Source organism: Eublepharis macularius, chromosome 7, assembly GCF_028583425.1.
Source record: "Eublepharis macularius isolate TG4126 chromosome 7, MPM_Emac_v1.0, whole genome shotgun sequence".
Taxonomy (NCBI): Eukaryota; Metazoa; Chordata; class Lepidosauria; order Squamata; family Eublepharidae; genus Eublepharis; species Eublepharis macularius.
The window spans coordinates 76,437,791-76,509,879 of NC_072796.1; positions in this window are offsets into that span (position 1 = coordinate 76,437,791).

Sequence of the window (72,089 nt, forward strand, 5' to 3'; positions counted from 1 at the left end):
CTCACACCTCTTGCAGCCATCATTTCTTACTGCCCCCAAGAAGCCTCCTGGCAGACATTGTGCAAGATATACTGATGCTAAAAGGAGGAAGCAACTTAGAGATGTGGCAAAGAAATATGCACATCGTTCTCCTGCAGTGGCCAAGTACCAGCAAGTCCCGAGTCCAAGGGAAAGGTGACCATCCCTGCAGGCCTGGGCACAGCAGTGACGACCCTAGCAGACCTAACAGCCACGATATACCCTGATATCATCACTATCACGGAGAAGTCCATGGACTGGTTGTGCAAGCATGCCATTCTGACCCCCCAGATCGACAAGGCTGCCATCATTAGTGAAACACAACTTAACTCACTCAAAATGGAGTACAGATCTGTGGACTCAGTGGTGCGAATGGATGATGCGGTCCACTACCCTGTGGAGTTCCTCAACATGCTCAACCCTCCTGGCTTCCCAGCCCACAAGCTTCTCCTCAAAATGGGGGCTCCAGTGATGCTAGTCCAGAACCACAGCTGACCCAAACTCTGCAATGGCACCAGACTACGTGAAAGCCCTCCACAGGAACATCATTGTGGCCACATTGTTCATGAGCAGTGCTCGGGGGGGTGGGGGGAGGTCAGTGTTCATACCACGCATACTATTCATAACATCAGATAACCTCTTTGAGTTCAAGAGACTGCAGTTCCCCCTCAGGTTTGCTTTGATATGATGATCAACAAGTCCCAGGGTCAGATACTGAAGGTGGCAGGAATTGACTTGAGGGAGGACTGCTTCTCACATGGGCAGTTCTATGTGGCCTGCTCCAGAGTGAGCTCACACAGCAGCCTCGTGATCCTGAGGGGAAAATCACCAATGAGGTCTACAAAGAGGTCCTTCGGTAGAAAAAAAAACGTTGTACGTATTTTTCACTTTATTTATTGCACTACAATCTTTTCCTTTTAAAAAATCTCTTCAATAAATCCTACATTTCAAAATTCATTTCATCAGTTTTAGGCATCGACATGCTTCGCTTTATTCAAACACTTTTGTGAAGCTTGGGTACTATGCTATTATACTACAAAACCAACTCACACACACACCCCAACCAAAATATGTTACATACCCATAAATATTATAACTGGATTTAGAGTAGTTAAATATTGTAGCGAAGCACGGGCTTCAAGCTAGTCATGTATAAAAAGGGAAAAGGTGTGGATTGGTATCCTGCGGTTGCTCATACGCAGGGGGCAGGTGACCATATGCCCCCCACAGGTGGGAGGCCAGCAGGGACACTCATTTGATGGATTTAATGTTGGCCTCAACCAAATGCCTGGTGGATTTTGTGGTTGTTGCCATCATGTCACAGCCAACTTATGGCAACTCCATAGGTATATCTGAGTATCATTGGAAATGACTTGTCAGACTGCCACAGTTACTGTAGCATATTCAAATGATGCTCAGTGGTGGTAAACCACTGAAAGATCTGATGAGATCAGGCTACCCTGAGCTATAATGGAAAAGGGAATGATTTTCTTCAGTTTGCTCCTCTCATTGCAGACTCCTAAACTGCACTGCATTCAGAAGCAGCATTTTGAATAGATGAGTAGATTGCAACAGGAAGAGGAAGGCAGGAAAGTTGTATTCCACAACCTGAAATGCTAGCCATTACTTGGAAATGATGTTTGGGTCAGGCCTAATAACAATATCTCTCTGCATTCTTGTCATAACTTATCAAATACACTGTAAACTTAAGAAGTTTTTTTTAAAATCTGCTCCTAGTAGGGTTGCCAACTTTGAGTAGGAAAATGCCTGGAGATTTTGGGGGTGGAGCCTCATGAGAACAGGCAGGGCTGGCGCATTCATTGAGGTGGGTCCGGCAGCTGCCTCGAGCTGCTGGTGGCTGAGCAAGAGGGCTGGGAAGCCACTTGTGTGCCGCCCCAGCCACTTGCCATGCCTGGTCCGTAACTGCTGTGCCCGGCCGGGAGCATGTGCTGGCAGCAGCAGTGCGGGGCAGTCTGAGCAGGCAGCCTCGCAGCTCTCCCACTTAGTTGCCCTGTGCTGCCATGGCCGTGGCTGCCAGCACACAGCTGCAGGCCAGGTGCAGCAGATGGCCAGGGCAGCACAGGACAACTGAGCAGAAAGGCTGGGAGGCCACCTGCGTGTGGTGACATCATCATGTCATCTGGAGGCGTGCATGCACAAAGTGCATGCTCATGGGGGCAGCGACAGCCCTGAAGCTGCCCCCAGCCTCAGGCACCAGAAAGCCTGGCACCGGCCCTGAGAAGAGGGTTTGCTGAGTGAAGGGAGCTCACCTGGGTATAATGCCAGAACATCCATCTTCCAAAGCAGCCATTTTCTCCAGGGAATTGCTCTGTTGTCTGGAGATCAGGTGGAATTTTGGGAGATCTCCAAGCATAGTGGCTTCCAGGTCTTTTTTTCAGCCAGACTCAGTGGAACTGCATTCTGGCACCTCTTCCATGTCTGGTAGCCCCACCCACCTGATTCCCTTTCCTCCCGTGCAGCCCAAGACTTCCCTACCAGCCAGCTGAAGCCATGGGGTTTAAAAGTTAAAGAGCCACTTCCCCCTCAGCTTGCAAGCCTCGAGGAAAGGGGCCCTTTGCAACCCCACACTGGCTTGCTTGAGCTGGCCTGTGGGGAAGTCCCTGCAGGCCAGATGAAGCCGAGGAAGCCCCAGACGGGCTTTAAACTTCAGCTGAGAGGAGGGGGATTCCCCTTTCCCAGCTGAAGCTGAGGAAGCCCCAGACGGGCTTTAAACTTCAGCTGAAAGGAGGGGGATTTCCCCCTCCCACCTGAAGCCCAGGGAAGCTCCAGCCACTTATTTCACCCAACAGGAATAGGGAGGAGGAGATTCCCTCCCCCTTCCCATCGGGAGAGGGAGGAGGGGGAAGAGGGAACCCCCTCCCCCCTTCCATCAGGGGAGGGAGGAGAGGGAAGCTTTGAAAGGTTAAAGCTACACTTTTCAAAAGCACAGCTTTGAGCTTTCAAAGCTTCCTGCCAGATTTTTCACCTTCAGCTTCCTCCCCACCCCCCTTCAGTGTTCCAAGCTGCCCAGGGAGACAGCCGGCCAGGTCTGTGGCAGAGGGCCTGGCTCCCAGGTAAAAGGCAGGCACATGCGTGGGCCCGAATCACAGGAGCACTCCTGAGGGTGGCCATACCATGTGTGATGACGTCACTTCCCGGAATTGCTATAGATTTTTAACAGCTGCATACAGATAAAGATGAAGATTACTCTCATAACAAAACGGACATTAATTAAATATATATATATATATATATATATATATATATATATATATATCCATTTGAACTAAATTCAACAAAACAAAACAGATTTGAAGAATAAAGTAAAATAGGTAGAAGTGAAGGACTCATGTAAGATGCTACTCCAAGAACTGACTGGTGTTTCTATACAAATACAGGTTGGCATGGAAAAATTGTGAAAAGTTGACCAAAAGAAGTCATCTAATGGGATTGCCTTATCTCCATAAAGCTAATCTAAACTAAATGCAAATATATTCCTCTGCTTCATCTGTTGAGAGCTAAGGCAGGAAATTGTTAGGCAGTTAATAGCACTATAAATATGCACTTTAGAAATGCTTTAAAAATTAATTTCAAATCTAGTTTTAGATTAACTCCAAAATATCCAAAAGTACCAACCATTACCCACTCAAACTGGAAACCACAAACCAGCCAATATACAACATGTTTGATGTAATGGTGATATGGCAAAGATACCATTAGCTGCCATTTTGGGGATGGATCTTGTGGATACTCCAACACGTTCCAAGATGGTAGCTTCTGAAGTCCTGCCAAAAATGTTTGAAATGTGGGATTGAATCAGGCATCCTTGCTGCATGGGAATCAAAATAAATGGCAAATAATGTTCCACCATACCACTATCACATGAATATCCATAACAACTAGTTTGTGAATTGAACTTTGAGTTCACATATGTGAGAGTTTTAGGATTTTGTCCTGTATGTGAAATAATGGTGGCATAGAAATTTACCTAGTATTGGTCTTTTTCCTGTTAGAAGAGAAAAGGAAGGATAAGTAACAAAGTTTCTTTTTTAAAGAACAAAAATAAATGATCAAAACCAATGTCTTTTAATACATAGCAGCTTTAAAGCCACAATAAACTTTGAATCTGACCCAGGTCTTCCTAGAATACTGGGACAAAGACCTGGCTGAGCACTGACACCTGCTTTCCAATGCAGAGGAAACTTGGCCTTTTGATCAAAACACTGGCCCCCAGACTTACCTGGGAGATCCAGTTGTGGGCCACTGATGGAGGAGGGCAAGGTGATGGTTGCCATGTGGAGAAGACGGCAAGGCTCCCTGCAGCCTCCATGGGGTAGCCCGCTTTACCATGATTCAAATCTTAGATCAGCCAAGCAGGGCTGGGTGGCCTGGATGTCAGGGGTGGGGGCTCCTGCAGGGGGTGGTCAAGGTCAGGCCTTATGCTCCAGTGGCTAAGATGTGGGGCAATCTGAAGAGGGCGATCAGTAGAGGTGATGTCAACGCCCCCACTCCCCCACCAGGTGGGGGCAAATGGGCAATTTGTGCTCATGGCTCTCAGAAAGGCACTAGTCATACAACTTCTGGGGCTTCTCAGGAGTGGACCTGTCAATGCATGGGTGGGTGCACACTGTGAAGCCTGTCACATGCTTTTGAGCTCCTCTCTGAGAGGTTCAAGCAGTTCGGGGCCTTTGGGTCTGGTTCAGCGGCCGCTGTTCTGGTGCCCATTGATGGCCCCCTCCAGGAAGGTGGTATAGCTGACAGGACCAGGGTACCAGCCCATGGATGTTGACAGGCCTCATCACCCTCTGGTAGTTCCAGTAGCTCAACTAGCCCAGAGCAGGAGAGGCAGCCAGCCAGGAAGAGGAGCCACTGACCTCATGGAAAAGCCAGAAGAGGGTTGTGATGGGAAGACAGCTCAGACAGCAGTGGAACCTCAAGTGAGTCTTCTTTGGAAGGCAAGTCTGGGAAAGATGAGGAGGAGTATTGGGTGTGGCCACCCATATGCCTGGTTTGCCAACCTGGGTACTGCAGAGGAGAGCCTGTAGTGGACTGGCTGGGAATATCCCACAGGAAGTCTGGGCAGCTGGCCAGGCTGCAGGTAGCCAGAATAACATCCCATCCTTCACTGATGACAAGGACCCTCCCAGCATTCACCTTGCTTGCAAGGTTTGGGAGCAGATCCTTGAAGGGTATTATGTGGATGTCTACACATTGATCAAACCCAAAGCTGAGGATGGGAGCACCTCCTTTATCCAAGAGGCAAAAAGGAAGGCCGCTGAGCATACTTTCAGCAATTGGACGGAGGGTTACGTAGCTTTTACGGGGGTGGTTCAGGCGGCCTACCCTGAAAGGGGCTAGAACCTAACCAATCACTTGAGTAATGTTTTGAGGGCCCAGGCCCTCACAGGGGACGGCGTGACTGCTGTCAATTCAATCACATCTGTGGTGGCTGTTTTGGCCCACATCCCAGGCCATCTTGCCAGCACCGCTCGAGTGCTCAGCGGCCCTTTGAACCATCTGTCCCCCCACTGGCAGTTCCTTTAAAAAAATAAAAAAATAAATAAAATTTATTGGATGGGTCAGTATACACAAATCATAATATTCAATATAAACATCCATCCCATTATGTCACTCCCACTCATTCCCCCCCCTTTTCAGTTGACTTCCAACAGTTTTCCATTCCCTTCATCTACATTACATTGCTATCTCTTATAATATTATTTTCTATATCATAATATATAGTATAACATATCTATATCTGCCATATTTAAAATAAATCTCTAAAACTACTTTCAAGATTATAATATAAAATATACTATATCATTCTTACTTATATACTATCCATATTTTCACCTCTAACTAATCTAATGTAAAGATCCATTCCCCCCTCTTAACAATTATCCAAAGACCACATTTTGCCTTTCATGTCCCACTTTTTTTCCACATAATTCTTAAGTTTCTCCCAACTCTTAACATATTCCACAGTATCTTGTTCTTTCAACTTCCTTGTTAGCTTGTCCATTTCTGCCATATTTAGTAGTTTCAGAATCCAATCTTCCACTGATGGTATCTCTTGAGTCTTCCACAACTGCGCATAGGACATCCTAGCCGCAGTAATCATATAGAACACCATTGTTCTGTCCATTCTATCAAATTGCTCTAGGTTCCAACTTAATAACAACAATTCTGGGTTCCTAATCACATTTTTCTGTAAAATATCTGACATAACCTCTACAATTTCCCCCCAGAATTGTTTAGCTTTTTCACAAGACCACCACATATGATATGGGAACCACTGGCAGTTCCCATAAGGAGGGAGGTTCTGGTAGTCCCTCTGCCCAGTCAACTAGTGGGGGGAAGTAGCTGGGTTGATTAGGCTTGGTGCAGACCCCCATCAGGCTATTCTTTGACCCCTGCTGCTTTCAGGCTCCTGCCTATGCACCCTAATGACTTCTGTCTGCTGGGCTTTTAAGTTTAATTATTGGTGATGCATAGACAAAGCCAGACCGGTGAGTTACTCTGCCTCTGCCACCTTTGCCTCTGCCACCTCTGCCTCTGACAACTTTGAGACTTTAAGCACATTCTTGGAATGTACTACAAAGTTTTCAAATGGGGAGCACACACATCATACATTACCTGGACAATTTTTTTATCTTGGGTTCCCCAGGAGGCTCAGCCTGCACTGATCACTTGGGTACTTTCCAAGCCCTGGTCCAAGACCTGGGGGTCCTCCTCACCCAGGAAAAAACTGAGGAGTCAAATACTCAGCTAGTTTATCTTGGGATCAAGCTGGACTCAGTTTGGGATCAGTCCCATCTCTCCCATGACAAGTTACAGAGCTTGAGGGAGAACCTTGGTCAGGCACTTTCCCATCAAAAGTGCACCCTTAAGGAGCTCCAGTCTATCATAGGGCATTTGAACTTTGCTTGATCTCCCCGGGGAGGTCCTTCTGAGCTCACTTGTGCAGGGCTTCAGGTTTAATGGGGTTTTGCTGTGGCATTACACATGGGATTTAGGGCCCAACTTGCAGGTATATTCTGATGCAACAGGCAGCATAGACTTCGGGGTTTACCTGGGTGGGTGCTAAAGTTTTTTGCTCTCCTCAAGTCCTGTCTCACGGCAGCTGGCTTGCCAGCCACAGAGTTTGGAACTCACTCTTTTAGGATCAGGGCTGCTACAGTGACAGATGACCTCTGCCTTGCACCATCCCTCATTCAGGTCTTAGGAAGATGGAGGTCCTATGGCCTACATCCATCCAGGTTTAGAGGCCACTCATGAACATAATTTTTCTTGGAATTCTCTGCAGGTTGGTGCAGGACAGTCTGGATCTGTGGATATAGCATTGCATACTGGGCTAGTCTCTATGTGTCTTTGTCTGGATGGGGCCTGCAGCTTGGCCTGGAAGATGCCATTGACATCACCTGGATTGGCATCAAGGGGATGCTGTGGGATTCGCTGGTGCCAATAGTTCTTTGCCACTCTGGTCATCAGAGCCTTCCTAAAGCCCTGGTCATTCAGCTGGGGAGAACGACTTGGGCAGATGGCAAGGCTTGGGCCTGAAGCATTCTATCATGATCTATCTGGAACTCCTCCATGGATGCTTTCCTCAGATGCACATACTGTGGTCAGACTTGCTGAAATGTCACTCTTGGCATGGGGCTGCTGACCCAGAGAGGGTTGTCCTGGCTGGAAAGAAGTTGTCCAAGGCTGTGGGACAGATTTTGAGACTCGGGGGGGGGAGGTGATCCCTCACCCCAACATCACTGTCAGAGTGGGAGCTTTGTTCTAGTCTGATGGGGTGCACCCATTCAGCTAGGGACAGGACATTTGGTTGCAGGACATCAGGGATGGCTTCCTGGGTTGGTTGCAGGTCTAGGAGCTTTGGCAGGTGCTTTTTTGTGGCTCTTATGGTGGTTTGGGCATTGAGCATTTGGGGGAAAACAGGGCCTGTGAGCTCAGTTTCCCTATTATGGGGATTCCCTTAAGGGATCTGGGAAGTGAGGCCTGGCAGGTGCATGCCAAGCTTGGGTGCTGTCAGAGCAGCCTCCCAAGTGGCAGGGGATCCACCCATGTGGTATCCTGCAAACTGTCATTCTATGGTTCCCCCCTTCAGCAGGGGTCTGATGGGAGCAGAGGGTCATTGGCTGGCAGGCAGGTCCACTATGCTGGGATCCATGCCCTATGCAGCACCAATGCTCTGTGAGCTGTAAATCAATAAAGTTGTGACCTCTTTCAACTCTAGTAGGATTGTCTGGTGTGTTCTGATGCCTTGTCCCTTGCCCCTCCTCCCTCATCAGTGCTGGCCTGCAATCAGTATAAAAGCATTTGCAAATATTTTACCTTGTATGCACTAAGTACACAGATGACAGTAAAATTCATGGTAATGTTAGAAAGAGCTATGATTGCATTAAATCATGGGATTTTTTCAGAACAGAGGCAGAGAAATTTGAGGCTTTCAGGAACTTGGATGATCAAAAGTATCTCAACATATTTTAAAATCCTTTTCCCTGTATCATATTCTTAAAGGGGGTATCTGCTGCTTTGCAAGTATATAGGAATATGTGCCCTGTGCCTCTTAACAGAAGCTGCAGGATTTTGGAAAATGTTGTTTCTGATCCATAGAAGCAGAAAGGAGGCATTCTTCAGATAATCAGCCAACCCTATATGTGGTGAAGTGTAGAGGAAGCGGTCTTTTCCTTCTTGCTCCACTGGTGTGCCTACCCCACCTTCACTGCCATCTGAAATTTACATAACGGTTTAAAACATGGGTGGGATGAAATCCAGTGCATGTAGGCTCCATATACATGGTTGAAATCATTTTTAATCTAGGGTTTCAACAACCAATGGCATGGAAACTATGCATGCTGGATTTGGCCGAGTCAGATGTGTGCAATAGTACTTTTGCTGCCATTTTCTGAACAATGTCCTTCCTCTGAGTCACAATAAAGTTTACTGTTAAATGCAAGAATAAATGTTTGGTGTGTGTGGTTTTAAAAAATGATATTAGAACCCTTGCAGTTTGAAGGCAACATTTTTATGTGCATAAATCTTGCTAGATTATGGCTAAAAAAGGGCAATAGCCTTGGCAGCAACTGTGTTTTTGAAGACTATCTCACCAACTATCTTACTGCTTTCCAGTGCAATCCTAAACAGAGTTACACCTTTCTAAGTGTATTGAAGCCAATAAGATTAGAAAGATGTAACACTGCTTAGGACTGCATTGTTGTCTTTTACTGATACAGATCTTAAATTATCATAAACCCTGCCACAGAATAATTCCAGAGATCCTAATAATCTGCTCATGAATAAATCCATGCAAATAAACTGCATACCAGCTCTTAAAATTTCAACCTCTTCTTGTTTGCTTAATACATTTCAACAAAGTGTTGACTGCTAATAAAGAGAAAAGTCATCATCGTTATTCCCATCTATCAATGGTACTGAAAAATAGCAAAGAGTCCAATAGCACTTTTAAGACTAACCAACTCATTTGTAGCATAAGCTTTCAAGAACCTCAGCTCTCTTTGTCAGATGCATGGCTGGCAGGCAGGTCCACTGATGCTGGGGTCTGTGCCCTATGCAGCGCCAATGTTCTGTGAGCTGTAAATCAATAAAGTTGTGACCTCTTGTTACATAATTTCCTTCTTGCATGAATAACCTGATGTTGAAATACATTGATACTTGTGCACATTGTTGGTTTCCAAATCAGATGTGGCACGCATTAGATATATATACAAGCAGAATTGTACAATATATACAAGCCTCACACAAGAATTTGTGAGAGGCATCTCATCAGGCCTGGGAGAGTCATGCCCATCACATGGTAGCAAGTTGCCTGGTGGTTGCTGGCAGGGCTGGCTCCAATGAGTCCCCCCTCAAAGGCCAAAACAATTGAAGCTACATGGTACCAACCGGGCTGGGCACAGTTGAATGGTGATGACTGCTGCTGCTGAGCACTGTACCATAATGCTGGCCATGTTAGGTCCAATTATATGGTACTAGCTGCTGCCACTAGGCTCAGCTTAGTGATGTTAGATGTGGCTGCAAATCTAGAGCCAGGTCTGGGGTGGCTGTGGTTGCCAGGCTAGGCACAGATGTACGGTGGCTCTCAGTCCCAGTTGGGTAGTTGCATGGTGCTGGTCAGGCCCAGATGCCTAGTGCTTCCCAGTCCAGTTGTTTTGTAAGAAACCTGCAAGGACTTGCAGAAGCACCACGTTTCCCCCTATATCCCCCTTCCCACATTCTTTCCCATGTCTTGGTAGCCCCTATATCCTCACATTTCCCTTCCTCCTTCTCTCCTTCCTACCCATGAACTAATCTACTTTTATATGCCCCACATCTTCACCTATATTATTTATTTTCTTCAGTTATACCTATGGATGCCATGCCTCCCACTCTAGCAATTCCCAGAAATTCCATCTGATGCCTGCCAGTGCCTTGAGCACCAGCAAGAGGAATGCAGGGGAGAAAAGGTCTGGTGCATTGGTATGGCACATGACACTACAGTATTTTCCAAAAACCCTATGGTTTTTGGAAGTAGAGTGTCCCACCTGTGTCGCTTCCTATTTAAAACAGAAGTGAGGCCAGTGTGCTGCTGAAATGCCAGCATACCAGGCATTTCCTCCTCACCCCCCCCCCCAACAATTGCTCCCAGGGTTTGCCAGCTACAGCCTGGCAACCCCATTTATATTACACCTTTCTCTCCAATGGGGACCCAAGGTAGCTTACATTATCCCCATTTTATCCTCACAGCAACACTGTGAGTTAGGTTAGACTGGAAGCATGTGACTGGCCTAAGGACACTGGCCCCCAAGGTAGCAATTATCTGGTTGAATTTGATTTTCTTTTGTGCAAGAAACCTGCCGTTGATTCAAGAGATTCTTGGTGGGGGGGAACAACTAGATGGTTATGGCACCCCCAAGTCCAATCCGGGTCAGACCCTGGGATGCCACTATCATTTTAGAGTTGAACAAGAGCCATTTAGAATTGCTTCAATGGTCTGTAGCACGAAATTGTCCCCCATACACAAACCAAGCACCTTTCAAGTGCTGAAACAGACATCTGGGGGCAACTTTTTTCTCAGACTGCTCCCCACAGGAGAAAGAAGAAAATGTGCCATCAAATCGCAACTAACTTATAGCAACTCCTTCCACGTGTCACTCCAGGCATGTGATAATCAGAGGTGATTTGCCATTGTCTTCCTCTATGTAGCAACTCCCATCTCTCATCCATGTACTGACCATGGCTGACCCTGCTTAGCTCCCAAGTCCTGACAAGCTTGGTCCAAACCAAGCTATTAAATTAAAAAGTAAAACCACAGATGTATTGCAGATCCTCAGTCAGTGGTCCTCTCCAGGGCCGGATCGAGGGGGGCAGGGGGTAGCCTGCCCCCAGCACTGCCAAAGAGAGGGTGCTGGGTGCGGCTGCCAGCTGACACAGTTTGACACTGAGAGATCTCTGTCTTTCGGTGCTACACCTCTGAAGATGCCAGACACAGCTGCTGGCAAAACGTCAGGAACTACAATGCCAAGACCACGGCTATACAGCCCGGAAAATCCACAACAACCAGAGCTACTCTTTTCTCATCACTGATTTCTCAGATCTCTCCAGTTTAGTGTGTATGTAAGTTTACTGCTCAGGGTGAGGGACTTAGCCTCTGCTTCTATCTCGTTTATCACATGGAAGGAAAAGACTTAATTTCCACCTCTGTTCCTCCTAAGGTTGCCAGCCTCCAAGTAGTGGCTGAAGATCTCCTGGATTTGCAACTCATTTCCAGGTGATACAGATCAGTTCCCCCGGAGAAAATGGCTGCTTTAGAGGATGAACTATATGGCATTATACCCTGTTGAGATGTCCTCTCTAGGCTCAATCCCCAGAATCTCCAGGAATTTTCCAACCTGAAGCTGGCAACCCTAGTTCCTTCCCAGTCAGCTCAATCTGCTTATTTGCTTGTGAGTATAAGCAAAGTATTTCCCTCCATCACTTTCAAAGCAGATTTACTGCCTGTCATCATGTGTGCAAACACTAACTTCTGCTTCTGTCCCACCATGAATCTGTCCCTTTCTGCAAGCCAGCACTTGCCTCTGTGCCTAGTAAATAGAGCCTCCTTTTCTCCTGCTGGAGGTCAAGAAGAACAGTTGCCTGCCTGCTGAGCACACATAAAGATGTAGCCAGGTAACTCAGGAACCTCCTGGGGTGTGGGAGAGGAAGAACAACTTCTTCCACAAAGACTTTGTAATGGGCCATTAAAACCAACCTGAAATTACAATCACAAATTTCATAACAACGTTGTGGATAGTAAGTGTTGTATAAAAGCACATTCTGGCCTAAGTGCTAATATTATGGAAGGGTGCATTCTTATCAAATAACATTTCGTCCAATAATTGAAAAAGGCCCATTAAACATTTACTTGGAGTTAGAGTGAAAATGCATGAGATATGCTTGACTACCCCAGCTCTGAACTTTAAAATAAGGTAGTGCAATTGATCCTGAATTTGAACATATCGTATCGATAACTTCTTAAGGGCATCATAAAGCTTTGCCTTTCTAAGCTAGTCAGTCACAATGCAGTAAAGCATATATGGTATATATGTATAAAGGAAGTAGACCTATGAACTCCTTCATTAACAATATTAACACACCAAATTTAAATAAAATCACATTTATTTGAAATATTTCACAAACTGCTAATGCTTGCGCCAGCCAGGCTTACTCTAAAGAGCTGCTTACACCATTTAAAAATTGAAAATCATGGCCATAGCTCACAATGATTATGGACAATTCTAAAATACATCAATAATACCCTTTACCAGGGCTTTTTTTTTTGTGGTGGTACACACCGGCACATCATTCCAGTACCTCTTTCCACCACCACTGCTGGTGGGTTTAGGCCCCTCAAGGCTGTGAACATCATGAGTGCCAGAACCACTTTTTTTAAAAAAGAGAAAAAAACACTGCCCTTCTCACTGGAAAACCTCATCTGTTGTAATGGAATTCCTGGGAGACTCCATCTCTCACCAACTCCTAATGGTGACCTAAGAAACAGCTGCCTTTCTCCTTACCAGGTGCCCACCCACCCTCATAGTGGTCAAATTTCCACCCACTCCTGCACTCAACTACCTGTGTTTGATCCAGTAAGCAGTGGGAGAAATATTGGGAGGGATGATGTTGTGGATATTACGACATCACTTCTGAGTCGATGTCACTCCCACATTCTCAGGCTCTGCTCCCCCAAAACTTTGCAAGCATGAGGCTGAAAATCCAAGGGAGAAGGGAGAGGAGACAGAAAGGAAAGGAGAAACAAAACTTCTGAAACGAAACTACAGCCAGAAGTGCTGTAGTCAGTGCAGAGAGAACACTGGCATGATTTATCTTGTGTTCAGACTGAAACTCAAGATGAATAGCTGGTTTATTGACTGGGGATGTCAAGCTTCCATTGAGCCCCCCCCCACGCTGCTGCCACCGCCGCTGCCGCCACCACCCAGCTCCTGTTGCCCTCCGTCACTCCAAGTGATGGTTGGGGAAATAGTTTTGAAAACCAGAGGTATTGAAGGTGTAATAATGTTGCTTCTGGGTTTTACCACAGAGCTTCCAGTGATTCCTAGAGCTACCCAGCATTACTTGCGGGTTTTTCCTGGGAGTGACATTATCATGCCCACAATGCCACCACCAACCCTACTATTGACTGTGTCAGGATATCTGTGGGAAGAAGAGCTTTGCAACCACTGCATTCCTACTTCTTACCAACAAGTAGAAGAGGCCTTGTTAAAGACTCATCTCTCAGAACCCAGTTATTAGTTCCCACCCATTCTTAATTTAAGTTTCCCTGTTTACCTACCTCATTAAAGTTCACCTCATTCAAGACATAAAGTGTCATAACATAGCACATTCTAAGGAAAGGTTCACTAACTAATTGACATAGAAAAGTCAGTTCAGTAATGATCTCATTCTGGTCTGGTATAAATGGTTGGAATGAAGACCTTAAGGAGTTTTACCTGTCCTAATAATATGATTAAGAAATATTTCAGAATAGTTCCATTGAAATGAAAGAGAATGCAATAAGGGAAGTGGTTTTAGATTCCTGAACATAGATTATGATACTTATGAAAATTCCAAATGGTTAAATCCAGATGTCTTCCTTGAATGTTGCTAACATTCCTAATTTTCCGAACCCCAATATTTTGGTACTGGAAAAATATAGATCTACAGTGACTAGGAATATCACACGGAATATAGTAGATAACATTTGTGAAATCACCAATAATGACCTAACTTCACACATACCATCTTGTGGTTTTGTTTTCAATTTTTAAATGCATATTGATGGCTCTTTTGGCTATACATTGTCATATCCAAGCTATCTTCTATAGATGTATTATTTAAAATTTCAAAAAGCATAATGATTGTGTCTACCCATGCCCATCATTCTACAAATTAAAGTATCTTTCATCCAGTTTTATTTTTAAAATTCTTAATGGTAAAATGGCTAATCCTATTAAAGATGCACCACCATATTACTGATGACAGCACAAATATAGCTGCTAGCACAAATGTAATGCTATGGATTAAAACTAACCATTTCTTAGTCATTTGAAAATGACCTGTCTTGTGCAGAATTCTGCCTGTGGTGTTAGCTCAACAATATAAACTGAACATCCAATAGGAAGGTGTACATATGGAGGCTTGATTGTTCATGCAAGGCCATGAAGCTCAGTTATTATTTCACCAAAGAATCAAGAAGCATGCACACTCTTTTTATCTATGTGATGTCCAAATAGAAAGTAACTACAGCATCAACAGGACATATCAGTAACAGAAAACTACAATAGTAGTACTTCCCTAGGGAGAATAAAAGAGATGCAACTTTGCTGACTCTAAGATTCAGAATAGTTATTCAATAAAACATATATCTATTGCATCCCTTCCTACAAAATACAATAAAGGCCACAATATTATCTATAGAAATGATAAAACACACTTCCAGAGTGCCATATGTTGCACAATCCCAGAACATTCACACTGCTGTAAAAGTACTTTAGGTTGGATCTAACCAGCTTTTCCAGTAGTGAGAAAGAGATTGGAACGTGGGGCACGTGCTTTGGAGCGTGAGACCTGAATGGACAAAAGCTGTCTGGATCATGGGCTGTAGAGAGGAGAACTGGGTGAGACTGAGTGGAAAAGCTGGCTGGATCCAACCCTTGATATGGACACAGAATTTGATTCTTGGTATATGTATTCAAAATTCAAATATCTGTGGTCCATTGTGCTTCAGGTTTTACTTTATGCAAGTACTCATTAGCATACTGAGCATTATAAAAATGTATTGTATTTCATATTTTTAAAATCTAAACTGCCCTGTATATGGTGGAAAATACTCTTTGACTTTGAGGTTCCAGACCCCAAAAATGTGTCCAAATAAATTGAAATCAATAACTGGAAAAAGAAAACCATAAGTGGAAATTAATGTACTTTAAAAGGTGAGCAGTTTTTGCTGGTTATTCATGGTAATAGAATTGGTTGTGATGTAGCCTAATTAGGAGATTATAAATTATAAATGTATATTTTTAAAATTCCAGTATATGTACAATACAGGTTTGTTTGTTTGTTTTTAAAATTCAGTGTGGAGCAACCCATTTGATGTGGCTCAACAAAAAGCCGTACTGTGCATTGAAAAAGCAATCAGCAAACTCTTTGAGTACATCAAGCAGGATTATTTACATGGTTTTTAATCATGATTATGAAAATATAATTAGGTGGTTTCACGTTGGTTAGTGAAAGCGCAGGGAAAAGTGATTCTCTGAAAAGAAAAATATGGATAACATTATCCAAGAACCACAAAATATGTATAGACATATACACACACCAGCTTGCTTTACCAGTGGATCAGCAGGTCACACATTTAAACAAAACGTAGTTTCCTTTAATATTCCAGAAAGATTTTCTGATTATACTGCTGTGGTTTCAGGAAAATGCACTTTTTTAAAAAAGCTGGAAATCGTTTATTTACTATTTAAATGGGGAGTAGGGGGGAATACTCTTATCAGATTTCAGGTCTATCATGCCAAATCAAAAAATTATAAATTGGTTTAATAAGTAAATATTTTCGTAAAAGTAAGAGAAAGACACCCTGCCCACCCACCCCCAGCACTTGAATGTTTTAGAGCATGGGACATGTTGAACAAATATATGATTATAATATCTTACATATTGTATATACTAATAGCCACATGGCCCTTATATTGTTGGGTACTTAAATTCAGAGAATGGGGCCATGGACAGACAAGACAGATCTGAACAATGCCCTAGGTTTGCAGAAAAATCTGAAACCTAAAAAAAAAAAATACATTTTTTAAAAAAAACCCAAAATGATAAAAGGAGCAACTGTAGCATTAATCAGATGCCCTCAGTAACTGTTACTAGACAACCAGAACAGTTTAGCCAGTATTCCAGGCTTAGTTTCTATTAGAAAAAGGCAGAGAGAGGGGACAGGACCCTTTCCAGGGCTTTTTTGGTCTTTGAGGGAGTACTCATAGGGGCCAGGCCCAGAAGCAACAACTGGAGAACTATATACCACATGACCTGCATAACTCCTCGAGGCTGGTTCAGCAGCAGCCCTCCCCCCCCTCCAAAAGCCAGTGTAGTGTAGTGGTTAGAGTTTCAGAGTAGGATCCAGGAGACCCAGATTTGAATCACCACTCTGTTGTGGAAGCTAGGGCTGCCGGCATGATTTATCCTGTTTTCAGACTGAAGCTCAAGATGAAGAGCTGGTTTATTGACTAGGGATGTCAAGCTTCCATTGAGGCCCCCCCACCCCATCCAGCTCGTGTTGCCCTCCATCACCAGTGGGGACCGGGGATCTTCATCTCCCAGCCTCTGGCCCCCACTACCACTCACCTGGCCAGTGGGGAAAAAGGCCTGGATAATGTGTTCGGGAGACAAAAAAGCCTCCTGGGTCAGCATGCAGTGGGTGCGCTCCCACTGGCTGTGACAACAGAATCAAGGCAGATTACACAGCGTGAGTCAGTACAATTTGAAAGATATTTCAATAAGCAATGTAATAGGGTATATACATGCAAATTTCCAAAGATTTAACACCAGCAGAAATCCAACACAGAGTTGAAGAAATGCTGAAAAAGAGCATACACAATTTTTAAGAGTGACATATTAAACAACAAAGGAACTACCTGCTTGAATCAAACAGCAATACTAGTAAAGTCTATAGTCCCTATCCTTTTACTGATGCATCTCTTTGAGATCTCCTCCTTACAGTACAGCCCTCCTATCTGAGTAAAAAGCCCTCTTAAATAATTCACTTTTGTATAGTTTGTGGAAAGCCAGGAGAGCAGACGTTTTCCTAACCTCTTCAGGCTGTTCCACAAAGTAGGGGATACCAGAGAAAGTGCATGTATGGGCACTGGGCAGCTATTGATTTTGCCCATGTGTGGCACCTGAAGAAGGCCCTGTTCAGATGTGTGAAGCTTCCAGGAGGAACACAGGGACAGAGCTAGTCTGGTAAATACGTCAGACCAAGGCCATGAAGAGCTTTGTATGTGATAGCTAATATTTTGAATTGAGCTCAGCAACTGATGGTAGCCCATAGAGTGACTGTAAAGGGGGAGTGATATTCATGCTCCCCCAAGCTCCTGATAATAATTGAGCAGCAGTGATACAGTGCATTATAGTAGTTAAGTCTCGATGTTACCATGCCCAGGTGGCCAGATCAGCTGTGTCAAGAAAGAGGGCCATCTTTCAGGCTAGACTGTTGGTAGAAAGCATTTTTTGCAGCTGCCTAGCAGTAGTGCTGGATTCAGTACAACCACTAGGCTCTTAACTGAGTCTGCAAGGGTCAGACAAATTCCTTCAAATTTGGGTGGGGGCCACTTTTGCCGCCATGGATGAAGGGAAGGCTGTATCCCTTCTTCCCGGCATACGGGTGCTTGGGGAGGGCGGAGCTAAGGGCATATAAGACTGCTCCGCCTCTTTCCCTGTTGCAGAGGACGCTGGTTGCTCAGTCCACCCACCCTCCCTATTACAGTGCAGGCTTATCTGGTTGCTGTTTGTCAGGGCCAGGTAGGAATTTTTTCTCTTTTCCAAATTGGCATGAAGAGGGAGAAGGGTTTTTTGCCTACCTTGCACTGTGGGATTTGTGTTGTGTAATTGGTTGGTGGTGCTGTACATAGTTCGGCCACTGGCAGGTTAGGATGGCAAAATGAGCAGGCCGGTGACCCCCTTGGCACATCCTCATTGGTGAGGAATTGGGGTCTGTCCAGAGCAGCTGGTGGGCTGTACAGTAGCTAGTGGCGAGGGCAGACTGCTGCGTGGCTCCCCTGTACAAGTAAGGCCCTCCTGCTGTACAGCAAGGTGCTGCAGACTTGGAGGGGGAACCATTTGCCTGGCCGCCGGGTACAGCCATTCATCGGATGGCTCACACCTAGGGCAGTGGGGGCTCGCCCAGACAGGTCAAGACGAAGGTCCAAGGTGACCCCAGCGCTTGACCTGTACCGCTAGTTAGCTAGATCCTTTGCAGCAGTGACAAGTTATGTTGTAATCAATAAAGTGGCCCAATTTTAATCCCAAGCTTTGTGTCTGCCTTTCAGTTCAACTGGGGGGGCAAATAACAGAAGGTTTAAATATACTTCAGCTATTCAACAAACAATTTCATGCTAAACTCATACAGGTAAAGAATTTACTATCTTCGAGCGTATCTAAATTCCCTTCTGTATGTGCAAATGCAGAAAAGTGAAGAAGAATGTCCTGAATGGTTAAGGAGTCTTCACTCAAATAGTGGCCTCCATCTTGACCCTAAAATGACAGTGGGTCAGGATAATCCACAATACTTTGCTGTCCTAAGCTCCTTGTAAGCTGCTTGGGAGGACTGACCATGTCAGGAGACAGCAGGGTCTCAACAGCACCTGACAGCCAGGATTGAACTGTGGGCAGCTGAAGAGAAGTAAGCTTGTAACAGTTCAGTTACAACACAGGTACAGTTTAAAAGTTTAACCTCCATTAAGTGTACATTATAGCAGCTGTCAAGGGTCCCTGTAATCACTTTAGACTGAGGGGGAAAGTCTAGTGTGTATCCACTTTTCCCTCTTCTTCCCTGGATCATTTTGTCTGCTCCAACACAGCCACTGAAGCCTCTTCAGCCAGCACTTTGATGCAACCTACCAGCCTGCACTAGTTCCCTGTTGCCACCCAAGGGGCTTGTGAGACTTCTAAGATGGGGGTGGGGGGCAGAGGGAAATGTACACTGTCACCATGACAACCAGACCTTTTGCCTCACCACTTCCGCTTTGTCATAATGACATATTTCCATCACCAGAGTAACAGAGGTGATCTTGGAGACTAGATGAAAGTGACTTCTGCCACACTGGCTGGTATCAGTTCCATGGCTATTATCTTATACACACCTTATTCTGAAAAGTCAAGAAGAAGAAACAAATCGGCACTGCAGTTCTTATCTTTCACTATCACTGGATATTAGCCACTGCATCATTACATAAAAAAATTACACTGACTTCCCTAAGAATAGATCCAGAGGAGTTAACCGTGTTCGTCTGTAGTAGCAAAATAGAAAAGAGTCCAGTAGCACCTTTAAGACTAACCAAATTTACTGTAGCATAAGCTTTCGAGAATCACAGTTCTCTTTGTCAGATGCATGGAGGCTAAGAAGAAATTGGTCAGATATATAGGTGGAGAGGGGAGGGAGGAGTAGATGCAATCAGTAGCTCCTGATAATGGGATCAGTTTGCATCTGATAATGAAATTAGTTACTTCTGATAATGAGATATTCCCTATTCAGTCCAAGCCTGACTGAGTCAGATTTATATATTGGCCGTTTCCACTTGCTGTTAAAGCAACGGGCTACTTACTGAATGCTGGCATTTTTTTTCACAGATTCCAGATGCCTCCAATTTCAAAGCGGAAGCAGGCAGTGTCACTTTCGTTTGTTCAGCGTCTTTTATGAGAACAGGATTTCCCACTCTTTCCTGAGCCGGGTAAAGGACGCTGAACAAACGAAAGCCAAACTGCCTGCTTCCACTTTGAAATTGGAGGCATCTGGAATCTGTGGGGGGGAAACGCCAGCATTCAGTAAGTAGCCCGTCGCTTTAACAGCATGTGGAAACCGCCATGAATTCCAATTCAGCAGCTTTCCATTGGATTCTGTTTTTGAAAGATTTCTGTTGAACTACAGTGACCTTTTAGTCCTTGATGAAATGTCCTGATAGATTGAAGTGTTCTTCCACTGGTTTCGGGATGTTGCCATTTTTAATGTCATATTTGTGTCCATTTATTCTTTTGCACAGAGGTTGGCTGGTTTGTCCAATGTACAGAGCAGATGGACATTGTTGGCACATGAGGGCATATATCAAGTTGGAGGAGCAGCATCTGTAAGAGCCAGAGATAGTGTAGTTGACTCCATTGAGTTCTGTAATTGTATTTCCTGGGTAGATATGAGGGCAGAGCTGGCATCTGGGTCTGTTGCAGGGTTTGGTACCTGTGTTGGTGACTCTGCTAGCTGATTCATGGTTGTAGATGAGAAGTCATTTAAGGTTGGGGGGCTGTCTGTAGGCAAGGAGAGGTCTTCCACCCAGGGCTTGTGAGAGTGGGGCATCATTTTCCATATGGTCCCATGCGTGTGCCCATGGCCGTGCCATTAACCTGTAGATATAAGCTGTCACCAAATCTGAAGTAATTGTGAGTGAGTATGAAGTGGCAGAGTTCAGTGGTGAGATGTGCTGTGGTTTTGTCCGGGATAATATTCTTGATGGCTTGCAGTCCATCTACATGTGGGATATTGGTGTACAGAGCCTCCACATCCATGGTTGCTAGGATGGTGTCATCTGCTCTGTACATTGGACAAACCAGCCAACCTCTGTGCAAAAGAATAAATGGACACAAATCTGACATTAAAAATGGCAACATCCAGAAACCAGTTGAAGAACACTTCAATCTATCAGGACATTCCGTCAAGGACTTAAAGGTCACTGTAGTTCAACAGAAACTTTTCAAAAACAGAATCCAACGGGAAGCTGCTGAATTGGAATTCATATGTAAATTTGACTCAGTCAGGCTTGGATTGAATAGGGGCTATGAATGGTTATCTCATTATCAGAAATAACTGATTTCATTATCAGAAGCAAACTGATTCCATTATCAGAAGCTACTGATTGCATGTACTTGCCCATCCCCTCTCCACCTATATATCTGACCAGTTTCTTCTTAGCCTCCATGCATTTGACAAAGAGAACTGTGATTCTTGAAAGCTTATGCTACAGTAAAGTTGGTTAGTCTTAAAGGTGCTACTGGACTCTTCTATTTTTCTAAGAATGACTGCATCTGTTCATAAGTATATTAGATGATGTACCCTGAACAGATTGTACTAAATCAAATTCAAAACTCACAAGTAAGATGTTACACTGATTTTGATGAGACATACTCTGCTGAAAAATAGGTAGCAAAAATATTTTAAGAATGGAATGTTAAATTACCTTTTTGTTCGAATATATTTCATTAATTTAAAAATTAAAATATGGCAGATACCTGAGCATCGTATCTAGTCTAATATTTCCTCTCAGAACTTAGTATGTTTTCTCCATTTAACAATTTTCCCTTATCAATTCAACTATTCTATCATGAAGGGAACTGTATTATTGATTTAGCAGATTAAAAAGATTAGAAATTAATTCAAATTAAAAGATTAGAAATTAATTCAAACTGGAATTGAATCGAGTATGACTTCAATATCCTAACATGAAAAGTGACTTATGGAATATTAATAGATGGACAGTGCAGTCCTGAGGCTCACTGGGTTGCTGGCGGCCATGCACCTGCATAACTGTGACACTGTTCATCTGCTCCCTAAGGATTGGACAGGAGAGCTGCGCTGGCGGCTGAGCTTTGCAAGATATGGCCAGGAAAGAATGTTCCCTAGTTATCCTGGCAACATCGGAAGAATCCATCCGTTGCAGGGTGGCTGCAGTTGACAGCGCCATGAGTGACAAGAAAGGCATAGCCAGTCTGCAGGCCAGGCCATGTTTGCTGTCATCGGTTGCCAGAGCAACCCCCCCCTGCCCTGCAGAGAGTGGGTGCACAGGGCATAAAGACCCTCATGATTGGGCTTGTCACACCGCAATAGAGGCACCTGCCTTGAGAGGAGCCTGCCCCATGGGGGAAGTAACACTGAAATTGCAGACAGGATGTCTGCCCACCCATTTGCCCAATCCCCATTCCTGAGAAGGGCCAGGCTGGCATCTGAAGCACTGCTCACTTGCAAATCTCCCCTCCTGCCCCACCACTGCCACTCTGAGAAACATGGTATCCTCTCCTTGAAAAGGTAGACCAAAAAGGGAGTGGGATCTGGCGAGGGACTGCTTCTGGGGCTGGCTCGAATGGCAGTCGAGAAGAATTACTGGGGGCTAGAACAGCCATGCTTCTCGGCCTCCCTGTTGGGTCATGACTTGCCTGAAAGGGAAATGGAGACATGTATGGTGACAGGCCTGGTCTTGTGCAAGTCTACCAAGTCCTGGGAAGGTGTCCATGGCTGGAGGCAGCAGCAGCAACTCCATTGCCATAGGTGCTGCAGCAAACCAGATGATGGACGCCTCTCCAGCAAGTGTTCCTCATCTGCATCTGAACATGCTGCAGCTGCATGGTTGCTTAGTGTTCTGATCCTATGAGGGAGACAGTCATGGGGTTGCATGCCCACCCTTCATACGGGAGTTATGAGAACAAGCAATCAGTCACCCTGACCCACAGCGGCACTTTCTCCTCAGGAAGAGGAGCCCAGCCAAGAGGGGGAAGCCTTGCCAAGGGAGTCTGAACAGAGCCTCAGCATGGGTTTCTGGAGGACCCCCTGAAACAGTTGTGTTAAGTATGGCTCCCAGGGTGACCATCTCTAGGGCAAGCGTGGGCTGTGCCAGCTCATGGGCAGAGGCCACACTCCCCTCAACAAGCCTCAACCACAGAGGCTAGCATTTGGGGCACACAGGTGATGGATATAGATTTGGAGGTTTTTTATATACTTATTTTTATATACTAAACCTATGCTTTTTCAGTATTACATGCTTTGCACTTTTTCTATGCTCAGGAGCCAAAGTAGTACTTGTAATGTAACCTGTAAGAATTTGACACTTGAAACAAGAAGACTTGAAACTCTGTAAGAACTTTTATACTGCTTTTAGGGCTGCACTTATATTATATGTTATATTATTCTATAGATTCCAATTGAAATCAGTACCAGAGAGCCTTTTGTAGAAAACTGATTTGATGCAGCAAGCTGGTTTTGGCCACCTGTGGTATTATCTTCCTTAAAGCTGATAAGAAACTGGGGAAAAGGACACAAATAGGAAAACATCCCTTCCTATCCACCAGATTGAGGCTCATTGGCGCCCTTGAAAGTATTATGCCCAGAAGAAAGTAGGTAAAAGGTTAGACAGTGTCCTTCCAAAATGAGGGCAGAGGAAAAAAAACTGTGAAGACTGGAATTCCCCCAAATAGAGAGGCCAGCCCAGAATTGCATCTTCAAATCAGAACTGACCCTAGATATGTTACGAGCCAATAAGATATCAAATATTAGAATACTGTAATATTGTTATGATTATCTGAAAGTATTAATTGCCTGTATTTCTATTGTAATTTTGATGAGCTCAGGACACAAGGAGACCACCTACTCCTGTGAAAATAGGCTCCTCCATTGTTTAAATTAAACAATCATATATTGCTTCATTCTACAGGACTCCGTGGTGTGTGTCTCTTATTGTGATTGGCGAGAGGGACACCTAAGGCACAAGTTTGTGCATAACAAGTGGGGGCTTCGTCCGTCTGTGCCCTGGTGGCGCTGCCCTTGGCAGGCATCAACATCTTCCCAGAAAGTGCACTCCAGCTCCAACTTTGGCTGGCTGGTGGGAATTGGTGGCCGGTGAGGGGTCGGTGCCCCAGGGAAAACGCAGCGTAATCCGGCAGGAGTCCTGGAGAAAGGAAGCGGAGGAAAGAGTGTGAGCGCGCAGGAGAAATGAGGTAAAAAGGGCCCCCTCCTCGGACAGGGATATAGAAGACCTTGATAAGTCCCAGTAGGTGGGCAGAGGCATTATTTAACGCGAGGAGGGGAGGTGGGATCCCACGTAAATGAGTACAGGAGAGTAACGGGAACTGTGAAACCTAGGGGTGTGTGTGTGGAACATTGGTGCCAATAGATGAGTGTGTTTGATGGCCAAGGGTTGCCAAGGAAGGCACGGCCAGGAGCTCAGAGGAGCTGAGCAGAAGGGTTTGCAAACGCCTCAATGGGAGCGCAACAGGTGTTCTGGCAAGAGAACGCCAAGTGGGTTTGTGCAGGGCTCAGTGGAGACTGCAAGGAGAGACTCATGGGAATGGGTCAGAGGTTTAAGCATGCTCCCGACAAGGTGGGAGCAGGCGGGCTCAAGAGAGTGAGCCAGGAGATGTTTGTGTAGACCGCGGGGAAGGGGCCGCCGCTTCTGTGTGGGGAGAGCCTGAAACATGGGCTTGAATTTACAGAAGCGAGGAAGAGTGAGCGCCTCGCTGGTGTAAAGGGATTTTCAGGGTTAAGCACATCAACTGCCCGGGGGTGTGCCAGACCGGGCAAGGTGGGTCTGGAAGGGAGTAAGCAACTGGGCAGTGTGGTGTTGCACAAAATGCTCCATGCGCATGTGTGTTTTTTTCTTTTTTTTCTTTTTCTGAATAAGAAGGTGCTTGTGATAAATTTGTATGTGTTTGTCAGTCCATTCTGTTCATTTTGAATGTATAATAAGCAAATGCAACTGTGTATGAGGGGAGAGGGGAGGCTGGTGTGGACAAGCAAGCCAGGGCAGCCGCCTCCCCAGCTCCTTCTTACATGTCAGTGAGCCCTTGTCCCTTCCCAAGCAAGGTCTCAGGAGACAGGTAACCTGCAAGGGAACTCAGGTGGTAGTAGTTAGTCAGACATTCTGGATGCGGCTCTCCTCTCATATGTGAGTGCGAGGCAACACTCAAATTTTGCGAAGTTTCCCCTGTGCATGAGGCAAGCCCGGAATTTTGCAAAGTCCTCCCCGTGTACTCTTGCCCCACCACTGCAAGCACCCTCTCCCTCCTTGTGCTCTAAGTCCCCGTGGCAGGGGGCTCTCAAAAAAAGCCTCCAGCCACCTCCCTACTGACCAGGGGCCATGGATGCCATGGCTGAAGGTTATTTAGAGTGCCGTAGGAGCTGATTGAGCATGGGAGAAAGGTCTCGGCCACCGTGGGGGAATCAGCGGATTGGGCCCCACAGTGCTATGCTCTGCCAGGCCACTTGGGAAGGGCTGGGTGCAGGTGGAGACAATCGGCTTTTCCTGTACAACCTATGGCCTACGCCAAGGTTTTCTCTAGCATAATTTTCTGCCACTGCTGGAGGCGTTCCCAGGCTCAAAACATCTTAAGGAGCCAACTAAATCCTGCCCTTCCCCCCCCCCCCGCCCCTGCCCCCAGCATGTCAGTGCAGGGAGTTACACTGCAGTTATGCCTGTGCCCAGCTGCCATGGCCGGGCACTGGTGGAGGGCCCAGACAGAGTGGTGCCAGGTCGCTGTAGCGGCGTGGGAGGACTTACTCCTTTTCAGCTCCCTGAGTGCTTTTGCCCCCTCCCTTCAGGATTGTACTGAACATGTAGTTAATGTTATTATTTTACATTAAAGTCTTCAATATACAGGAAGTCGCACAAGATATGAAAGACGTTGACCTTAGCATATCCTTATTTCTAGTATCTTTTTTGTACATTTTAAAAATTAATCTAGTTTTGTTTATATGGACTTAAAGCTCATCAGTATACTACTTTGCAGTGTTTTTTGTTAGATAAATGGAATTATGGTAGAACCTTTTACAAAATGTTAAAACAAGTTGACGCAGTTAAAGAATTACCATTATTCCCATATTTAACTAGACTTCGTGCCAACAGAACACATTCATGTAATCTTAGTAAAAGGCAGCATAGCATTGAAAGAAGCCCTTTAACATAGAAGACAATGAAGTAAAAACAAGATGATACACAGAATAAACTACAGCCCTGTTTCCTTATAAAAGTGTCCTGCTGTCTGTCACATTAAACTACAGTTCTAATTCCTTTATAAAAACACCTTCCTGAATATTTCTGTTTTGCACATTTTGCAGAATCGCAGAAGAGCAGGAGCTTCTCTTAGGCAGGCCATTCCACCAGGCAGAGAATGCACAAGCATGGGCTGTTGCTGATCTAGCCTGTGCACTGGGTGGCACCTTCAGAAGACTTTGCTTAGAAAGCTGTTGTAGCAGAGAATAGCAAGAGTGGTGACCTGGAAGGTATGTGGGTCCAAGACCATTATGGGTGTTCGGCAATAACCAGAAATTTGAACTGAACCCAGTAACTGACCAGTAACCAATTGAGTGACTGCAGAATGGGTGTGTATTTTAAAAATCAGTCATTCAAATATATTGGTGTTGTTTTCAAAGTACTATGCCCAGGGCTTTTTTTCAGCCAGAAAGCAGTGGAACAGCATTCCGGCACTTCTCCCTGCAGCCCGAGACTTCCTCGCGGGCCAGCTGAAGCCAGGGAGGCCCCAAATGGGCTTTAAACTTTAGCTGGAGGAGGGGCATTCCCCCCTCCCAGCTGAAGCCTCCCTCCCTCCCTTTCTTTCCATCTTTCTTTCTCTCTCTTTCCTTCTTTCCAGGTCTTTCCTTCTTTCCCTTCCGCCCTTCCTCCCTTCCTTCTTTCCAGGTCTTTCCTTCTTTCTTTCCTTCCTTCCTTCCTCCCTTCCTTCCCTTTCTTGCCTTCTTTCCATTTCTTTCCTTCTTTCTCTCTCTCTTTCCTTCTTTCCATATTTTTCCTTCTTTCTTTCCCTCTCTTTCCTTCTTTCCCTTCCTTCCATCCTTCCTCCCTCCCTCCCTTTCTCTTTTCTTCTTTCCATGTCTTTTCATGTCTTTCTTTCCCTTCCTTTCTCTTTCTGTCTTCTGGGGGGACAGCTGCACCATGCACAATGAAGTCACTTCCCAGAAGTGACGTCATCACGCAGTCCCAGGAGCACCCGCGTGCTTTGCACGCGCATGTGTATTGTGACAGGGGCGCCACTTCCTGCCGAGAGTTGCCCCGGGTGAGAGTTCCTTCACCTCTTTTCCCAGAAAAAAAGCCCTGATTTATCAAAAATAAAATCTCTTAACTGAAAATACTGAAACCATTGTTAATTATCTGATTCTATGTCAGACATTTAGTATCTTGAATTATATCTTGGAATATAATTATATCTTGGAATCTCATGAGATTGTGTTTAATCCTGTTTTGTGATCCCTTACTAATATTTGTGTGTATGTTATAAACAGAAGATAAGCTGACTGAGGACCTTTTAATATATAAACTACCATGCTTTCAATGTTGAAACACCATATGGGTAATTGGTAATATTAATGTGTAATAATAATCATATTCCATATTTGGTGGAAGAAAAGAACAGATATGCTTCCTATACACACAACAAATGGTGTGTGTGTGTGTGTGTGTAGCTCTTTGTTGATTGTCTTATTCTTATTCCTGTTCTTCTTCTAATTGCAGTCTCTCTCTGGTTTGTGTTGATCAAATTCAAGATGATACTTACATATATAATTTTCAGTACACTTGTAGCATGGGTCCTATGACCATTGCTGTTGACTCAGCAGGTATGTAGCTACTTCAGTATTCTAATTGGTAAAGTATCTTTGTAGTCAAGTTGTATTCTTGGTATGCATCTCAGAATATCACATGATGGGCTGGGATCTAAAGATCTTCCTCTTTTGATCGCTGTATTCTGTATGTGGGAAAGCTTTATTCTTCATGCAAGCAGCTTGCAATAGAACCTGGAGTGAGAAAAATATGCTTTTAACCAGAGATTTTGTTATGCTGCATAAGGTCTTCTGATTTTGACAGGTATTTTATTCTCATGCCTGACACATAGTTATTTTTATTATGCTCATCACTGCACATCCGCACAAGGAACTACACGACCACTGATTTCTTTTCTGCTTGTTTCCTTTGAATATTGGCCATGGCAATTAATTTAGTACCTCTTTTTCATTTTCTTGTTCTATGATACTTTGCTTTGTTTATAACTGGAAATTTCTAACAGAAAATGGTTTTTGATTGGGAGGATAAAAGGTAATGGCAGGGCCGGCGCCACCATTGAGGTGGTGAGGCAGGGGCCGCGGGGGCCATGGGGCTGGAGGGGGCGCCAGAGGGGGTGCCAGGGGCGGAGGTGCACACCTTGCCACCGCCGGCCAGCCCTACGCCGCCGCTGCCACACACCCCCAGGTGGGTGCAGCAGCCGTGGGCCAGGGACGGCAGGCGGCTGGGGTGGTGTATGGAGCGCAGGTGGCCTCCTCGCGCCGCCCCAGTCACCCGCTGGCCAATGGCCCTGGTGTCACTGCGTGATGATGTCATCACGTGATTACATCATTGCGCAGTCTGGGGGCGTGTGCACACTGTACGCGCATGCAAGGGTAGCCTCATGCACCAGTAACCCTGGCTCCGGGGCTGGGTAATAGTACCCACTAGCTGCACTGTCACAGCATGGTGGCATGGAGTCTCTAAAGAAAACTGAGCAAACGGGAGGAGGAGGCAGCCAGCATTGTGAATATCAACAAATAAAAGTAACACTTAATTGTAAAAAATCATAAAACCAACATCTGCATCAACATTTAACTGTGCGTGCATTCCATCAAGTCACAACCAACTTATGGTAACCCCAGCAAACAGCTTTCAAGGCAAGAGATTAACACGGGGAGGTGGGGGTTGCCATTGTCTTCCTCTGCAGAGCAATCGTAGACTTCCTTAGTAGTCTCTTGTTCAAGTACCAGCACTGCTTAGCTTCCAAGATCTGACAAGAACAGCTACTCCATGCCGTTCCACCACCCAACATATAACTACTACATCAGAATTAAAAAGAAGCAACCACAGAGGAAGTAATTCTATAAAACAACCTCTGGAACCAGTTTCTGGAGTGCCAAGAGCAAGGATATGACAAGCTTCCAGGTGTCATGAATACCACATGCTGGAGAACACCACTGAAAAAGCCCTGTTCTGTGCACTTTAATTCTTCCACTGCAGACACATACAAAAGTATAGTCACAGATAAGAAAAAAGGGAGAAGAAGAAAAAATAGTCATATTCTGTCCCCCAGGTGATTAGGCATCTGATAAAATGGCCTATGAGAACTTATGCGGACTCTAGTTTACAACCATGTTCTGCCCCTGGACCTGTTTTTCTCCTTCTTTGTCTATGTAATGGGATTAAAAAAAAAAAGTTCTGCTGCCATTGGATACAAAGGATATAGCTGAAGGTTCTTTGCTAGGCAATCAAGTCATTGTGGTTGCGCCCAGAAACTAAATCAAACAGCACTGCTAATTTTGGAAGCAATTTGGATACCAGCAAGCTAGCCCAGTTTGCCATGTCATCTGAAGAGACCCAACAATGGGTGTTTATTAGCAGCATACAATTAAAGTATTTCATCAATATTGCAATCAGTAATTCGCTTTCTGATTTTTTAAAAAAATATAGACTTACAGTATGTGCAAACAATTTGAGCATTCTTGTTTTTATGCCATCTTACTTACAAGGAACATCCAGCTGTTATAATTTGTCTCATCCTTCACTCTCTTGTAGTACCAGCCTTTGTTCCTTTTTTCAGTGCCAGGGACTTGCTGAGTTCCACCTGATGTGATTTGTCCAGGCATTAATAATGCATCTTCAAGATGCAAGATGCATGAGTTCCTTTTGAAACAAATCTGCTGGCAGAGAACTGCATTGTATTGTGTTTTTTTTTTTTTTGCAGAGGAAAAGGCAAAAGACCAAAAAGAAAAAGAAAAGGTCATAAGGTTTGGGAGTGATGGGTATCCATTATTATAGGAAGGTCACTGCATCCTCATCTGAGGTCAGGCTCAGAATAATGAATATTATAGCAACCATTCCTCAAAACGAACTGTTCTTTCCAACCAGCCAACGAATCCCTGTGGCTTGAACAGAACAGCCCACAGAAAATGAAAGTCATTGTGGATAATCTGGGAAAGTAGCCTCCACCATTATCTTTGCTGGAGAACAGGCCTACAGGGCACTGCATTTATCCATACTCCAAGTGATAATACCAGAGGCAAACAGCAAAAAAGCAAATTTTACTTGAATTTTGAATATTGGCAAAGCTCTCCAACACACAATACTTTGGTATCAAACAATATCATTCATTAACAATGCATGTAGTAGAGCACGAGGAGAGAAGGATGCAAGAGTTCAGCACAGAAAATAATTTGGAGAAACAAGGGGTTGTGGACTTCTAGGGAGAGTGAAGAGTTCTGTCAGAAATAGTCAATAGCACCCTCTATGCATTCCTTCCTGTGGGCCTGTCTGCCCCTTTCAGCCCCAGCACCTTTTAAAAAAAGCACAATATAATCAATAACTTCCACTTTCAGGGTAGCTCTCCTTTACTGCTGCTCCATGCCTGTCTCTGTTTCCATGGCAACTACTCTCAGAGAGCAGTGTGATACCCAGTTTATACATATCAGCTATGTCACATGACTGACTACCTGTGTCTCCTTAAATTTGTTTTCTGGAGGGAATAGTTAAGCAGTGGTTACCACTATTTCCTGTTATAATCCACCAAACATTAATTTAATTTTAATACTGAAAAACTACTTCTTATACTATAGAAAAATATAGACACATATCCATAAAGAAGTGTCAATTAGAACTTAAAAGTATCTAGCACACAACCTAAAAGTCGTGAACTTATCTAGAGCTGGGCCTTTATTACAGCTGGTGGACCTTCATGCAGATCAAAACTCCTCAAGCTCACGGCTTTGGCAGTTTTGGAATTATTTGGACACAGTCATTTATTTATAGATAGAGGGGACATTGACATACTCTTTTCCAGATGTACATTTGTTTATTTAAGGTATTTATATGCTGGTTTTCCCCTAAAGGACCCCAAAGCAGCTCACAAAAAATACCAAAATATAATTTAACAATTAACACCCAGCATAAACAAATACAATTTAAACAACTACCATTCCATTTGGTATCTACTATAATTCCTGAATCTTTCATGGACTTTTGATTATGTAGCCAACTAAGCTCACATCCTTTCACACACTATACCAAGCGCCATGACAGGTAGCACATATCATACTTTCTGGGGGGTTTGTTTGCTTCTTTTGCAACATTCAGTATTCTAGAACTTTTGCAAACTTTACAGAATAAGTGCAGAACAAATAAGCACAACTTGCTCATATTTCTTGTTTTCAAGTCTTGTGGTAACATTAAGAATTACCCTTACATACATAATATCTATTCTATTCTATTCTATTCTATTCTATTCTATTCTATTCTATTCTATTTTTTTGCTTTCCAGATCATTCAAGCGCTTAGATTTTTCATTTAAAAGAAGTGGATATTGACTTAAATTAACTTTTCTTACAGTTGTGACTGTGGCTTTAATAATAGCTGGGATGTTCAGTTTCTACCTTTACATGACTGCTAGAAATATCTTCCCCTAGAACCAATGGATCATTGCTACTCATTAGAGAACAGGGGTCATTCATACAGAGCACTTGTGTCTGAATACTGGCTTTTGACCCTCCATAGCTTTCAGCACTGCCTTGAAAACTCACAGTCTGGCACAAAGCGTGGTTGTGAGGCTAAGCAATGATAAAAACAGGAGAGCCTGATGCTGGGCAGAACACCTTATTACAACTTACTTCAATAAGTCCCAGTAGAAACCAATATACATTCAGGCAAGGTGATGTAGGTCACTCACTATTAGTGTGGAAATGAGGGGAAAGAAGAGAAGGTTAAAAAAAGAGAGGAATAAGTCTGTCTTCATGTCCAGACCTGATGGGCAGATAAACTACACTAACCCAGCCTGGAAAGGCACAGCTGCCCTGCTAGCCTCAGAGGAACTGGCTCCCCTGTTATCTCAGAAGCTGCCTAGGGCACCAAGGAGCAGCCTAGCCAGCACGGAAACAGCTGGCCTTGGTGGGAGAAAAAAACAAAACAAAAACCCAAACCAATGCCTGAAGCAGAAGCAGAGCAAGTGGGCAAGACTGACTTTGAGATAAATTTAATCAGAGAAGCTGCCCCTATTGCTTTCCCCCAGCAAGAAAACTTTATCTTTATGTGCTAAGCCTGTTAGGCATAAAGTAAATGCTTTACAATATCAATAACTTTTTATTGTCTGAAATTTTATTAGGCACACTGTCTCATATTCAGCTTTCTACCAATATGATACATCCCGGCACCATGAAGTTTTACCTGCTCATTTTTCTGAAGTAATTTCTTTTGCAAATCTTAGTCTAGATTCTCTTTTAACTCCAATTTTCTCAGATTCTATAGTTCTCACCTTAGATCTAGATTAAAATCAACAGCAGACAAGCCAAGAGAGGGGAGCTAGATAGCCTGGTGGTAAAAGAATACCTAAATATAAATTGCAATCTATGCAGTTTCTGTAGTCTAAGCCCATTGAATTGGTGGGACATGGTTAGTTCTACAATTTCTTTTGCAAATTTCAAAATCTATTTTAAAGGTATGTTACACAGATTAGTGCTAAACTAGGACAATGTATGGCACAGCTGCACAACTCTGGTTGCTCCATCTGAAAAAAAATACCATAGAGCTAGAAAATGTACAAGAAGGACAACCAAAATTATTAATGGCATAGAGCCCTATCCATTCAGGCAGCCGAAGCCTGGCAAACCCCCAGACATACATGGGAAATCGTTCTCCTATAATCTGCAGGCTGTCACCTATGGCCAATACTACTGCTTTCCTGGATGAAAGGCTTATATTACAAATGTCACTGATGTAAATGTTCATTAAAAATAGACTTCATTTCTCCATATACTAAGTTTTGGACTCCTTTTTACCCACATGGTATTTTCCATCACAAAGAAAAATGCATGCTAGCAAGACTTTTACCAACATGGTTCAATTTACAAAACCAGTTAAAAGTTGAACCGTGGGTCTCTTGCTTTGCACATGTGCTTCTCTGTGTGATAAAAAGCATCTCACAGAGACAAAAGGTGAATATGCAAAAGCTATTTCATTCTGTAGACAATAATTATAATTAATTACTAATCATTGTTAATTCTGGTACATGTCTGTTCAGAGGCTGCATATGACATTCTGAAGAAAAAAAATAATGTCTTAGTCTTCAGCTCTAGTGATTAAACATGATTAGCTTTAAGTATGGCCTCAAATCCAATTTAGTAAAATCTATATAAATTATTTCTTCTTGTTCTTTCATCATCCAATCAATGGCCAAAACAACCACTAACAGCATACAAATATCAGTTATAATCTGAAGCACTGAGGTGGCCATACTGTACTCTTTCTTTAAACCTGCGGTCCTCAACCTATTGCTAATGGGAAGAGAAGCTTGAAAGGAACAACTTACATAGCCTTCTAATATTATCATCTTTATTTATCAAAATGTTGGGAAATTCTAAACAAAACTGTATATTAAACAGCCTACTATTTATAGCCACTTTCTTTCAAATACATTATTATAGTAAGGCTGCAATTTGAAATGTCTCAAGAAGCAAGTTCCATTGAACTGACTAACAGCTATCTGAGTAGACAGGGAGGAAGGATTAAACACTGAGGATCAGAAATGAATATAAGAGCCCAATCCTGAGATCCATCTCTCTGCTCCTTTCTACAGTGATCAAGATACAGTCCGATGGCAAGGTTATGCAGAAGGAGTAATGGGAAAATATTAGTCAGAAATAGACATGGGCATGAATGGGGGGGGAAACGAACACACTGTTCGTTGTTCATTGCCATTGACGAACACGAACAGATGAACAGTAATGAACATGCCTGTTAACAAATATGTTCGTAGTTGTGGGGGCCAGAACTGCCCCCGTTGGACTTTGAGAGCCCATATTCACAGGGAGTGTTCAGCAGGCTCTCTTCCAGCCATCATCCAAGTTTGGTCAAGATTGCAATATGGATCTTAGAGTTATATATTCCCAAATCCAATGCCCCCAGGAAACTCCTTGATACAATTGGAGCCACCAGTTGACTTTGGCCCCGTGCACAAGTGGTGGACTTGAAGGTGGGCCACCTCCCCTCCAGGGGGTGGGGGGTTGGCCACTTGCCGGTGGGACCCCCCATGTGCCTAGCCGCCAGTCCTCCCAGAGACTACTTTCTGCCAAGGCATTAATTTGGGTTATGTTGGCAGCCACCGGGCCTGGTGGGCTGGGGGAGGTGGAGGTGGGCTGCCTCCCCTCTAAGGGGTGGGAGGTGTGGCCACTCACCAGCAGCACCCCCCATGTGCCCGCCCAACAGACCTCCCAGAGGCTACTTTCCGCCAAGCCTGCAAGGTGGGTGAGGTCAGTGGCCTCCGGGCCTGGCAGGCTGGGGGATGTGGTGGTGGGCCACCTCCCCTCTAGGGGGCAGGGGGTGGCCACTCACCGGCAGCACCCCCATGTGCCCACCCGCCAGGCCTCCCAGAGAATACTTTCTGCCAAGGCATTAAGGTGAATGATGTTGGCCACTGCCAGGCCTGGTGGGCTGAGGGAGGCAGTGGCAGGGCTCCTCCCCTCTAGGGGATGGGGTGTCTGGCTGCTTGCCAGCAGCACCCCCATGTGCCCACCCACCAGGCCTCCCAGAAGCTACATTCCGCCAAGGCAGTAATGTGAGACAAGTCGGTGGCTGCCGGGCCTGGTGGGCTAGGGGAGATGGTGGTGGGCTGCCTCCCCTCTAGGGGGTGGAGGGTATGGCCACTCACCAGCAGCACCCCCCATGTGCCCGCCAGGCATCTCAGAGGCTACTTTCTGCCAAAGCCGGATGGTAGGTTAGGTCAGCGGCTGCCGGGCCTAGCAGGCTGGGGGAGGCAGTGGCAGGCTGCCTCCCCTCTAGTGGGTGGGGTGTGTGGCTGCTTGCCAGAAGCACCCTCATGTGACTGCCCACCTGCCAGGCCTCCCAGAGGCTACTTTCTGCCAAGACATTACGGTGGATGATGTCGGTGGCCACCGGGCCTGGCAGGCTGGGGGAGGCGGTGGTGGGCCGCTTCCCTTCTAGGGGATGGGGTGTGTGGCCACTCACTGGCAGCACCCCCCCCATGTGCCCGCCAGGCCTCCCAGAGGCTACTTTCCACCAAAGCCAGAAGGTAGGTTAGGTCAGTGGCTGCTGGGCCTAGCGAGCTGGGGGAGGCGGTGGTGGGCTGCCTCCCCTCTAGGGGGTGGGGTGTGTGGCTGCTCACCAGCAGCACCCCTATGTGCCCACCCACCAGGCCTCCCAGAGGATACTTTCTGCCAAGGCATTACGGCAGGTGATGTTGGCGGCTGCTGGGCCTGGCAGGCTGGAGGAGATGGTGGCAGGCCACTTCCCCTCTAGGGGGCAAGGGGTGTGGCCACTCACTGACAGCACCCCCCATGTGCCCACCCGCCAAGCCTCCCAGAGGCTACTTTCCACCAAGACATTACAGTGGGTGATGTCAGTGGCTGCCGGGCCTGGTGGGCTGGGGGAGGCAGTGGTGGGCTGCCTCCTCTCTAGGGGGTGGGGTGTGTGGCTGTTCACTGGCTGCACCCTCGATGTGCCTGCCCGCCAGGCCTCCCAGAGGCTACTTTCCTCCAAGGCAGTAATGTGGGTCATGTCGGCGGCTGCCGCATAACCAAATGACCCAGCAACAGTCTGCAAAGAAAACCCTCCAGCAAGACAGGATGGCATACGCAGAGGCCTTGCACACAGAAACACACACCCTGGTGGATCAGAGACACCAACATACATCCCCCAGATGGAGACATCATGCCATTGGGGTCAATGCTGTTGTCCACACCTCGCATGGTGCAGAGACTGTTGCCACCCAAATACACCGGCTGGACATGATCATTGGACATTTAGGTACATGGCATAGATAGGTTTCTCAATAGACAGGTGCATAGCTGTATGGGATAGGTGTATAGGATAGAGGGATGCATGGATACATTCAATACCTGTATTGGATTGATAGGAGAGACTGATACAGTGTACGGGCATATTGGGGAGACATGTAGATTGCATAAATATCTGCGTTATCCCATCATTAGAAAGCTGAATGGAAAGAACCAAGGGTGGGAGATGGGGCCCGCTGAGTCTCAAGGTAGTGGTGGCAGCTGACATGATCCACCTTCCTGCCTTCACAGAAAGGATGGGATGGGCAGGACAGGACAGGAGAGGTTGAGGGGCATCTGAGCAGTTCCAGAAAGGGAGAGGTTGGAAGAGGGACCGTCGGGGAACTTGTCAGGGAGACGGGGACAAAGGGTTACTGACCGCATCACGGAGCAGGACCAGGAAGACCCCTTCATTGGTGAGCCATGAGCCAAGAAACCCACTGAATTGCAGGACATTGGTGGCAGACGACATGACCCAACTTTCTGCCTTCACGGAAAGAATGTGAGTCGTGGCACGGGACCCATTCCCCCCTGCTCAGAGGGGACAGAAGGCACCATGGATAGGGGGCACCATGTGGTACCATACAACCACATGTGCAACAGCAGCTGAGCTGTCCCTTGTTGCCAAAAGCAGCAGCAGCTGACAGCACCCACCTTCCTTCCTTCGTGGAAAGGACGGGATGGGCAGGACAGGAGAGGTCATTGGGAAGGGTCGTATTGGTTCCATCCAGAGAGGGAGAGGTTGAAAGACCGTCCAGGACCTTGTCAGGGAGAGGAGGAAAAAGGGTTGTTACCAGCCACATTGCAGAGCAGGACCAGGAAGGCCCAAAGGTGGCGGCAGTGCCATGGTAGTCCCTCGTGTACAAAAGCGGCAGTAGCTGACATTGCTCACCTTCCTGCCTTCACGGAAAGGATGGGCAGGACAGGAGAGGTTGTTGGGAAGGGCTGTAGTGGTTCCATCCAGAGGGGACGAGGTTGAAAGAGGGACCAGGAACTTGTCAGGGAGAGGATGCGATGGGCAGGACAAGTCGTGGGGAAGGATTGTATTGGTGCCACCCAGAGAGGGAGAGGTTGAAAAAGGGAATGGGAACTTGTTTGGGAGAGCAGGACAAAGGGTTACCAGCTGTGAAAGCAGCCCCGAGAACTGAGGGGGGCTAGAGCCCGCTGCAGAGGAGCTTGGTCTAGAACCACAGTAGACTTGGGGTGGCTCAGAGCTCAGGTAGGTCCAAGTCCATGGAGGGATACCCAAGTAGGCTGATGTTGACCTTGATGAAGGTCAACATGTCCACCAGGTCTGGGTGCAGACATGTGCGGCAGGGATGGAGGAGGTCACCCAGGTGGGAGAACACCCACTTGCTCTGCACACTGGTGGGAGGGCCGGACAGGATGTTGGTTGCCACGATGAACCGGTCTGGCCATACAGCAGATGTACTTGCCCAATACTCCAACAGGTTGGAATTAGGGGGCTGGGTGGGCTCCACAAGGTAGTCTCGCACCATAGCCCCTGCCGAGGCCTCCACTGTGAGAGATATGCCCACTGTGCTGCGGCCAACCACACAGCCCACCGATGAGGACCAGATATCAAGTGGGGCTGTTTGGGTGGGTCTCTCCTGGTGTGGCTCTCTTCCTACCTCCTCCCCCCTCCTCCTTCTCCACCACCTGCCCCTCACCCCTGCCTGGTTCCCTCCATCCTGCCTTCTCTTTCTGGAAATGGAGCACTGCTGTGTGTAGCTACTTTTTCCAGCACTGCATCTGACCCACCCACATGGCGATGCTGCCCTTGATCCGGGGGCCACAGAGGAAGGCTATTTGGTATGGCACCTTGTGGCGCAGAGAATGCAAGAAGTCAGCCATGCATGCCTGCATCCTCCTCACAAAGTCCCTGACCCTGGGGAGCAGCTCTTTCTCATGCTCGAGCTCCTTGGCCAGGAACTGGTCAAACCCATGGATCAGGGGGATGACCTGACCCAGGCTGGCCTAGTACGTGCACAAGAGCTTGGTTGCCTCCTTAAAGGGTTTCAGCGTCCGGGACATCTAGGCAAGGACTCTCCATTCCATGCAGCTGAGGCTCTGCTACTCTCCCCTCCTCAGAACATCCATAGATGACAGGACGTCCTGCAATGGGCCCTTCTACTCCACCAGACAACATATCATATCATAGGTGGAGTTCCAGCGGATGGGCAGGTCCTGAAAGAGTTGGTGCTCTGGGGTCCTCCCTCCCCCTGCCTCTGGAAAAGCTTGCGGAAAGAGTTGATGCTGCAAGAGAAGTGGGTAGGAATGTGCCAGCAGCTGTCCAGCAGATTGCACATCCACAAGGTTCCCGCATCCCAGCTGTCTCTTGGCTTGCTCCCCAGCCCGAGAATGTCCCTCATCACCAGGTGCAGCTTGTGCGCCATGCACACCAGGCCCGAGAGGGATGCCTCTTTCAGGGCTGCCAACATGTTGCTTCCCGCGTCCATCACCATGAAGCCACGGACAAACCCTTCCCCCCTGGCCATCCACTCTCTCAGAGCAGCCTTTATGGTGGTGGCAATGTTCTTCCCAGCATGAACATTGTCCAGCCCCCGGGCCTGGAGAAAAACTACCCTGTAGCCCAGTGTCAAGCATGGCACCTTTTTCCGGGTGCCAGTTCTTGGCCTGGGGTGGCAGAGGTCCTCTGGTTGCCACCAGTGGGCAGTGATGCCAAGGTAGCCATGATGGCAGCAGCTCCAGAGGTCTGCCGTGAAGTGTACTGTACAGCCTTTGGCAGCCGAGAGCTCCCTGAGCACCATGTCTCACACATGGTGCTCAGGGACTGATAGAAGGCAGGTAGGGCTCAACGGCCAACAGTGCACCGTGACGGCATGGAGAACCATGAGGCAAAGTGCTGAAGCAGCCTTTGGAAGCCCACGCCCTCCACGACGGATAGGGGGAATCCTTGCAGGGAAATCGTCTCTGCCACAACACAAATGCCTGCCTCCTGAGCCCTTGACCTCACCCTTTTCAACGGCACTATCCCCAACCCCAACAGAACAACCTCCCCAAGGGCAGCCTGCCTGACCATTCCACTCCCACCCGCAGCACCCTTGGGGCAAGGCTTCTTGCTTGGAGGTGAATTCCGGTGACCCTCCCACTGATCCCAGCTCAGAGGAGCTGGTAGCCCTCTGTCTTCCCCCACTGGATGTTTCGCTGGCCGAGGACAGAGATCACAGGCTCGGGAGGCGCATCTTCAGGTGCCTAGTCAGGACCGTCGATGACAGGTGCTTCAAGGAATTGCACCTGCACACCAGGCCATCACAGGCACAGCACCGCACCACATGGGGGTCATTCGGAAGGGCCCAAAAGTGCCTCCATATAGAGAGTTTGAACTGTGGCCCACTAACTGTTCCAGGGGAAGGAGGATGAACAGTTACTGGCCACGCTGCGGAGCTGGCACCGGAAGATGGAGTGAGGGGTGGACTGCAGGCAGGGACAGCACCAGGAATTTGGGATGGGGATGGGATGGATGTTTCATTGAACCCCAACCATTCCTCCACAGACCCCCGGCCCTCCTCCTCCTCCTCAAAAAGTTTAAGGAGATCCTCTTCCCCAGGCGGCAAAAGGTCTTTGGCCTCCTCCACAGCCCCCACAGCTGAATCTTGGGGAGCAGGAGTTTCTGCTGCCCCCAAGCCCCACCCAGTACTGCTTCCCATGGGGCAACCGGGACAATATTTGCACTTCCCCCCATGACCATCCTTGGCCCCTGCCCGAAGCCTCATTGTGCCAGCAAACAAGAACTAAGGAGGAAAGAAAAGGAGAGAACACTGTGAGCCCTCAGCCAAGGCGCCCGCTGAGCTTGGCCCTAGGGCCTGGCAGCAGCCCTGGAACCAGAGGGAGGGGGTAGAGCTCTAGCCCAGCACTCCCAGAAACATGACCAGATCAGGCACTGATACTACTAATAATCAGGGTCAGCCCTCAGCCGAGGTGCCCACTGAGCTTGGCCCCAGGGCCTGGCAGCAGCCCTGCAACCAGAGGGAGGGGCTAGAGCCCTAGCCCAGCACTCCCAGAAACCTGACCAGATCATGTGCTGCTAATAATAATAATAATCAGGGTGAGCCCTCAGCTGAGGTGCCCACTGAGCTTGGACTGAGGGTCTGGCAGCAGCCCTGGAACCAAAGGGGATAGATCCCTATCCCACAACACAACAAAAAAACAACAGCTCTGTCCCACTCCACTGCCTGCTGAAACTGAAAGCCAGCCTGGGAGCACAGTGCCTTTTATAACCAGAGGTCCCTTAGAGCAACACAGGAGGTCTGTGGTTGGCAGTTGGAACTGCCTGACAGGGTTTGCAGAGAGGAGATTGGAGTTCCCATGGCTACAGAACACCCCCCTCCCTTCCCCCTGGTGTCTGCTCCTGCGTAACTAATTGTAACCAATTTGGAGCTCCACACTCAGAAGGAAGACCTGCCCATCAAGCTAAATTGGGCTTAGATTGGGGTTTCCAGGGCGACAGAAGGAGTGCAGACAAAGTTCAGGCAGTCCCTGCCTCCATTGCCAAGGGAATTGATTGAAGGCGCCTGACTGTCTGGCTTCACAAACAGCAGACAAACGCAACGAACGAGGCTTGCGACGACCTCTTGTTCATCTAGAATGGGGTCTCACAAACAGCTTGTTCACAAACTGCCGATCGGGCTGTTCATGGGTTTTTTCTGTTCGTAATGCTGTTCATACCCAAGTCTAGTCAGGACGGGCAGGGTCTCTGTGTCTCCCTCTATAATTCAGTGGAAACATCATAAAGAACTTGCCATACCAAGGGCTGTTTGGCAGGTGTTCAAATTGTTTGATGCCATCCAAACAAACCTGTGTGATCAGCTTACATCTGATCATGACATTTGATGATGGTTAAGTACAGCTGTCAAACATCTTCGATGTGAAATTCACAGCATCCCTGCAGTGAAGCAGTACAAAGAGAAGTATTCAGTGGCTAAGAAGAAGTGCTTCAAAACATTGTTTTTCATATCTCAGAAAAAATTATTTCTGCCTATGTGAGAAAACTATTCTGTATCCAATGAACATTTGACTTGAAACTCTTTTTGTTTTTGCCATTCACTTTTCAGTTCTAGTTTGGGGGATGGAATTTCATACCTAAGACTTATACCAGAGAGTCTAAGTCAGAAGACTTCTTTTTTCTATCAGTGCCTGTAAACTTTCTTGAAATTTTTGGCCAGTCTGAAATTTTTGAGTCCAGTTTGGATATTGTTTATGTGACCTGCCCTGTATGTACAACTTACAAGAGAACATTTGTATTTTAATACCTAACAGTATCAATGTAATGATGGTTTGTCTATCAACCTGATCCAGCTTTAACTCACTTGTGCCAGCGATACACTAAGAAAAAGAAAGAAAAGGTGAAATGTCGCATTCTAAAGTTGAAACTAGGGGACTCTGCCATGCCTTGTCCATTTTATCTCCCTTTCATCAATGTAAAACGTTCAAAAACACAGCAATGTTTGCTATCCCCTTCTACCTGCTTTCTCCCCTGCTGCTGTTCCCAGTCATGCAATCCCTTACAGCCACAGAAACGGCCTCTGCAAGCAGTGGATCAGGCACCAGTTGGCCTCTTCCCATTCTCAGGATGTCCTTCATTTGCACTGACAGAAGTGCTGGATCAAGAGCAGAACAAAGAAGAGAGTTGGGTCACCTCATATCTTTGCACAGTTTTTGTGTAGCGCTGGTATAAAACAACAAAATAAACAAACCAACATTTCTAGACCATAAAACTGTACCTGACATTTGTGGCACTTTGACAACCACAAGAAGAAAACCTTGCAACCTTTTTTTGTTTACCAGTTTTCCTCCCTGTCCAGTGCCATTTGGGGAAAATACTTGCCACAGGCAACCAGGCAAGTGGCTACTTAGAAATCTTATATAAAAAGCCATGCTGTGCTTTGCTCTAGTTTCTTAGGATTTCTCTGGCAGCGAGTTCTAATAACAGTTGGGTGTCCTAGAACAGGTATTCATGTGTCACTCAAAGAGTTTTGAAAAAGATACTGAAATGACTGTAATGTTACTTGATTTGTTGAAAACAACTATATTTTTAATTTATTTCAGTTGCTGTATCTTTGGATGCCTGATCTCTTCTTTTGTGTGATCTCTGAGCTATGAAATTAAGAGATCAAAATTACATGCCATTTGGAAGCATGAAGAAAATGTGCACATAACAGATTAGTGTTTAAATGGAATTCCTGTTGTATTTTTAAAAATCTGATCTTCCAGATGTTTTTTTCACAGGGACCTTGCTCATAAATTCACAAAATGTTCTGATGCTTGGTATAGTTTTACATCTTGAGAATTTATTATTCATGAAATAGGTCTTTTGAAGTACAATTTTGCAGTATTGATGTTTCATCTTTAAACAGTGAGCCTGAACAGTGGCTCAAAGGTCCACTGACAATCACTCAGGAATATGTCAAATGCTTGTGTCTAGGCAAGGTCTCCCCTACACAGGGAACCTTTTGTAAATATTAGTTACTAGAATCTGAACACTAATAGAGCTAGTTAATAATTATCACCATGTGCCAAAACTGCACAGTTTGCTCCCTGATTACAATATTAAATTGCTATTGAGCTGTGGTATTTGCTTCAGGCAATACTACAGAGAAGCCTCCAAAGACTCCAGTTGGCCTCTGTGCACAGAAGTGGGAAATGTACAACTGCACACAAAACACAGACAGTGAGGGGTTTGCCAGAAAACAAACAAAACTCAGACAATAGAAAGAAAGTTTTTATTAGAGTTGAAGTGTCCTTTCACTTGGGAACTGTCATCCCTCAAAAAGAAAAAAAAATGGTGCATACACGCACTTGATAGCAGCTTGGATGGCAGGCCCTTACCAGGGGCACAGAGGCTCAGGCTGCAGATGGAGAATCCAGCACAGCAAGCCTTGAGTGCTCTGTTTTATTTTCCTTTCATGACAATGGAAAAGGGAGTAAGCCTACCAAGGAAAGTTCAGAGAGTCTGCACTAATCATTCCCTGGGAATTTGCCCCTGGACCATTCCTATTCCTTTTATGCAGCTTTGTTGAGAGCAGAGAACAATGGAGAACAAATCCCAGCTATAACAGGAAAGTATTTGCCAGCATAATTTTATTTCCTTACTGCCTCCCCAGCAAGCCAGTTAAGAAAAAACCCTTGGATTTAAGCCAGTTAATTTACACCAGCACCAAAGAAACCTTGGTGTAGGAGGCTGGACCACTCTAGGGCCTCAGCTCAAGAAGGGTAGGAGGCTTACTATACCCGGCTTCCTTCTTCTTCCTCCTAGTTGCTGTTCCACTCTTTTTGGGCAGTCAAAAATACAGTCAGCATGTCCTCCTTGGCCCATAGCTGGGGAGGGTTAGATACCTCCTCATAGCTCCTACAATTCCTGATCCCATGAGACTTCCCTGTAACATGGGAATTAATTTGGATCCTCCTCCTTGAGCTGGGCCATGGCTTCCAAGGCTTATGGCAGCAGCAGTACCTACCAACAATAGCAATCCAGGCTGGTTTTGTCTGACTGGGCTAGGCCCAGTCAGGTGACAGGTGACTGTGTGGCAGGATGGGCAGCATACAATCAGGCCCCAGAAACTTGGATCAAACATTATTGTTCAGGACAGCTTGCTACGGACTGTGAAGGCTGACAGAAAACAGCTCACTTCTGAACAAATGAGCTGCAACTTATGAAAGCTCATGCCCTACCATAAATTTTGTTAGTTTTATAGGCGCTACTGAACTCTTGCTCTTTTCTACAGAAAACAGCAGAGGCTCACATGCACATCTCTTGTATCTTTCCAGAACTGTGCTACTTGGCACCAAGTCCACCAGGCATGCTCTACTATTTGCTGGTTTGTATTTTGCCCACAGGCAATGATCACAGGAGCTGAAGTTTAATTGATTGTTTATTTATATCTGTATCTGAACAGATCACACATATCCAGTTGCACAAGCACAATTACTTGCTGGTTTCTCAAAGCTGATACTCACTTTTCCACTATGATGTTTGGTGCTGTCAACATTTTGAACTTTAAAAGCATATTGTTAAAAGAAAATAACCTCCTACATTTTGTATTGTGACTTACTCCTTTGATATCTGTGTGCCTTTGGACAGCATCGCTCAGTGTCTGTTAATGGTAACTGAGCTGTCTTGATCTATTCTAGATCAATTTACACATGTATGTTATTGCATAGGCTAAAAGGAGATGTAGTTTATTTCTCTCCCACCCCCCATCCCAGTGCAGCTATAAAAATAGCTTTAAAAACTACACAAGGTTTTCCATTTTCCTGCTGAGGGCAGAAATCTCCTGCCTCCAGTCCCCATCACCCACCCACCCACACTACCCAATGTCAGTTTATGGAATTCAAGTTACTCTGAATTCATCTCCCAACCCCTTGCTGCAAGAAGTCCAAGGTCTTGAGTCAAAAGGTTCTTTATTGAAAGATTGCATTCATAGCACAAGTGTCCATAATTATTCCAAAAGTATCAAAGCTTCTGGCTGACAGGGAAGCTTTGTTGAGAATGACTTGATAGATACCAAAAGCAGTATATAACACAGTCCCTCAGAACCCCCCCCCCATTGTCCCGCTACAGTTGAAGCCTGGGAGCGCGAGGGAGAACTTCCTCCAAGGACGCTGTTTAGACTAGGAGATAAGGTGCCTTCCCGTTTCCCTGGGAACACAGCTGGTTGTCTGCAAACTGCGGACAGAAAGACACTGGAAACTTACAGCATGAGAAAGCATCTGAATACAACATGGAGTCACAATGGATACAGGGCCTGACACCTACCCACTCAGGCTGGTGGAAGAGGAAAAAAATCACTGCTGCCTGACAGCATCTCCCCATGTCCTTCCTGAGTCCAACCAGTTGCCTGTATTCCAAAAGGGATGCCTCTCAGGACTTTGTGCAATGCAATGCTGCTGGCATGTGATACCTGCATTACAAAGGCAGCAGAACTGTCCTGATCAGATTGAAATCTATGAAAACATAGGGCAAACTGTGAGCAATCTATGCTTGAAAGATAGGACCCACGACACTGGGGATAAAGGCCACCTTCTCCAGTGATCGAGACTGAAGTCTTTTCCACACAGTAAATTTACATCACTTCAGGTTCCATTCTGCCTCACTTGCTCTCCTGAATTCCACATGTGAAGAGGACTAAAGAGTAGACATGGGCACGAACAGAAAAAACCCCCGAACATGGTGTTCATTGTTCGTTGCCATCCACGAACAATGAACAACGAACATTGACAAACATGACCTGTTCATGAACATGTTCACTGTTCGTGGGGGCCAGCAGGCTCTCCTCCAGCCATCAAGTTCCCTACCGCACCACTTCCAGAAACATTACCTGAGCAGGCAGCAGGAAAGGTACCAGTAATAAATAATAGTTTGGCCCAGAGCCTGGCAGCAGCCCTAGAATTTGAAGAGGTAAATCCCTATCCCACTACACACAAAGAAAATTCAAATGCCAATGCACTCTCCCTGTCTCTCTCTCAAAATGCCAACAGCAACTGTATCTCCCTCACTGTCTGCAAAACTACAGCTGGGAGCCCCTCTCCCCTCTGCTCTTTGCTTCCTTGTAACAAATTTGGAGCTCCACACTTGAAAGGAAGACCTGCCTATCAAGCTACATTGGGCTTAGATTGGGGTTTCCAGGACAACAGCAGGAGTTCACACAGAGTTCAGGCAGTCCCTGCCTCCGGTTGCCAAGGGAATTGATTGCAGGTGCCAGACTGTCTGGCTTGATGAACAGCAATGAACAGCAACAAATGAAGCTTGCAACAACCACCTGTTCATTTAGAATGGGGCCTCATGAACAGCTTGTTCGCGAACAGCTGATTGGGCTGTTCGTGGCTTTTTTTTAGTTCGTATTGCTGTTCGTGCCCATCTCTAATAAAGAGGTGTGGCATCGCTTTTTACCCATACTTTCCTGATTTTTTTTTCCTGAGGACATACCACAATTTATCTTTGAGTCATATTTAAGCCTATGTTAAAATTCAGCATGTTAGTGCAGAAATCTTTCTCTGATCTCAGTTTTCTCCACCCCTTTTCCTGGTTGTGGTTGATCACCAAATTCAAACCATTCCCCTCCTCCCCTTTCCCCATTTTCTCTTTTTTAAAAAAAACTTCTTAGTAGTTCAGCATTACCATCACATCAAATTTTAATTCTATTGTAGAAATTTAGAATCCATACAGTTTTTCATGGAGAACTGCTGGGTTCCATTTCATCTTATTTTTATTTTATTATTTTTTGCTTTCTATTGCCATCATAGATGTTATGGATAAGCAGAAAATAGTGGAAACGGCAGGCTGTACTCAAGAGCGGTGTACGGTTCTGCTTTCACTGAGGCTTTCATGGAGGGCCACTGATGTGTTTTTTTCCCCCATTGACTTTTCTTTTTGACACCCATTTTATGGTTAAACAGAAAGTGGCGAAAATGGCGGGTTGGGGAACATTACCATGTGATGTAAGATGACCAATGATAGAGGTGGGAAACTTGGAACCCTTATCTTTCTTCCATTGAACTGCCATTATCTGCTGCATCTTCAAAACAGCAGGATCTGTCACTTGTCAGGGATGGCTGCTCCTAAGATTACCAATGGCGGGGGTGCTTCTTGGCAGGAGAGGGAAATGCTGGACCTTCTGGAGGTTCTGGCAGCATTTTATTGTAACATCAACATCAAGAGAATTGTGGAGCAGTTGCTGGCAAGGGGGATAACAGGACTTCATTGAAGTGCCACACTAAGACCAAAGCCATACGGAAGTATAAGCATGTGCTGGCTCACAACAGCCACTCTGGCAATTCCCCAGTATCCTGTCCCTTTTACCACCAGATGCACCACATTCTCCGAGGCAATGCAAGCCTAAAACCTCATCATGTAGGCAGGAATAGCTCCCTTAGGACCATGGATGTGAAGCAAGAACCAGTAACCATCATGGATTGCTCCAAGGAGATTTTCCCCCACAATACAATTACTCTTAACCTCTAGGACATCAGCTCATCAGCACCAACAGGTGAGTGCAAACTACTGCATGTAGTTTGTGTTATGTCACTTAAGGGACTCTGCTCCTTCCTTCCATTGAAAAACAGTTATTATGGTTTTCTACAACTTTTTTCCCCACAGGAGTCTCTCAAGATGAACTTCCCTGTGGTTTAGGGACTGCTGAAGAGTCCGGCCAGGCAAATGGTTCCCTCCATAAAGCTCCAAACACCCCAAGCCATACAGCCTGAGGGAAGGACTTGCCTGGGAGCTCCCATCAGGCAGTCTGCCCTCGCAGCTGGGCCATGGAACCGCAGCCACTCCTGACAGACCCCAATTACCCACCAATGGGGAAATGCCAAGGGTACTCACCAGCCCGTTCTCATTTTCCCAATTCTAACCTGCCAATAACCTAATTAGGCTGTGGCACCACTGAGTCAAATGACCACAACCACTGCATACAGAACAAGGTAGGCGGTAAAAAACCCCTCTCCACAGCCAATCAGGTGCAAGGGGGGGAAATTCCTACCTGGCCCCTAATAAGGCGACTGGCTAATCCTACCCTTTAGCAGGGTGTGGAGGGTGGGCCGAGCTCAAGGCTCCAACTGAAGGGGCAAGCAGGTGGAGCACACTCTAATGTGCTTGGCCCTGCCCTCCCTTCAGGTCCTGGAAAGAGAGGGCTGCCCCTACTCCTTCCAGTGCAGCAAAAGGCAGCCCCCAGCCTTAACAGCTGTAAGCCATGGCTGGGATTGCCATCTTGCTTGCTACCCTAGTCAGAAGTAAGAGGCAGACACAGGCTTGGGTACTAAGGGCTACGTTATTAAAGCAACAACATAACATTCAACAGCAGCAACAAGGGCGGCTAACTAGTGATACAGGTCAAGCCAGCAGTTGCCATGGGACCTCCTCCTGGGTGAGACCCACTGCCCCAAGTGCGAGCCATCCAATGGACATGGTTTGGGCCTGGCCATCCAGGCAAATGATTCCCTCCATAAAGCTCCAAACACCCCAAGCTGCACAGCCGGAGGGAAGGAGTTGTCCAGGAGGTCCCATCAGGCAGTCTGCCCTCGCAGCTGGGCCATGGAGCCACAGCTGCTCCTGACAGACTCCAATTCCCCACCAATGGGGATATGCCAAGGGTACTCACTGGCCCACTCTTTTTTTCCGAACTCTAACCTGCCACCGCCATGGCCAAGCCTCTGCTTAGGCCTCGGTGCCCCACATGTGGTGTAAAGCCTCCAAAAGCCCCAGCCACAAATCAGTTAGAAAAATGTAGTTGCCCTTATAGGAGAGATGAATTCCATCGCCTCGGTAGAGGTCTACAAATTCAGCCTTTATACCTGGATGGGGCAAATAAACCCCCAATCCAACCCCTAAAGCCTTATGCAGAGCCTTATTGGCCTTGTATTTATTTATTTATTACATTTCTAGACCGCCCTCCCCATCAGACGGGCTCAGGGTGGTGTAACAGCATACAATTTGTAACATGCAGTTTAAAAACAATGAAAACATTATAAATAAACATTAAAACACTATTCCATATACAATAAAATTTCTCAATTTGCAGATATAAATATTAAAATACAGCATTTTAGGTGCAGGGCCTGGCTCTTACATCATGCCCTGTGCCAAACTTATGAGCTCCTGCATGGGTGGTGGATGGTCTTCAGTGGTATGGCCGGCAAGAGGATAGCCTAGCCCCCACCAAATGCCTGGCAGAACATCTCTGTCTTGCAGGCCTGGTGGAAAGATAACAAATCCCGCCGGGCCCTAGTTTCTTCAGACAGAGAGTTCCACCAGGTTGGAGCCAGGATCAAAAAAACCCTGGCTCTGGTAGAGGCCAGACGGACCTCCCTGGAGCCAGGGACCATCAGCAACTGCTTATTAGCTGATCGAAGCAACCTCTGAGGAACATATGGGGAGAGGCAGTCCCAAAGGTATGCTGGGCCCAGTCTGCATAGGGCTTTGTAGGTCAACACCAGAACCTTGAACTGGACCCGGTACTCAACTGGTAACCAGTGCAGCTGACGGAGGATGTGCCATGATTGGAGCTCTGGCAACCACTCATGCAGCTGCATTCTGAACCAGCTGCAGAGTCCAGATCAAGCCCAAGGGAAGCCCTGCGTAGTGCGAGTTACAGTAGTCTAATCTGGAGGTGACCATTGCCTGGTTCACTGTTGTAAGGTCATGGGTCGATAAGTAAGGGACAAGTTGTCAAGCCTGTCTTAGGTAGAAAAATGAGGATCGAACAACCGCTGTGACCTGTGCCTCCATAGACAGGGAAGCATCCAGGACCACCCCCAGGCTCCTCACGACACCGGCATAAGTGGCGCTCCATCAAGAGTGGGGAGCCAGAGTCCCGCACCTATGGACCCTAGACCCACATGCAGAACCTCTGTCTTCAAGGGATTCAGTCTCATCCGACTCTGCTTCCACCATCCAGTCACAGCTTCAAAGGCACATTCCAGGACATCTGGGGTAGAGTCAGACAGACCGTCCATCATCAGATACAGTTGGGTGTCATCTGTATATTGATGGCACCCAAGACTGAAACTCCATACCAGCTGGGCGAGGTGGCGCATATATACGTTAAATAGCAAGGGGGAGAATATTGCCCCTTGAGGGACACCACACACCAATGGGTGGCGGGAGCATGCACACTCCATCCCTTTAGGATCAAAGACCTCCCACCAAACCCTCCCAGGAAGTATATCGGACCACATGATCAAGACATCAGGCCAGTGCTTGCCTATCAACTGGAAGTCTGCCTGTGCCTGCAGTGACAGGGCCTTGCCCTTCATCAAGCCCAAGTCATTACCTCCCAGGTGAATGATGAGGATATGAAGGGACAGCCACTCCTCCCCTCGAACTGCAGTGGAAGCAGGCCCAGCCCCCGAAGGCCATGATGGCCCTGCCACTCTACCATAGCCCAACAAGTCAGGCCAAGCTAGGACCCAATTGGCGTCCTCTTGGCCTGATGGACTGCCCAAAAGACAAAGCTGTACCCGCAGATGAGGATATGACACCTCCCTTGATGCACCACAGCACCTAAGAGAAAAGAACAGTTAGTCAACTAGAAAGGCCCAGGCTGGGCACGCACAGTGGATTTGTAAGCTGAGGACCTCCAGTGGCCTACCTCTTGGATAGCTTGGCCAGGGTATCCCAAGGCTGCCGCTGTGGACGCTGCCCCAATCCTAAAGGAATGGGTGCCAAGTTTGGCAAGGGCCTGCTCCATTACAGCCAAAAACTAGTAACAGGTAAGGGGTGCCTCATCGCAATGGCAGAACAGCACACCCACCCCCTTGCCACATACCTCCAAGTACCCTTTTAATGCCAGCACTGGGCACAGTTCCCTGTCTGAACAGGAGCCCAGGTGTATCACAGACCCCTTTTGCAGCTCATCCATTTTGGATCGCCAAATTGTGATCGCCACAGTATCCCCCACCAGCTTAACATCCCGAGCCAACAGGGTCTGGTTTGACTTATCCCCAGCAGACTGGACAACCAGCTCACTGACCCGAAGAGTGCCAAAAAAGGCTACGAGGGCCGCCGCATGGTAAAGCTTGGCCTTGGGAAAGCAGGCAGAGCATGCTCTAACGTGCTTGGCTCCACCCCCTTCAGGTCCTGGAAGGAGAGGGCTGCCCCTACTCCTTCCAGGGAAGCAAAAGACGGCCCCTGGCCTTAACAACTGTAAGCCGTGGCCAGGATTACCGTCTTCCCACTTTCTAAAGACAACTTACCAACTGCTTCAAGAAAAAAGAAACTGGTTGTGTCTTGTGTCCATCAGTGCTATACAAATTCAGCTTCAGCTCCAAAACAAATTAGCTCTGTCTCAGAGAGAAGAGTGTGCATTTATTTAGTTATTTATATGCTGGTTTTCTCCTGACAAGGAACCCAAAGAGGCTTCTATAATACAAACACACAAAATGATGCAATTAAACAAACCACCAACAACAACAACAACAACAAAGAATTCAGTTCACTCCAACCCTGGTCCAGGATGCATAGGAGAGGGTCGTGCAAAGCCACATGCTGCAAGACATTGGTTAAGAGCCCTTTGTCTCTTACCAAAAGGCTCAGCTCAGGCTTTTCATACAGGAAGGGAGACAAACATTCCGCCTTGATCTTCTCCATGTGTCAAAAAGGTGGTGAGTGTGCCATCATGGCAGGCTCACTACTGCATTTGTATGCACCTTCAGACTGCAATGTTATATTATTAAAATTAATGGTTGTTTTGTCATTGACTTATGAGAAGCAGGAATGAACCACAAGTTATACTCTCTTGTGAAAGTAAAGGGTTAGGTTTTTTTCCTGCTGATGTAGCTCCATGTTATATCATAGGGATGTTTCTCATGTCTTTCTCTTCCAATAACAACCTCCAAGCTAAGGGTTTTACTATTAAGAGGCAAATAGGTTTTTCTTTCTACCATAACTAATGGGGGGGGGGGGGAGATCAAGGCCCAATGTAGAAAACAAGTGAAGATTGGTGTTATATATGTTACTTGTCAGGTTCTATTAATAATGTATACAATGCTATTGGAACAACGGCAGACAAGCCAGGTTCCCGATTATGTTGTATATGTGGCAATTTTGCTGATGTATAACATTTCCTTGGTTAGGCATTCAGTCCTGTCCTATTTGTAACTGTGGTGTGTGTACCTCCTTCTGTGAAAGAGAGAAAAAGCCATTTTAGCAGCAGTAAAAATACCTTGGATCTCTATATATTTTGATACAAGACTTCTTTCTTGTATTTATAGGGCTTGGGTTCCTCCCTCATACATAACTCAGATGCATTTCAAGGCCTGAGTACAGGCCATAGGATTTACACCCTAGCGCCGTATCTGCAGTGTTGAAGGCAATGTCATTCTGGCCGCTGGCTTTGACCAGAGGATTAAGAATCACTGGATGGCTATACCATCTCCATGCCAATTAGAACACCAGCAAGTGAGGATCAGCATGGCCCAAAATGGATTTAAATCTCTATTAAAAATTCAACACTGTGTTCTAGTCTTTCAGGACTTCTTCATTTCTTTAGACATTTACAAGTGGGGACATACAAGGACTGGCAGGAGGCATTACATTTCCCCTCCCTCCACCATGTCCTCTTTCCCTTCCCAGCCCTCCATAGTTTCTCCCCTTTTCCTGCTTCCTTCTCTCCTTCTCACCCATCTTTGTCTACCCCCTCTGTCTTCACCCATCTCCCTCTCCCCAACAGCCTCTCCCCTATGGCCCAGGTGCATGGAGCCAGCTGACCCAGGCCCAGTTGCACAGTGGGGATCCTGCAAGGATTTGTGTGTGTGTGTGTGTGTGTAGTGGGGGTGGTACTTCACTTTTCCCTGTATCCCCTTCCCCACACTATTTCCCTCCTCCTGGCAACCTCCCTAAGCTCACCTTTCCCTACATCCATCTCTCCTTCAAACCTACTAATAAATTTATTTGCCCCTTTCTTCACCTATATTTTTCAATTTACTTCATTTACTTGCTGGCTTTCTCCACAATGGGAACCCAATGTAGCTTACATAATTCTTGCTGCCTTCATATTAGCCGCACAACAACCCTGAGAAGTAGGTTAGGCCAAGAGTCTCTTGATCAAAGTCACCCAGTAAGCTTCCAAAGCATAGCAGTGATTCGAACCTGGGTCTCCCACATCCTGCTCTGAAACTCTAACCACTACACTGTCTTTGGAGAGGGGGTGCTGTTGAACAGTAGCAAGCAGCTGGGCCTGGGTGAGTCAAGCAAGCCATGTGGTACCAAGTTGTCCAGAGCTTGCTTCTTGGCCTGGCCCCAATCAGTCCTCCCTCAAAGGCCAAAACAGCCCTGGAAAGGGCCCTGCACCCTCCCCCTGCTTTTACTGATAGAAATCAAACCTGGAATACTGGCTAAACTATGGTTGCCTAGTAATAGCCACTGAGGGCATCTGGTTAAAGCTGCAGGTGCTTCTTTTATTACTTTGGATTTTAACCCCCCCCCCCATGTGTGTTTCTTTAGATTTCAGATTTGTCTGAAAACTTGGCGCATTTTTAAGGTGTGTGGGAATATCTGTTTTGTCCATTCATTGTTCCAATCTCCAAATTTAAGTATCCACATACCAGGGTCATTTGGCTATTAGTATATAAGATACCCTGCTTTTCTCCAAATAGGGACACAAGGTGGTTTACAGCATTGTTCTCCCCATCTCCATTTTATCCTCACAAGGACCACCCTGTGAGGTACCTTAGACAGAAAATGAGTGACTTCCACAAGGCCAGGCAGAAAGCTTCCCTGACAGAGTAGGCATTCAAACTGGATCTCGCAGATCTGAGTCTCTAACCATTGCAACACACATTTACCTTTCCCTCCACTCAATTTCCCTTATGTGTCTTTTAGTTTGTAAGCCTGATGGGAGTGTTTGTATCTTAATTTAATTTATGTGCAGTGCTTGCCTCTAACGCTCTGTTGTGAGATACTGCTTAAAAGCAGCTCCTGTGTGTCCAGAGACCTACTGAATTAATGGGGGTGCAGCACAAGGGACTGAAGTGGAAGATCCTTAGAAATTGTGGGCCTTCGTGTCTTGTTCAGATCACTTCTTCTTGTGCAAGGGCACCTCTGAATACAACCTGAATACAATGTTGTTTAATAAACAAGATACAATCAATACAAATCAATGAAGAAAAGAACTGGGATTTTTTGCACAACAACTTTGTTTTCACCTTAAGAAGGCTTTTTAGATGCCTTCCCTCATGGGGCTCACCTGGCATTTGCCTCCCTTCCTTTTAGGTGCCAAGTTAAAGCATTCCTATTTAGCCAGGCTATTAACTTAAGAGATTTTATCTTTTAACCATTTTATAGACTATAGAACTCTTATGTATATAAAATATTTGTTCTTTGTCATGTGTGATGCAGTTCTTATGCCCTGGTCTGTTTCTTAATGGCTTGTTTTAATGGCTTCATTTTATTATCATTTTTGTAAACCACCCTAAGCAGGTATCTGGAGAGGCAGCACATCATCCCTTTATATAGTAATAGCCAAATGGCCCCTATCTGTGGATACTTAAATCAGGAGGTTGGAGCCAGGAAAAGACAAGCCAAACACAACTGTATTGCTGGCCTTCAAGCCTTGGTTTCTGACAGGTAAGGCAGGTCTCTTTGCAGAACTGTTTGGCCTTTGAGAGAGGAGGACTCACTGGGGCCAGGCCCAGCAGTAACCACCAAATGACTTGCTAGATTCACACAGGCCCAGCTGCTTGCTACTATTTCAACAGCATCCACATCATGCTAGATAGGCAGTTTAGTGTAGGTTCAGATTAGGATCTGGGAAAACACGTTTGAGGATATGGGTGCTGCTAGGAGGAGGGAAAGTGAGGTGCTCTCCTCTAGTCCTGGCAGATTCCACACCACAGAACTGGTCCTGTCCTGGCATGGCTAGTTCTACCTGCCCAACTGACCATGTGTCAGACTGTGGCTTGCTAAAGTTGCAACTCAGCCTGCCTCTTGCAATAAGACAAAAGTCTATTGATTTCAAAAGGCTTTACTGGAGATAAACAACCATTAGAGTACACATTCCAAGATACACGGATCTTAGCTGAACTTGGAAATTGTTACGAATGCCAAGCAAAAGCTGAGGTACAGAATAAGCAGTTCCCTGCAGACCCCATCCTCCCCCTCAGTTCAAAACAACCAGCCCGAGGGTGAGAAAGTGAAAGTTTCTCAAGGGTGTCGGAAAGGCAGATTTTTGTAGACACAACATTCCTCTTCTCTCTGTAAACTTTCATCGAAAGGCTTGCCACCTGCAAAAGAAACACTTAACACACTGACAAGATTAAAATGGAGTCTCTTTGGCTTAAACACAATCAGAACCTGACATTCTGCCCTGTCTAAGACGCTCCTCCCCCAGGTTTAAGAGGATATTGAGTATGAAAAGCTTTCAACAATTTAGGGGCACGAATATGTATAGATTCCACCCACTCATCATGTCCAGAGTCAAAGTCCTTCCACCTAATAAGGTAAAACAACTTATTGTGTCGAATTTTGGAATCCAGAACTTCTTGCACTTCATAGTGGATCTGGTCATCAATCAAACTAGGTATTGGTGGAGTGGTGGTGTGCCATTGATTTGGAGGGGGGACCTTTTTTAACAAGCTAATGTGGAATGTAGGATGGACTTGACGTAAATTTTTTGGTAAGTCAAGTGCTACAGTGACTTTGTTGATTATTTTACGAACAGGAAAAGGTCCCAAAAATTTGAGAGCCAATTTACGGCTTGTTTGAGCAATTCTTAAGTTCTTTGTTGAAAGATAAACAAGATCTCCTGGGTGCAATTCCTATTCGGCCACACGATGGCAATCGGCGTATTTTTTATAATCCAGTTTGGCTGTTTCAAGATTTGCTTGAATTAGAGTCCATTGCTGCGCAGCATCTCCCCACTACTCCGCTACATCTTTGGGCGCTGTTGGAGGGGGGAGAGCTTCAAAAGGAAAAGGTTTAAAGTCATAGCCATAGACTACTTTGAAGGGCGTTTCCCCTGTAGAGGCATGAACACTGTTGTTATAGGAAAATTCTGCCAAAGGCAACAGATCAGCCCAGTTATCCTGTTGAAAATTAATATAACAGCAGAGGAATTGTTCTAATATTTGATTAGTTTTTTCTGATTGTCCTTCGGTTTGTGGATGATGAGCAGAGCCAAGTCCTTGTTCCACGCCCATAAGTTGAAGAAGCTCCCGCCAGAAGTTGGCAACGAACTGTCCGCCGCAGTCAGATATCACCTTTGATGGAAAAGAATGTAATTTTACAATATACTTCATAAAAATGTCCGCTAATTTCTTTGCCGACGGTATGGTGGTACAAGGAATGAAGTGGGCTTGTTTTGAGAATAAATCCACCACGACTAGTATACAGGTGTGGTTCTTGGAGGGAGGGAGATCAGTGATAAAATCCATAGAAATGATTTCCCAAGGTCTGCTTGGGGTTTCAAGGGGTTGTAACAGTCCTGGAGGTTTTCCTTTTCTAGTTTTGGCGCTGAGACAAATTGGGCAGGATGCAACATATTGGGAGACATCTTTGCGTAAACCTGGCCACCAAAATTGTCTTTGTAATAAGTGTTTTCAAATACCCATAGTGGCCAGCAGTCGGGGCATCATGACAACGCTGCAACACTTCTTTTCTCAAGCTAGCTGGTACATAAAAACGATCATTCGAAAGCCATTCCCCTTGTGCAGATTGAGATAGTTTGTCTTTGAGTATATCCTCCCCCTCCTTCTCCACTTCGCTTTTCAGTTTTTGTCTCCACCCGTGATCTGCTCGAGTATGCTGTGCTGTGCGACTGCGCGTTGTGACCACGCCTCCGAGTTGCGTTGGCAAGAATACTGTGTCTACTGTTTCCTCCCGCTTGCTTTTTAGTTGGGGCATGCGCAATGTCCACTCAGGCCTGTGCAACGAGCTCCGCTCCAGCCAGTACGTACAACCTCTACCACCCTTCCCCCACCGTACCGCCCAACGCCTGCTCCCCGAACTGCTAGAGGATGCGGTGCAACCCGCAGAAATCTTCCTGAGAAAGGATTAGAATTGGAAGAGGTCATGGACTTAGATTCAACCGCTTTAATTGGAGAGGAAGGACCCGAGAGCCCAAGTTCGGGAAACGAGATGGATCTGTCGTAAGCGGACCCAAACAGCAGATCAAAAAACAGTCCGTTCCCATAGTGGAAAGTCCACGAGGGTCCATTCTATTCATGCCAGTTACTTTAGTCAACCCAGAGCGGAAAATTCATATTCATGTACAAGCACTTATTGATTCCGGATGTTCCAGAGATATCATTGCACCTGCTCTGGTCAATGGACTAGCACTTCCAATGAAGGAACTAGAAACACCGGTCATCTTCGAACAAATGGATGGCTCCAACATGAACCCAGTAACCACCGAAACCAAACCTGTGATCACGGGAATGGGACAGCATTGGGAGACGAGGTCATTTGTTATTAGCCCTACCGCCAAATACCCTCTAATCTTAGGTAGCCGATGGTTGTGGGATCATAACCCAGACATTGACTGGCCGGTCGGGAGCGTTACATTTCGGCAAGATGGTTGTAGAAATCACCGATGGAACCAAAATTGGGGTACCAATCCTACACGGATGGAGGAAGCTCTACTAACCCAGGAAGAAATCAACCAAATACCGAAGAATACCAAGCCTATCTACAAGCCTTCACTGAAGCAATGGCTGTGACTTTAAGAAACAAATGCCCTCTCACAGGTAATGGTAGGGGTTGCTAATCAACCACAAGAGTATTGGTAGCCTTCAAGCCTTCATTTCTATAGCTAAAAGGCAGGGTGGGCAGGACCTTCCTTTGAACTTTGAGGGAGGACTAATTAGGAGTAGTCCACTTGCAAACACCAGGCAACTTGCTACCATTCTGTTATGTATTGGTTGAGCTTCTATCACAAACAAGGCTCCTCTAGTCTGCGTTATCATTGGTTGTTTAGCGTTGGCAGCAGCCAATCATAACAGGACAATAAAGACCAATCGCTATGTTGTAAATCAGTTACAATGTATATAGTTGATGCAAACAAGGGCTTCTAGTTTGGTGATTCTTATTGGGTGTTAACAAAGCTGGGGCGTGGTTTGGGGGTTGAAGTTGTATATAAATATTTGCAGCTTGCTGCCTGTGTTTCACAGTCGAAACACACGAGATGAAATACCTAGGTTCAACTCGTGTTCTCTTACCTAAAGGTTTGTCGGGAAGTGTAGGCGTCCTTGCAGCTTAAATTTTAGCATTTACAGAGCAGCAGGGAGAAGTGCAGGTGTCCTTGCAGCTTAAAGTTTAGCATTTACAGAGCAGCAGAGAGGGATGTGCGGGGGTCCTTGCAGCTTAAAGTCTCCCGGTGCAGCCAGGCGTCGCTCTGCAGGGCCAGGCCCGGTGAGGGGAAGGGAAAATGCCGTGATGCACCTTGAGAGTGGGAGGACAGGTACCCCACGCCTGCACTTCCCTCCTCACTGCTCTGTAAATGCTAAACTTTAAGCTGCAAGGACGCCTGCACTGTAAATGCTACACTTTAAGCTGCAAGGACGCCTGCACTGTAAATGCTAAAATTTAAGCTGCAAGGATGCCTGCACTGTAAATGCTAAACTTTAAGCTGCAAGGATGCCTACACTTCCAGGCAAACCTTTAGGTAAGAGAACACTAGTTGAATCTAGGTATTTTGTCTCGTGTGTTCTGACTCTCAGAGATGTTCCTGCTGAATAAAGAGCTTGTTGAAATCACTTTAGAGTCTGAACCCCCTACTTAACACATTCAGCTTAAATGACTCAACCAAGCTCGGTTGTCTGTTACTGTTCAACAGCAGCCACCCCACAAAAGTCATTGTGGTATAGTATAGGGTCAAGGAGACCCAGGTTTAAATTTCCACTCCATGGGTGGTCTGGGGCCAGTTATATTTTCCCAGCCTAACCTTCCTCACAGGGTTGCTATGAGAAAAGAACAGAGGAGAATGATGCAAGCTGTTTCTGGGTTCCCATTGTTGAAAAAGATATGGTATAAATGTAGTAACTAAATGATAAATATAAGTGAAGATGGAGTGGTAATAAAAGGTAGATAGGTGGATGGGTGGGAAGGGAAGGGAAGGATGAAGCCAGGATAGGTAAAGGCATGGACTTGCTGGGAGAGGGGAAAGGGAAAATAGTATGGGGAGTGGGATACAGGGGAAAGTGACATGCACACCCCCCCAAGTCCTTGCAGGTTCTCCACCACACAACTGGGCCCAGCCCAACATCCACCATGCAACTTGGCCTGGCCAACATACTCAACCAAGCCTGGCCTGGTAGTAGGGTTGCCAGGTCTACCCTGACAACTACTGTGAGGTCAGGAGGGGGTCATAAGAGGTGCAGGCATTTTCCTTGTGGTGACCTCACATGTGTGCTCCTATGCCCTGCGTGATGACATCAGAACATAGCATTTGGGGGCAATTCTTATGTTTGCCTGGGCTGCCTGCCAGTGATGGGTGATTACCTGTGGCCTGCTCCCCCTCGCCATCCTCAATTGCCAGCAATCAGTGGGCAGAATGGCAAACTACTGGGAGTTTTTCCACTACTGGCAGGCATCTGGCAAGCCTACCCAGTAGCAACTGTGTAACTGAGCCCAACCTGGCCAGCACTGTGCAGCTGGACCCAGTCCTGCAGCAGTAGCCACTGTGCAACTGGGCCAGGCCTGGCCTAGCTGGCAGTACCCACCTTAGCCTGGCCAGCAGCATACAACCAGGGCCAGCCTTGTGGCAGCAACCACCACTAGGGTTACCAGTTCAGAGTTAAGAAATTCTCAGAGATTTGGGAGTAAAGGCTGAGGAAGAAGGAGAGACTGGGGAAGAGAAAGAACTCAGCAGGAATGTGATACCATGGAAACTGCCCTCATGGCTGCCATTTTCTCCAGGGGAACTGATCTCTGTACTCTGTGTATTAGCTGTAATTCTGAGAGGTTGGAGGTTGGCAACCCTAGGTGCTGCTCAACCGAGCCCTGCTTGACTGATGGCAGTGCACAACTAGGCCCTGCCCAGACCTGAGGCTGGCACCACACAGAGTTTTCATGAGGAGAAGCTGCTGGGGGAAAGAAAGGTCACCAGGAGAGATTTGCTGTAAGGAAATGGTTCAGAGATATGTTTTGGGAAAGGGACAGGGACCGTGGATTATACCACTATGTACTGTATGCTGCTGTCAGTATGTTCCTACCTACTGAGTAGCTTCTGCATCATTTAATATGCCAAGTTAAATTCCTTATGTTTTGTTCCAGCATTATTTCAGTTCTTTATCAGACTTCTGCTTGTTTTCAAATTTATGAAATCCATATTCTATTGCATTGTTATTGAATGTCCCATCCATTGATCAAGTTGACTGATACTGTGTAATCTACCTCGTGTCTCAGTGAGAAAGGCGGACTATAAATAATGTAAATAAAATAAAAGCTGAAGACAGGGGGACATATAAAGGTAGGTTGGCTGGTGGGGAGGAAGGAGAGAAGGAAGCAGGAAAAGGGGAGAAGCTGTGGGACCTTTCAGAAAGGGAAAGAGGAAATAGTGGGGGAGGGTGAAATGAGCTGCCCCTCACAAGTTCTTGCGGGTCCCTTGCTTGCTCCTTTTCTAAATGAATCAACTTCACAATGGAACATTAAGTTAATGAAGTCATCATATGGTCAACAGCCAATGCAAAAAAACTGCAGAAAGGTTATATTTTCCAATGTCTAGATCTTAAATTGCAAGCAGATGTGACAAACTGAAATGTAATATGTTCGACAGAATACTCTGTTAGTGTCCTGTGTTTATATGCTTAGAATAATCTGAATGTTGACCCTATTGGAGGCAAAATACTTGGTGAAGCAAACCATGGCCTGATGTAATATTCCACAGTTACTCCAGGCTTCTTGTATCCCATACCTCATATAAAAGGTGGCTTAAGTTCTTTTGAAGAGGTTTTCCACCTTTGTCCTGAGCATTAGTTGGTCAGCTCTGCATGATACATTAATATCCATCTGTGCCCTGGGGTTCACTTGGACAGCATAATGGCTTTGATTGTCCTAAACAGCTTTCTCAGTGACTGTCTGAGAAGACATCAGCAGGCCTGCCAGCTGTGCATAGCAACATCTTTTCTCAGTAACAAAACACACCATCGTTCTATATTAGTCTGGTGGACTCGTCTTTTTCAAGAAAGCCCTACATCACATCCACTCATCACAATGTGAAAACCTGGCCATTGGGAGCAAAGAGTCACAAATTTATTCTCATGCTGGTCTCACATGTTAACTCATCACCAAACTAAGCTTTTTTTGCTGAGAGGCTGAGGCTTCTATTCACAGAGGGTGAAAATTGGCTCTACTGGGAAAGCTCAGAGCCATTTCAGCCATTAAACTGTGGCTGTGTGCATCATAAGTATAGGAGAGGTCGAGGCACTCTCTGTGAGCCATGGAGACATCCTGCTGAGACAGACAGCCCAATTGTGTATTCTGTTCCAGTTAAGCTCCACAGCAGCAGGGATGAGTCAAGTTTATACACGAGACTCATTACAATACTTCTGTTTAACATATTGATGCCTTTTTGTATTTACCATGACTTCATGTCACAAATTAAATTAATGGGACTTAAATAGAGAGCTAAGATGTGCTCCAATGATAGCATGGTGGCTTAGTCAAAAAGCCCCATGCCATTTTTATTTAGTAGCTCAAGCAAGCAAAAATATCAAAGAAAGAAAGAAAGAAAGAAAGAAAGAAAGAAAGAAAGAAAGAAAGAAAGAAAGAAAGAAAGAAAGAAAGAAAGAAAGAAAACATTTCAACATTAGAAATCTACCAAATATTAGCAATTTTGTAGTTTTATACTACAGTTTCCACATCTGACAAGAAATTTTTTTTTTGGTTAAATCTTTGTTGAACCCACGGAGTTTAATAATTACTCAAGAGAGAAGAAAACTAAGCTTCCAAAAGTGTTTGGCAACATTCCCCGGGGCCTTAAAAATCAACCTCTGATTCTAGTGTCCAGGTCTTGGATGCAAAAATAGACACAATTCAAGAACACACTAAAAACCAGATGTTTTCAACAATAGTGAAATAGACTCTAAATAACCTGTTTCATCTCAGCTCTATACGTTTTAAATATAGGTAGAACTCAGCACAGATTCTCTACATCAGTGTTGAAAATAAAATGTTAATTAAAATATTTATACTCTGCTTTTATCTTGTGTTCAAAGTGGTTTATGGCATATTAAAAACATTGCAATAAATTATTGATATGTTATTTAATTTTAAAGTAGCTAATCAAACAGCAGGAAATGCCTAGAGAGATTAACAGCAATTGAAATCTTTAAAAAAAAACACAGTCATCAACAGAAAATCTGTTAAAACATTTTCGGAACATTTACAATAGAATAGATGTTAAAAATCCAACCCACAGGGCCATATTAACATAAGCAGAACAAGGCAGGGATAAAAAGATAATAATGAAAGGTAATGCAAAAGAACCAAGTGTTCACCAGGAGTTTAAATACAACTAGAGTAGGAGCCCAACAAATCTGAGGGAAGAGAATTCCATATCACTGATCACCATTCACCTTTACTCAGAAGGCAGAAGCTCCTGGATTTCCAGAAGATCTTAGCGTTGTCATGCCCAGCCTCAAATACGGGGAGGCCTGGCAACCCTATTTGAGTACCATCAGATTTATATGAAAGAGACACTTCTTCACACACTTGGGGCCCTGATTGCCTGGTCAAAGGTCAAACCTTCAAAACTTTAAATTTGTCTCAAAAGTAGCTGATAACGGAAGGACCTCTTACAAGGCATGTAATGTTCTCCCAGTGACATGGTCCCATCAACACTCCTGCCACAATATTTTGGATTACTATAAAGTTGCAAAAGGTCTTCAGAGGCTTCTCCACATAGACTGTATCAGTATAATTAAGCTCTCAAATTCCCAGGGTAAAGATAATTTTTATTTTTTATTTACATTATTCATTGTCTGCCTTTCTCACCAAGACTCAAGGCAGATTACACAGTGTAAGTCAATATGATCAATAAACAATACAATAGGGTATAGATTAGGGTTGCTGGTCCCCTGGTGGGGGTGGGGAATCCTTCACTCCCAGCCTCCTCCCACCCCCCACCATGCACATGGCTGGTGGGGGGAAAGGCTTGGGAACGGGCCTCCTGAGAGTGATGTCATTGCTCAGGCCCCAGGAGTGCTCCCAGGCTTCACATTGTGCTCATTTGGCCCATTAGGGGGCCAAATTGGCCTGGTGCAAAGCCCAGGAGCGCTCCCACTGGGACGGTAAGGGGACCTGGCAATCCTAGTAGGGATTGCAGAAATTTGAAAAACGAGCATAAATCCAAATACAGAGCTGCAAACAATGCTGAAAGAAAACATAAACAATTTGACAGGACATATTAAATGATATGGAAACTACCCTGTAAGGGCATACTTAAAGCAACAGACAATCTATAGTTTCTCATATCTTTCAAGGAAAGGGCCAGCTGGTACATCACCTCAAACTGATAGAAAGCACTTTAGGCGGTCTTGATCATTTTTCCTGCCTCCAAGAAACTCAGGGTGGCATATAAAGTCTTCCCTCATCAAAGTATCATCAAAATCCTGTCAGGTAGGTTAGGTTAACTGGCTTAAGGTCATCCACTGAGGTTTGGAGCTGTGGGGACCTGAACCTGGATCTTCCCAGTTGTAGTTCAAAACTTTAACCTCTATACCATGCTGGCTACAGCTGTTGTGTACATATCCAAAGATAGAGCAGAGTCTTAAAAACACTTCTAAAATGCAAATTTTCTGCTTTGAAAGAATCCTTTCCACATGAAAAACCCTGCTGGTTTGTCATAGAACCCCTATGTAGGGTTGCCAACCTCTAGATGGAGCTTGAAGAGCTCCTGGAATTCCATCTGATCACCATAATAAGATCAGTTGGCCTGGAGAAAATGGCTGCTTTGGAAAGTAGACTGTATGGCATTGTGGCTGCTACAGCATAGTAGTGAAGTGGTTGGGCTGTAATTCAGCACTCTGCTGGTTCAAATCCCACTACTGCCATGAGCTCAGTAGGTGGCCTTGGGTAAGCCACTCTTCTCAGCCCCAGCCCCCCCAGCTGTATTGTGGGGATAATAACATTGACTTTGTTCACTGCTCTGAGTGGGGCACTAATCTATCTAGAAGACCAGTATGTAAGTGCAGTTGTTGTTGCTGTTCCCTACTGAGGTCCTCCCATCCCTCATCAGGCTCCACTCCCAAAATCCCCAGAAATTTCCCAACCCAAACTTGGCAATCCTACTCCTCTGAATTGTAGAGGATTCTGAGGCACGTCCTAGAACAAACCATTCTGCTCCCATTCTAGGCCTGTGGGGCCTCACTGCCACCTTTAGGAACTGAGAGTTTATCTTTTGAAATTTGGAGCTGAACACTATTTAACATTTTATTTAACTGAACATTGCGGAACAAGATTGGTAGAGGCAGGCAAACTGTCATTTGGATAACTAGTCTGCAAGCACTAATCTTTTAACAAGGAAACCCACCAAAGCTTTTCAGGATCCCCCCCTTTCTTGGAAAACACTAAAAATCAATGCTTAGATTAAGAAAATATTCAGGATTTTATTGTTGCAATATTTTGTTTTCAATAGTCACCTGCAATAGGTATAAAAGTGCAGTACACATTGACTTATTGAAAGTTACTTGGAATTACTCTGATTAAATATTTCTATTATTTTCTGCAGAACGGAGGAGAGAACATTCAGCTAAATTATAAGGCAAATGAAAAGTGAACAGATGGGGTGGTGTCTCTCACTAGTTTTCAAAATGGTCATGCTTTTTGGTCCTATCCTATAAGTAGGGGTGTGCAAGGAAAAAACTTTCGGCTTTCTTGTTTCGGGATTACCCGAAACAAGATTCTCTACCGTTAAAGCCGAAAGCCGAAACAAGAATCTCTTTCGGGATTCGGGATTCGGGATTCTTTCGGCATTCTTTCGGCATTCTTTCGGGGGTTTTTTTGGGGAAATGCCTCCGTCTTTCAGGACGCCTGGAGGAGGCATTTTCCCACCTAATAAGCCCAAAATTGGTGGGGACCTTCCTCTAACCCTTCTCTAACAACCACCCAAGTTTCAGACAGATTGGACTTTGGGGGGCCATGTTATGGCCCCCCAAAGCAGGTCCCCCCATCCTCCCATAAGAAAGCGAAGGAGCAGCATATTGTTAGCATGCTGCTGCTGATCTTTCTTCATTATTTCCTATGGGGAAAAAATGAAGAGGCAGGCTTCCTTTGCCAGGGGTGGCATTTTGCATGCAAAATGCCCCCCTACCCTCAGGGGCCCTTCTCCCACCCCTCCTCCCACCCCCCACCAAGGCTCAGCCTGCTCCCACTTGGGGGGGCCATTTCATGGCCTCCCCAAGTAGGTGCTCTAATCTCTACCACTGACAGCTGGGGGAGGCTTGTGTTGCCAGGGGTGGCATTTTGCATGCAAAATGCCCCCCAACCCTCTGGGGCCCTTCTCCCACCCCTCCTCCCACCCCCCACCAAGGCTCAGACTGCTCCCACTTGGGGGGGCATTTCATGGCCTCCCCAAGTAGGTGCTCTAATCTCTACCACTGACAGCTGGGGGAGGCTTGTGTTGCCAGGGGTGGCATTTTGCATGCAAAATGCCCCCCAGCCCTCTGGGGCCCTTCTCCCACCCTTCCTCCCACCCCCCACCAAGGCTCAGACTGCTCCCACTTGGGGGGGCCATTTCATGGCCTACCCAAGTAGGTCCTCTCAGCCCCTAAAGTCCACCCCTTACAGCCCCACACAAACCCAATTCCCCCCCCCAGCTGCCACACACAGACCCAAATCCCCACATTAGCCCCTCACAGACCCAAATCCACCCCCACCTGCCCCACACCCATAACCCCAGGAACAGGCTGGCAAAGGCCAGCCCTCTCCCTTTGTTCCCTATGCTGGGAACTTCTAAACTCTCTTTCCCTGGGCAATTCTGCACAGCCCAGGGGTGCCACAATGGTGGGCACACTTCTGAGTGCCAGCTGGTCCCTGTGAAAGAGCACCTGAACCACAGACACCCTCCCTCAAATTCCCCCACCACCTACAGTGATGGCTGGCCAGCCAGCCCCATTGTTCCCTATGATGGGAACCAACTGCACAACAAAGAATAAAACAAGAACAACACAAAATAAAGTTTTTAAAAAATTATATTCTCCCTTCCAAAGTACAAGTAGGCAAAGCATTATGACACATTACACCAGCAGTCCCCCACACAGAAAAATTAAAACAAAACTCACTTAACATCAGAGAATCACAAAGCATGATTCCTGTCAAAAACACTTTATTTCTTGAACAGCTTTAGGTTACACAGCAGGGGGGAACACCAAAGGGCATGGCAGCACTATCTTACACAAAAATAACACAACTCGCTTCACATTAAAGAATCACCCCAAAAAATTGCTGTCAAAAGCACTTTATTTCTGTAACTGCTTTAGGAAGGCACCACAGAGCAGGAAAGCAGTGTACTACACAAAAATAACACAACTCACTTCACATCAGAGAATCACACAAACACAATTGCTGTCAAAAACGGTGAAGTGGGTTGTATTATTTTTTGCAGTACATTGCTATCATGCCCTGTTGTGCCCTCCTACTGTGTAACCTAAAGCTGTTCAAGAAATAAAGTGTTTTTGCCAGGAATTGTGTTTTTGTGATTCTCTGATGTTAAGTGAGTTGTGTTATTTTTGTGTAAGATAGTGCTGTCATGCCCTTTGGTGTTCCCCCCTGCTGTGTAACCTAAAGCTGTTCAAGAAATAAAGTGTTTTTAACAGGAATTGTGCTTTGTGATTCTCTGATGTGAAGTGAGTTGTGTTATTTTTGTGTAAGATAGTGCTGCCATGCCCTTTGGTGTTCCCCCCTGCTGTGTAACCTAAAGCTGTTCAAGAAATAAAGTGTTTTTGACAGGAATCATGCTTTGTGATTCTCTGATGTTAAGTGAGTTTTGTTTTAATTTTTCTGTGTGGGGGACTGCTGGTGTAATGTGTCATAATGCTTTGCCTACTTGTACTTTGGAAGGGAGAATATAATTTTTTTAAAACTTTATTTTGTGTTGTTCTTGTTTTATTCTTTGTTGTGCAGTTGGTTCCCATCATAGGGAACAATGGGGCTGGCTGGCCAGCCATCTCTGTAGGTGGTGGGGGAATTTGAGGGAGGGTGTCTGTGGTTCAGGTGCTCTTTCACAGGGACCAGCTGGCACTCAGAAGTGTGCCCACCATTGTGGCACCCCTGGGCTGTGCAGAATTGCCTAGGGAAAGAGAGTTTAGAAGTTCCCAGCATAGGGAACAAAGGGAGAGGGCTGGCCTTTGCCAGCCTGTTCCTGGGGTTATGGGTGTGGGGCAGGTGGGGGTGGATTTGGGTCTGTGAGGGGCTAATGTGGGGATTTGGGTCTGTGTGTGGCAGCTGGGGGGGAATTGGGTTTGTGTGGGGCTGTAAGGGGTGGACTTTAGGGGCTGAGAGGACCTACTTGGGGAGGCCATGAAATGGCCCCCCCAAGTGGGAGCAGTCTGAGCCTTGGTGGGGGGTGGGAGGAAGGGTGGGAGAAGGGCCCCAGAGGGCTGGGGGGCATTTTGCATGCAAAATGCCACCCCTGGCAACACAAGCCTCCCCCAGCTGTCAGTGGTAGAGATGAGAGCAGAGCACCTACTTGGGGAGGCCATGAAATGCCCCCCCAAGTGGGAGCAGGCTGAGCCTTGGTGGGGGGTGGGAGGAGGGGTGGGAGAAGGGCCCCAGAGGGTTGGGGGGCATTTTGCATGCAAAATGCCACCCCTGGCAACACAAGCCTCCCCCAGCTGTCAGTGGTAGAGATTAGAGCACCTACTTGGGGAGGCCATGAAATGGCCCCCCCAAGTGGGAGCAGGCTGAGCCTTGGTGGGGGGTGGGAGGAGGGGTGGGAGAAGGGCCCCTGAGGGCTGGGGGGCATTTTGCATGCAAAATGCCACCCCTGGCAAAGGAAGCCTGCCTCTTCATTTTTTCCCCATAGGAAATAATGAAGAAAGATCAGCAGCAGCATGCTAACAATATGCTGCTCCTTCGCTTTCTTATGGGAGGATGGGGGGACCTGCTTTGGGGGGCCATAACATGGCCCCCCAAAGTCCAATCTGTCTGAAACTTGGGTGGTTGTTAGAGAAGGGTTAGAGGAAGGTCCCCACCAATTTTGGGCTTATTAGGTGGGAAAATGCCTCCTCCAGGCGTCCTGAAAGACGGAGGCATTTCCCCAAAAAAAACCCCGAAAGAAAGCCGAAAGAATCCCGAAACGTTTCGGCTTTTTTCTTTCGGCTACCCGAAACGTTTCGGCATTCCCCGAAACGTTTCGGCATTCCCCGAAAGAAGCCGAAACACTTTTGTTTCGGCATTCTTTCGGCATTCTGAATGCCGAAACGCACATCCCTACCTATAAGCATAACATATACCTTATTCTTTGTATTCTACATACACAAGTACTTCATTTCAGCAAACACCACTTCGTGCAAGATGTATTACTTCAGCATAAGACAAATTGCTACACAATTTTCTCCTTATTTACTGACAGTGTATCCTTTGCCATGAGTGTAAACCAATACTTCCAAAAGGACTTTGTATTAGTTGACCTTTTTGTCTCATCAGTAATGAATGGCACTGTCATTGTACTTCTGCAATTTTTGCCTTGGAAAAAAATACTGTAAAGAAACAAGTAGTCTTTATACTATAAACACATTGAGGTGGCTGGGGTTTCTATTGTACAGCTCTGTGACCTTTAGAAAAGGACCACTTTCACTGCAACTGTTTTTCCCTCAGTCCTTTGGACAGCAGGTTTCCAAAAAGACTTGATGTAAAATAGACATCCTTAGGACCATGTCCTTTGGAGAGCAATCCTAAGCAAGTCTACTCAGAGGTAAGCCCCATTTTATCTGAAGGAACTTACTCCCAGGAAAGTGTTTTTAAGATTGCAGCTTTAGTCAATTTAGTGACTAATGTCCAGTGGTTAGAGTATCTGCTTACAACAGGAGGAGACCTTGGTTTCCACACTGATGTGACCTTAAGCCAGTCATTCTCTCTCAACCAAACTGAACTTACACAGTTGTAAGAATGAAAAATAGGAGAGATAGTACCTTGTGTTCCTAGGAGAAAGAGCAGGATAAAATTCTGTTTAAAATGGTCCATCCTGTTGCATATCACATCAGTTCTGAGTTACTCTTATGAAATTTGGCATCCCTGAAAACTTATTCTAGCCCGTTTATGTTATTGGAATTATCACCATTTGTAACCCACCTAGCCAACAAAAGATGTATTTCTGAATCCTTAGAAAGTCAGAAGGGTTAATTAATTTGAATTTGCACAAATTCAAATTTAAATTCAATTTATTTTACAAAACTTAAATCCCACCTCTTTGACCAGTACAGTTGCCAAGTCCCCTTACTCAACCAGTGGGAGGGTGGGGACCCAGCACTTACCTTCCTGGTGGTCTGGGATGCTCCTTGCATGTACAGCCCAGGAAGTGACATCATCAAGACTGGGAGTATGCACGCACTTCACAGCAGGCTGATTTGGGCTCCAAACAGCCCCAATCAGCCCATTTGGGGCCCAAATTTGCCAACTGTGAAGCTCAGGAACACTCTCAGGGTGGCACGATGACATCAGTGACTCATTCCCTGCCTTTTCCCTCACCAGCCAAGTAAGCAGTGGGGGGGGGGAGTGCAAACAGAGGATTCCCTGCCCCCCACTAGGGGAATAGGATCCTTGTTGCCTAGTCAGGACTATCAAGACAGAAAACAATTAAAGACAAAAGTACATCCAGTTAAAAACAAAGCTAAAATATATCTGTAAAGCACAATGGCAGCAATTAAAATATAAGGCAGGAAGGAGGGGTCATTGAGGGAGCACCAGACAAAGCAAACAATAAAAGGCTTCACCCTTAAATATTGTGCTCCTCATGTTCTCCCTCCCCACATTGCCTAATTCCTAGCCACAAGAAGTATGGTACATTCACACTGCCATTGGTTACTAAAATTCCCAAGGCACAGTACAGATTATTCTAGAACTATCTTGATGTCCGTGCTTCGCTACGGTATTTAACTACTTTAAATCCAGATATAATATTTATGGATAAGTAACGTTTTTGGGTTGGGGGGGGGGGGCGGATTGAGTTGGTTTTGTAGTATAATAGCATAGTACCCAAGCTTCACAAAAGTGTTTGAATAAAGCGAAGAATGTTGATGCCTAAAACTGGTGTGAATTTTGAAACGTAATATTTATTGAAGACATGTTTAAAAGGAAAAGATTGTAGTGCAAGAAATAAAGTGAAAAATACGTACAACCTTAGTTTTCTACTGAAGGACCACTTTGTAGACCTCACTGGTGGGTTTCCGCCATTTTGGAGCCTCCACTTTGAGGAGAAGCTTGTGGGCTTGGAAGCCAGGAGGGTTGAGCATGTTGAGGAACTCCACAGGGTAGTGGACTGCATCATCCATTTGCACCACTGAGTCCACAAATCTGTACTCCATTTCTGCTCTTTCTAGGGAGTTAAGTTGTGTTTCATTAATGATGGCAGCCTTGTGGTTCTTGGGAGCAGAATTACGGGTGTGCACTTCGGGAATCCGATTCGGGTAAAATTCCCGAATTGGACCCAATTCAGAAAGCTACAGGATTTCCAAATCGAGGCCAGCTTCCTGGCCCCGATTCAGAAGTCCTGAAACAAAGCTTCCTGAAGCATTCGTAATGCTTAGGAAAGATTCGGGTCAAGGAGTTTAAATGCCTGTTTCCCTGCTGCTGCACAGTGGCAGGGAAAGGGGCATTTAACCCCCTGAATCAGCTGCTCGTCAGGGGCTTCCCCAACGAGCAGCTGAGTGCCGGCGCTGCGGTCGGGGCCAGGGAGTTCCCCTGCCCCGTCCACGGCAACTGAATGGGGCGGCAGGGATGCAGGCATATACCTGCAACTCCCTGCTGGATGCTCCCTTCAGCCGATGTGGATGGGACCGGGGAACTCCTCGGCCCTGTCCATGGCAGCTGAATGAGGCAGCGGGGATGCAGGCAAATGCAAGCAAGTCCCCACAGGGCGCTCCCTTCAGCTGCCGCAGACAGGACTGGGGAACTCCCCAGCCCCATCCGCGGGGGCTGAATAGGGCAGCAGGGATGCAGGCATATGCCTGTGAGTCCCCGCCCGGTGCTCCCTTCAGCCTCCACAGAGGGGACCGGGGAAATCCCCTGTCCCATGAGTGGCAGGTGAAAGGGGCAGTGAGGAAGCAGGCATAAGCCTGCACCTCCCCAACAGGTGTAGGAGATGTCCGGGGTCTGAGCCCCAGCCCCCAGACTTGACAAGAGGGAACAGCAGGTCAACCGGGCTGACGGGCAAACAGAGGGGGCAGCCAGCAGCCAGCAGGTCAACCGGTCAGCCAGCAGACAGTAGGTCAACCGGTCTGACTGGCAAGCAGAGGGGGCAGCCTGGGGGCAGCAGGTCATCCCCTCCCACGGGCAAATGGAGCCAGAATCTGCCGGCGCCAGGGGCAAGAGGCAAAGGCCCAGGGCCTCAGGAGTCAGGGGGAGACAGAGAGAAACCAGCGAGTCCCACTCCCCTGGGGAAGGAAAGGGGACTAAGCAAGGCAGAAGGGGGCAAAGGCAGAGGGATTGGGGGCCCAGCAGTCACCCACCCAAAGACCTTACCTAAGGAGGAGAAGCAGCAGCAGCCCCAACAGCCCAAAGCCACGCCCCAGCTAGAAAATAGTAGCCTGGCCCAGGAGTTGCCAAAAGCCAAGCCACTCCAGGTGGGGCTATTGGAGGCACTCTGCAGGAAGCCCTGGGCAATCAGCCAAGGAGCCGCAGCTGGACCCACCTTCAGCCATCAGCTCAGCCAGGGAGGCCGGGCTGCTAGCCAGGGGACTGCAGCTGGACAGGCCTTCAGCAATCAGCCAAGGCAGGGAGGCTGGGCAGCCAGGGAACAAGGCACAGCTGGTGCTGGTCAGTGGGGCCAGATCAGCTACCCCAGCTGCAACTGCTTGGTGCAGCCCAAGACCAGGCTGGAAGAGGGGTGGGGCAGTAGAAGGAAGCCCTATAAAAGCTGGCTGGGAAGAGCCCTGTGGTGGTGGGTGTGAGTGAGGAGTGATGATGTGGAGTAAGAGCGGTGCAATGCAAGAGTGGAGGTTTGGAGGAGAGTTCTGGAAGGAGGGGATGAAGGAGGACACAGGGGGCAAGCAGGCCAGGTTGAGCAGGCCAGCGAGTGGACTGAGAGGGAGTCTGGGTGAGGTATACCGCCCCTCCTTTCACAGAGCAGGGTCCTGCAGCATCCCTGGCCCCCCTATGACGTCAGGAGCAGACCGCCCAATGCCACGCCCAGCGGCAGCGGCGGCAAGCCCTGACAAGTTGGTGGCCCGTACGGGGAAAGCCGTTCCGACGCAGGCGCCAGTCGAAGGGATGTATCCCAAGGCCGTAGTCCCAGCAGACCTCAGACTGTGGCTGGAGGAATGCTTGGACAGGATGTGGAGGAAGTTGGAGGCGGCCTTCCAAACAGCTCAGGCAGAGCTAATGCAGGCCGTGGAACAGCGGATGCAAGCCTGCACACCCACAGCCTCCTCGCCAGTGGTATGTGCGTTGGCTTGGGAAAGTAACCCACCACCTGGCAAGCAGATGCTGAGTCTATGCGCCACCGTGAGGATAGGCCAGCTGATCCTACAAGCCCTGTTGGACTCCGGGAGTGCAGTCTCAGCAATTCGGCCCCAACTC